Here is a 72,089-nt window from a genome sequence, read left to right on the forward strand (position 1 = left end):
CGGACGCGTCTGAGCAAAGCAAATTAAGCTAATCGTACGCACACACGTCTGACCAACACTAGCTGTAGGCTGTAGCACAGTACTCCGACCGCTATCAGTTTCGGAATAATCTACTGATGATTGGATCGAACCGATTGATCCCGTTACGCATGCCATCAATTATCCGAAATCTATAATGAAAAAAGTTAAAAAAAGAAGACGAAATGCGGTGCCTAAACAACTCAAATAAGCTCGGAGACGACGAAACGGGACGCCCAGACCATGAACTGATGTCCCAAAGATGGATAAGATATGTACATGTACTACTCCTAGTACTAATCCTACAGTCTCCACTGGATCTTGACCAGTTAGTGATAAGCATCACTAAAAAAATACAGTAGTGATAAGCACAGTCCCATTCCACGTCATCACCGTCACACGCTTCCTCCATCAAAGGAGGAAATCCCTCTATAAATACGGGTCCCCGAGTCCCCTCCCAGAACAAGCTCCATTCGCCCAACCAACGGAAAGGTCTTCGCATTCACACACAAAACTAAACCAAAGCCAAGCAATCTCCTCTTCCTCATCCTTCAATTCTCCTTGCCAAGCATCCGCGGTCTCATCTGCTTCTTCCTCTTCGTCGGCGCGATCCCTTCGGTTTCGTCCTACTCCGAGCGCGTAGCAGATCCATCGATGGCGCTGACGCTGAGGTCCTCGACGTCTTTTCTCTCGCCGCTCGAACCCTCCTCCAAGCTCCACAAGGCCGAGGACGCGCCGCCCAGCTGCGTCGCGGTCCCCGCCGCGCCGTCCAGGCTGCGGGTCCTCAGGGCGGCTGCGCAGGCCCCTCTGTCGCCCATGGAGGCTCCGGCGCCCGAGCTGCTGCACGGCCAGGCCCAACAGGCCCACTCCGGTGGCCAGAAGCGCGGCGGGGTTCCCGTGTACGTGATGCTGCCGCTGGACACGGTGGGGCCCGGCGGGCAGCTGCTGCGGGCGCGCGCCCTGGCGGCGAGTCTGATGGCGCTGCGGAGCGCCGGGGTGGAGGGGGTCATGGTGGACGTCTGGTGGGGCGTCGTGGAGAGGGAGGGCCCCGGCCGGTACGACTGGGAGGGGTACGCCGAGCTCGTGCGCATGGTGGAGCGCGCCGGCCTCCGCCTCCAGATGGTCATGTCCTTCCACCAGTGCGGCGGCAACGTCGGAGACTCCTGCAAGTAAGCAACCCCTCACCTATGAACCCGAATCTGTTTACCAGCATATTCTAGGAATCAGCAAAAAAAATCGGGGTTAAATTGCCTTAATTCGATTTGATTTTCCTTGGAAAATTTGGGGGAAATTTATGGGGATTGATTACGGCCTTACGGGACTTGGGGAACTTTTTCTGGGTTGTTCCTTGCACGTTTGGCAAGTAGTTCCAGGTGATTAAGCAACACCTTTAAACCCAATTGGCAAGGGAAGTATCACAAGATACCCCCCAATCATAACCAAATATAGTTCACCATTTCAATTGGGTTAGTAACTGATTAGGTGATTAGTTACATGTAGCTTAAGCAATCACATAAAGATCAAATCAACCCAGGTTGTAACAGTCCAATTTGTATGTCAAATTAGGTACATAAAATTAATTTGGGGACAAATGACTGACTGAAATTGTTCTTTGAATTGTGTTTGCAGTATCCCGTTGCCTTCATGGGTACTGGAGGAGGTGAGCGCCAACCCGGACATCGTGTACACGGACAGGTCCGGGCGGCGGAACCCGGAGTACATCTCCCTCGGCTGCGACACGCTGCCGGTGCTCAAGGGCCGGACCCCGGTCCAGGTCTACTCCGACTTCATGCGCAGCTTCCGCGACAGGTTCAGCGGCTACCTCGGCACCGTCATCGCCGAGATCCAGGTCGGCCTGGGTCCTTGCGGGGAGCTCAGGTATCCTTCCTACCCGGAGGCCAATGGCACCTGGAGTTTCCCGGGCATCGGCGAGTTCCAGTGCTACGACAAGTACATGCGGGCGTCGCTGCAAGCGGCGGCGGCTGCTGCGGGGCACGAGAACTGGGGGACGAACGGGCCGCACGACGCCGGCGAGTACAAGCAGTTCCCTGAGGAGACGGGCTTCTTCCGTTGGGACGGCACGTGGAGCACCGAGTACGGCAGCTTCTTCCTCGAGTGGTACTCCGGGATGCTCCTGGAGCACGGCGACCGCGTCCTGGCCGCGGCCGAGGCCGTCTTCGGCGGCACGGGCGCCATGCTCTCCGCCAAGGTCGCCGGCATCCACTGGCACTACCGAACCCGCTCCCACGCCGCCGAGCTCACGGCGGGGTACTACAACACCCGGAACCACGACGGGTACGCGCCGATCGCCGGGATGCTTGCCAAGCGCGGCGTCGTGCTCAACTTCACGTGCATGGAGATGAAGGACGAGCAGCAGCCGGGGCACGCCGGGTGCTCGCCGGAGCAACTGGTGCGGCAGGTCAGGGCGGCCGCGCGGGCGGCCAACGTGGAGCTCGCCGGCGAGAACGCGCTGGAGCGGTACGACGAGTCCGCGTTCGCGCAGGTCGCCGCCACGGCCGCGGCCGGCGACGCCGGCGCCGGGCTGAGCGCGTTCACGTACCTGCGCATGAACAGGAACCTGTTCGACGGTGACAACTGGCGCCGGTTCGTGGCGTTCGTGAAGACCATGGCGGACGGCGGCGGCGCGAGGACGGGGCTGCCGAGTTGCGACACGGGGCACTCGGACCTGTACGTCGGGTTCCTCGAGGCCGCCAACGAGAGGAGAGCGCCGGAGGCAGAGGCCGCCGCCGCCGCATTGTAGGGAATAGATGCCATGTGTATAAGTACTGTGTGTGTGGTACGGCGATTTGGGAAGGGAACTGTATAAATGATGATCAGGGGAGAGCAGGTTACAGAATTTTATAGCTGTAATCGAGCTTTGGCGCCTCTGTTTTCTTCACTTGAATTTATCTATTTGAGAATTGAGACATCTTTGTCGGATGGAAATTTCGTAACAACTAGCCCATTTCTTGCTCCCCTAACAATAATTTCCGAAGGGAAACGGCTCGGGCTCGGAACATATTCTCTCTCTTAGCTCATTTTAAAATGTTGTACTTTCTTCGACATATATTACTTGTCGAAATATTACATGTATCTAAACGCGTTTTAAACATAGATACATGCATATTTTGGCAAATTTGAGACAAGTAATATGGATCGGAGGAAGTAAAAATATTTGAAATACGGGCACTCATCTTGATTACAAATAAATGCTTATAAATTTTGTGAAAAAAATATCACTTTTGTGCAAAACAAAAATTCTGCACCTCCGGGTAGATCAATCAATTATCACCCCTTTTTTTGTGTAGTACACATATTTATCATATGTTTGCACTAAGTGTTGAAAGTTGACATATAATCTCAAGATATATCCATGATTTTTCCAAAAAGGCATTTACATTTTTGAAGAAAATTATGTGCAAACTCCATTGTAAAAAGTTCAAAAATTTCTCAAAACAATTACATATGTCAGAGAAGTGATGTTCTATATATGTGTGTAAAATTTCATGTCCAAACTCGACTGCATTTGATAGTAGCGGAAAAACAAATTCAAAGTGAATAGTGGTGCTTCATTTGGCACTATTCATTTGTATATTTTTCTTTTTAATTCCTTCCAATTGCATTTGATTTTCAACTTGAAATTTCTCGCCTTTGTAGAGCATCACATCTCCAACATATGGTATTTTTGTCGAATGTTTTTGAAACTTTTAGACATGATTTTCATGAAGTTAGCACAGTTTGCACCGAATGAAGGTTTTCATCGGATATGCCCGCAATGATAAAAATCCACTTTACACATAATTTTTCACCCTAAACTATAGGGCAAACCCGTTGCAAATAGTTTTCATCGACATCCACATAATAGAGAAATCAACTGCATAAGATTTGAGCAGAAAAATGCTAAAAACTCAAGCCAGAGCACATTGAAAATCGTGTGCTAACACTTCTGAAATCGGTGAAAACTGAAAAAGGGTCACGACATAAAAATCTTATTGGTGAAAAAATTGTTCGAGAACCACAAGAAACTTGTGTTTAAGCATTGAATAGGTATACATAAGAAAATACTCCGTAAAAAAAATGCCCTATCACATTGAAAATATACGTGTGCGTGAAGAGTCATATTATTATGAGTCAGACTCAATAGAATTGGATCACTTCTGAAATCGGTAAAAACTGAAAAAGGGTCACAACATAAAAAGTTTATTGGCGAAAAAATGTCTGAGAACGACAAAAACTTAAGATTATTTTGTGACTGTAGGAAAAAATGGCCGACGAAAAAGTTTTGAGCGACTTGGCTAGTTGGACCGCAGATATACAATTCTAGGTTTGGCGGGGGGAATGTCAAGTTTCGTCGCCCACGAAATTGCGAACAACACCCCGCATGTCCACGTCGGCAGCCAAAATGGCTAATTTACGTGCGAATTTGACCATCTGGACTAAAAAAAACGTCTCTACCAAGTTGATGGATCTGATTTGCGAGTTAATGGATGAAAATGAACATCTTTGCCAAGTTAATGTATCCGTCATGCAATTTCCTCTCGAACAGGTAATAAACTAAGAGAATATTCCAGTAAAAAAATGCCCTACTTAACATTCAAAATGTGTGCGAAGGCTCATACTATGAGAGACTCAATAGGGAGAATCTTGTGCAAGTAAACGAGGTTATCTTTTTAAATCTGAGGAACGTAGCATGTCATGCCCACATGTGCAGGCGTACGATGGCAGTACCGTGATCTAGTTGTGCAGGAGTAGTAATCACAAGTGGCAAGGATGAGCGCCGGCCATGCTCTCTATCGGCAACCTAGCTGCTGCTGCTGCGGCGTGGGCGACGGACGAGTCGGCGGCGACGCGGCCGCGTGTGGTCACCGAGACAAACGCGTGGTCGCACGCCGTGGCGTGGCGACCTTATCCGCGGCGTCGCCCCGCCTCTCCTCTCCCTCCTCCACCACCCCATGCATGTTCCCGGAGGCAAAAGCGCCCGCTCCTCGACTACGCCAGCGACCTTTTGGCGCTTTTTCTCCCTGCACTCGTGGCTCTCATTTCACAAGCTGACTGGACAAAGGCTGCGTTCGTTCAACTGGGAAAAATAGAGGGGCCAAGCAGCTCGGTTAATTTCATACGGTCCCTGGCCCGGCTGCTTGCTGGCCATTCATGCCACGTATGATCTCAACAAAAGCATAGCTGCTCCTCTCTGCAAAACCAACATGGGTTTACACATCGTTTTCTCGAGCAAAAGTGTCTTGCACTTTAGAGGAGGCAAATATCTTCCTACCGCGAGCCTGATATTTCGTGTAATAAACGGGCGCGTCAACGTCCTAGTCTTGGCTCTCTCGTTGCTCTCGGACTCACCGGGCCCGTCTCGCGGGCCACCGGCCGATCGGCCATGCTCTTCCCTTTCCCACGGCGGCTGGCAGGCTGTATTGCGTGCCGGGGCTGCAATACTTTCCCGTATCACGTACAGGGAAGCTGCATCTGTCGGAGTATGTAAAATATCTTCGCTCTCTGTTAAAAGCATCTTGGCCGACCCCTCTGTTTTGGGCACTCATCGTCAATGATGAAACAATATTCTCAGTTAGTCGATGGAGACTGCGAATCGAATCGTGAATCCAAGACTCACCTGATCGTAAGGCGAGATGGTGAGACTTGTAGGTGTACCCATGCACACAATTCCATCAAGTAGAAGTTCTCGTGATGACACAAATAAGCTAGCGGTATTTTTTTTCGAACTCCGGGTGACCTTCGTTTTCCATTTCATACAAACGGGAACAACGGTCCTATGCTTGCTCCCAATGTAGGAACTGTAGTTTCTGAACTCAATTTTTTCTTAATGGAGATATATTATGGAAGGGGTTATGATTCTACATGAGACTCTCAACTTCTCCACACAAAAAAAGAAATCTGACTTATTATTTAAGGTGGATTTTGAAAAAGCATACGATAAAATTAATTGGCCCTTTGTGTATCAAATGTTGAAACTCAAAGGATAGTTGGTGTGACTGGATAATGGGTATTATGAGAGAGGAGAAGGTGAGCATTAGAGTGAATGACTCTTTTGGTCCTTATTTTCCTACTTTCACTGGCCTTGTCCCCCTTGCTTTTTGATCTTGCTGGTGATGCCTTAGCCATTATGCTGGAAAATGCTAAGAAGGCAAAGGTGTGGTTCCTGAGTTAATTGAGGGGGTATATATTACAGTATGCTGGTAATACTGCTTTTATGCTTCCTGGTGATGTGGATAGTGCCAAGAATTTGAAATTTGTTCTGTTGTAATAAAATAAAACCCTTATATGGACCGGGCCAAAAATCCTACGTGGCGACGAGTAAGTCAACATTTTCCAAGCATGAGTCAAAACACCCACGTGGCACGGTCAATCCTACGTTGCAAAGGAAGACAACTCAACAAGTCAAATCTCTCATGTCATGGTCAAATGGTCAAATGAGCTAGAGTGGGGGGCAAGAAAAGTGTGAGGAGGGGGCCCTTAGTCCATGGTGGACCATGGACCAAGTCCCACTTTTCTCACATGGTGCACACAAAAGATATGGAACAAAGAGCTACTTTTACCACTTTGCCTCCACTTTTCTCTCTCCCTCAAGGGTAGCCATGGTATTTTGTCATGAACCCCTAGGCTTTAAATACCCCCCATGAGGGCATGTATCATTCACACTCACTTGAATAAACTCAAGGGGAGAGGGCTAGAGTGCTTCCTCTAAGGTTCGCTTTCGCGCGCTGCTCTCAACTGAAAGTCGATCGGCCTCGAGGAAGCCTTCTAGGGGACTCTAGTTTCGAGGCTCCGAGCTAACCTTGGTTGGCACGGGCTCGAAGTAGAAAGGGTTGGGTTAGAGTTCTGAGGGTATTCTAACCTTGATACTTTGAAAGACGCGTTCGGTCCAAGTACGAGGCGGCCCCGACGAACCTCTCGCCAAAAAGGTGTGTTGGGAAGATCCGCTCGGCCCAAGCCCTTGGCTAACAACCCCCTCGAAGCCTTTCCTAACATAGGATTAAGTCGCACCCGCAGGATTGACCGAACCTATTCAAAAAATATCGACGTGTCAACTTGTCCAAGTGTACGGCGACCTTCGCTATAAGACCGGCGTACACGCTCTACTTTTATACCCGCACTTGTGCCATCGAGCATTGACACCCCTTACTCTAATTGTTGTTGAGAACAACAACAGTGGCGCCGACCGTGGGGAACCCTCGCCGCAATTGAAGATTTAATGGCCCGACGAAGCCTACTTCATCGGGTCCCCAACTTGCCGCGAAGTCTACACGGTTGCAAACGAAGAAAGCAAGTGCCTTAGGAGCTCCCAAGGAAGAAGGAACCCTCACCAATCCGGACGTCGCTGCAAGCATGGTCGCCCCGACAGAAGTCACGGTCTCTCCTCCGCTACCGGCCGTCCCGGAAGGAACCGAGGTGCTCGAAACCGTCATAGGCGGTCCCTCGACACTCACCAACGTAGTGGCAAGGATCGGCGAGCTGCCTACGGTTGCCGCCCCCGCAAGGGATACGGAACTCGGCATGCCTCGCTCGATAGGCTTCGCGCCACCTTCCGGTGGTAACCCTGCCCTCGGAACTTATAAGAGGAAACAATGTGGCGTCGGGAGGATCCGCGCCAGAAAACTAAGGAGTCCCGGCCTACGACCCCTCCAACCCGGGATTACCTCCACTGGCGCTCGCCGCCATCGCCCAAGGAGCTCCTTGGTATCATCCTTATTGGGGGCTTCCACCGCAAGGCGCTCTCCAAGTCGCACACACTCAACATCAACCTCGCTTTGCGAGTGCCCCGCAAGAGCCCCTTGCTCCCCCCGTCGGGGTCGAACAAGGCGGCCACCAGGTACCACCTCAATCTGCGCCTCGCGGGGAATGAGACCCCAGCGTGCATGGAAACGAGCAAGTGGCGGAATCCGGAGCCCGTGCCGGCGGCGAAAAGAATTCCCGTCGACGCTCCGACCCTCCAAGAAAACGCCGAGATCATTCTCCAAGCGACCCCTCTAGCGACGAAAGCGACGAGGGAGGACCTCGCCACCGAAGGAACCAAAAGAATCGGCCGACCTGCAACCCGCTCACGCGGGAGATCCAAGACGCGCCTTTTCCGCCAAGGCTCAAGCCACCCACAATACGGCCGTATGACGGGGAGTCGAATCCTCTTCAATTTTTGGATGTCTACTCCACCGCCATACGGGCCGCCGGAGGAGGTCCCGTCGAGATGTGCAACCTCTTTCTGCTCGCGCTCACTGGAATGGCGCAAACTTGGTTTTGTAACCTGCGGAAGAACTCCGTGCACTCGTGGGAACGTCTCCAAGAGGTCTTCATCGCCAACTTTCAAGGAAACTTCAAAGAACCCATACAGGCTCACGAGCTATATGCCGTGAAACAAAAGCCGGGGGAATCCCTCCGAAGCTTCTTCCATCGGTTCGAGAAGGTACGAAGCCAAATCGCCAACCCGCCGTCGACCACCGTGATCGACGCATGCATGCAAGGCCTTCTCCAAGGAGAAGTAAATCGGGCCCTAAGTCGCAATCCTCCAAGGACAACCGAGGAGCTTTATCGGATCTTGCAGGAATACGCCCGAGGCGAAGACGGGGACATTGCTAAGAAGGACGCGCCACGCGCCGCTCCCGAAGAAACTCTCTCGTCCGACAAACCCCCTGCGCCTGCTTCATCTACCAAGAAGAAGAGGAGGTGGGGGAAAAAGGGTGCCGACGACCAAGCCCGGAAAATCTTCGCCGTCGAAGGACAAACATCATCCCAAAAGACCTGGCAACCCAAGAAGCCACCTCGTCCGACCGAGGGAGGAACTGGGAGACGCCTCATCCACAACTCGGCAAGCCATAGCACCGAGGAGTGCAACACTCTCATCATGGCTTGCGAAGAATTCCAGGCACGAATGCAGGCCAGGTGCAAGTATGAAAAAACTGTCGAGGCTCCGCGCCCCGCCAACGTCCTCGTGGCTGACCTAGCACCTAAGGAAGACATCCTCCCGTTTCAAGAACCCGCGCATCACGTCGGAGTGATACTCGGGGGCTCCGCCACAGGCCGGGGATCAAAGCGACAGCGCAAGGAGTATGCTCGCGAAGTCAATGTCGTGGGAACCTTCACCCCGACACCACCACCGAAATGGGCAAGCGTGCCAATCATCTTCACCGAGGAAGACGCCAAGGGGATACGCTTCCCACACGACGACGCCCTCTTCGTGACGGCGATCGTCGCCAATTGTGAGCTCAAAAAGATTCTGGTGGATGGCGGAAGCTCCGCCGACATCCTATATCTGAGCACTTTGAAGAAGCTGATGCAACCACAAGGGGGATACAAGGACGGCTCGTTGCAGCCATCCCTTTATCCTCTCACCGGCTTCGTACCGGGGAAGTCCATTCAGCCGCTCGGACAAATTGAGCTCCTCACGACCTTCGGGGACGTCACAAATCATTGAACCGAGCTCGTGCGCTTCGACGTAGTGGACATGGAGGCCTCCTTTAACGCTATCCTCAGGAGGACTACGCTAAACCGTCTCTGCGCCGCCGTCCACCACAACTTCTTGTGTATGAAGATCCCAGGCCCAAAAGGCGTGATAGCGGTTCACGGCGAGAAATCTTCCGACAGGAAGACCCTCTACCGCCATGAGACCAAGTGCGCCGAAAAGGGAGAATCATCCAAGAGTATCAACATGCTTTCGAATGCAGGAGCATCCGGAACTGATCACCCGGAGCGCTACATCCCTAAGCCCCTCCCCGAAGGAGAACTCAAGGAAGTACGCGCCTCCCAAGAAGACGCCACGCGCACGGTGAAGATCGGGGCCGACCTCCCGAGTAAACTTGAGGAAAAAATCGTCGACCTACTTCGCAAGAATTCCGATCTCTTTGCTTGGTCGCCTTCCGACATGGGAGGAGTCCCGCGCGACGTCATGGAGCATCGCCTCGCCGTAAGGCCCGACAAAGCTCCCATAAAGCAAAAACTTCGGAAACTCTCCACCGAGCGATGCGAGGTCATCAAGCGAGAAATCGCCAAAGTTTCCGACGCCGGGCTAATCCAAGAAGTTTGGCACACCGAATGGTTAACCAATTCTGTCTTGGTGAAGAATGCCAACGGCAAGTGGCGAATGTGTGTCGACTTTACCGACCTAAACAAGGTGTGCCCCAAGGACGACTACCCGCTCCCTCGGATCGACCAACTGGTCGACTCCACGACGGGATGCGAGAGGTTGAGTTTCTTGGATGCCTATTCAGGATATCACCAAGTCCACATGGCCAAGGAAGACGAGGAGAAAACCAGCTTCATCACTCCCATCGGCACCTTCTGCTATCGCAGGAAGCCTTTTGGTTTGAGGAACGCCGGCGCAACTTTCCAACGCCTCGTCAGCCTCATCCTCAAGGAACAATTGGGGAGGAACGCCGAAGTATACGTTGATGACGCCGTCATCAAAAGTCAAATTGCAGGAACTGATCCCAAGGACCTTCGTGAAACCTTCGACAATCTCCGCAAGTACGGCGTGAAGCTCAATCCGGAAAAGTGCAAATTTCGAGTTCGAGGAGGGAAACTCTTAGGCTTCCTTGTCTCCTAACGGGGGATCGAGGCCAACCCGGAAAAAATTCAGGCCATCCTGGAGATGGAACCTCCTCGCTCCGTCAAAGATGTGCAACGCCTAGCGGGAAGAATGGCGGCCCTAGGACGATTCGTCGCCCGATCAGCCGAAAAGGGTCTCCCTTTCTTCAAAGCCCTAAGGAGCCTCAACAACTTTGAGTGGACCGACGAAGCCCAAAGGGCCTTCGAAGAGCTCAAGACCTATTTGTCGACCCCTCCACTTCTCACGAGCCCAAAACAGGGGGAGCCTTTGCTCCTATACCTCGCCGCGACCCCGGTCGCCGTAAGCGCAGCACTCGTCAAGGAAGAAGATGGGTCACAACGCCCGGTGTACTACGTGAGCGAAGCTTTGGGAGGAGCAAACGGTCGGTACACCCAGATCGAGAAGATCGCATACACCCTCCTCATGGCCTCTCGAAAGCTCCGTCATTATTTCATGGGCCACACCATCATGGTGTCAACTACATTCCCACTAAAGGAAGTCTTCGGCAACAAGGAGGCCACCGGAGGAATCGCCAAATGGGCAACAGAATTGGCGCCTTTATCATGTGAACTCACGGTGAGAACGGCCATAAAATCCCAAGTCCTGGCTGACTTCGTGGCCGAGTGGCATGCTCCACCAGCCTCGCCCGAAGAAATCACATCTAAGACCGAGCCCCCGGAACCACATTGGATAGTGAGGTTCGACGGCTCTAAACGCCTCGACGGTGCAGGGGCTGGAGTTATACTCATCAGCCCCGAAGGAAAGATCTTGGAGTACGCCGCCCATCTTGACTTCAATGCCACCAACAATATGGCAGAATACGAGGCGCTACTTCTCGGACTTCGACTGGCCAAGGCCATGGGAGTCCGACGCCTTCTCATCCAGGGAGACTCCCAACTGGTGATAAACCAAATGGACAAGTCATATCAATGTCTTGATGAAAGAATGAAGAAATACATCAAACAAGTTCGCAAGATGGAACGGTATTTCCTGGGCATGGAGGCGCGACGCATTCCACGAGGAAAAAATCACCTGACTGACAGGTTAGCCCGAACGGCCGGTTCCAAAGAACCGCTGCCACCCGGTGCACTCTTCGAAGTAATTCGCGCCCCATCCATAAAGGAAGAAGCCGACGCCCTTGACGAAGTTTCAAAGACCAGCATGGTCATCGACGCTCCACCCTCTTGGATGACACCGATTATCCGCGCCTTGAAAGGCGAGGTGGACGAAGAAACGGAAGGCTTAAGCGCCAAAACTCTGCTCGCAAAAGCCAAGATGTACGTCCGCCTCGACGGCATCCTATACAAGAAAGGAGCGGCCACGTTGCTTAAGTGCATAACTCCTGACCGAGGAGCCGAGCTCCTCCTGGAAATCCATTCAGGAATATGCGGCCACCATCTTGCGCCAAGGGCCACCACGGCAAAAGCCTTACGTCAGGGATTCTATTGGCCCACCATGGTGCAAGACGCAATCACCATATTGCGGAAATGCGAAGCTTGCCAGAAAATGGCTAAGTCAATCCATGCGCCGTGACTTGCCTGAAAAATATCCCAATAACATGGCCATTTGCACGCTGAGGAATGGACCTCCTCGGGCCTTTCCCCGCATGCAACGAGGGCTGCAAGTACCTCGTGGTGACGATTGATTACTTCTCCAAATGGATAGAAGCAGTGCCGCTTGGCAAGATCACGTCACAGGCCGTTCAAATTTTTTTCTAGGAAAACATCATACGCCGATATGGTGTCGCGCGAGAGCTAACCGTGGACAACGGCAAACGGTTTGACTGTGCCGAATTCATCAAATTCTGCGAATGCCTTGACATCAAGCTGCACTTCGCATCCGTAGCTTACCCCAAGAGCAACGACGCTTGCGAAAGGGCAAATGGACTAATCCTCCAAGGACTCCGCCGAAGGGTAGAGCACACGGTTAGCAAAGCAAGGGGAGCATGGGGAGATGAACTTGCTAGCGTGGTTTGGGGCATACGCACCTCCGTAAGCCGTTCCACGGGCCGAACACCATTCTCTTTGGTGTATGGAGCCGAAGCAATTCTTCCCGCCGAGGTCGAGTTCCGCTCACCTCGGGTCAAAAGGCTCCAAGAAGCCACCCCAATTGCCTCTATCGAAAATGAAGAGCATCACAAGACGGCCGTCGATCTTGTAGAAGAAGCTCGTGTCAAAGCCCTCATGTGGCACGCCGTCTAAGAGCAAAGCGCCGCACGCTTCTACAACACAAGGGTGCGGGAACGAGCCTTCTCTCAAAGAGATCTCGTACTGAAAAAGAATGTTGACCCAAAGCTCCAGCGCAAACTCGACCCTAAATGGGAAGGACCATACCGCATCGCCGCAGTATTGGGAAATGGTGCGTACCACCTCGAGAATATGAAATTGCAAAATCTTGTCCATTCCTGGAATGGCGACAAGCTCCGGCGTTTCTATGCCTAAGGCGGACCTTCAAGGGCAATCCTTACCGCCCCCGAAAGGAGATCATCAGCGCCCAACCGGCCTCTTCCATACGAAACTTCGAGGGATCATAAGCGCCAACGAGGCCACGTCAACATAAGACTTGTAAGACAAGGAAGCAAGGATAAATAAAGCAAGTCCATGAGGAAAAATTAAGAGTGACACGAGGCACTCACACGACTCATCGTCGTAAAAGAGCCGATGCCCCTGTGCCGCTCACCGAGGAACGCGGAAAGGCCTCCGTTGGCCCGAGCATCCTCTAAAAATGTCCACGGACATAGGTCTGTACTAGCGACTTGTTCCTTGGTGGATCCTAGCATGCCTCGAGGCCATCCATCAAGTAGAACCAAGTCCCTCGAGGACCGGAAGCTCCTTAAAACGCATTTAAGGGGAACCATAAATAAGCGAGTTATGCATGAGCTTACTTACCTCAGAGAACCATGCTACCGGTATGCGAGACGTCGCGCGCGGGCCTGCATGATAGTAACCGGGTTAAGGCTCCATAATAATCGCGGGAAAGCATAGTTTCCTGAAATCCGGAGAGGGAAAATTCCGCATGAAATTTCCCGAACGGCAGGTCGAAATGTCCGGATCACTACCAACATATCGATAGCGACCCTCACAAGGGTACTAGGACCCATGGCTCGTAACCATGGCCTAAGGCACCGAAGCCAAGTCGTATCCCAACAGCGACAGCAATTGATGACACAAAAGTATAATCATAGAGAACGATCGCGAGCTGTATAAACTGAGGAAATATAGTACTTCACAAGAAGGAAATGTAGTACTCCGAGAAACACATGTTGAGCCAAGTTAACATTTCCGATAATGTCGACTACATGGTGAAACATGAGAAATACATGCTAAGCTAAGTTAACATTTCCGATAATGTTGACTACATAGTGAAGCATGAAACACAACAAAAAAGCTGCCTTACAACCTCTACGACTAAAAGTCTAAACATGCTAGCCATGGGGCTAAGTCAAGTGAAGATATGCAACATCGCATAAGTAAGCAGCTGAGGTACATCACCACCTCCGAGGGCGACGAGGTTCACACCTCACCATCACCCTCCTGAAGAGCGGGCTCAAGGCAACGCACGAAGCGTCGAGCCCGAGCACGAAGAGGAGCACCCTGGTCCGCCAGAAACTTCTTCACCCCCTCAGACATCTCACCCTCAAGCCCGCTCATCCCGGCACCGCCGTCCAGGACTGCCGCAACCGCCGACGAAACAAGTTGAGCACCCGTACTCAGGAGGCACTTCTTCACGGTAGGCTCGATGAGCTCCACCTGGGAAGTAAGCACCCTGCTCGCCTCATCAACCGTGCGACAAAGAGGAAGGTCCGACTGGGAAACGCTCCTCAAGCAAATCATCGTCTCCCGAATCTCGGTGGCCTGAGCAAGCAAAAGTGAAACCACCTCAGGACGACGATCCGAAGGAGGGCGAGCACGAGAAGCGAGCATTGGGCCGTCACTCGCTGCAGCCAACTCCACCTGGAGGGAAGCAGCCTCCACTCGAGCGTGCTCCCTATCAAGGTTGGCCCCCACCAAGTCCTCCTCGACTCGACGAGTCTTTGCAAGATCGTCCGCCTGGCGCTCCTCAGCAAGCCAAGGCCTGGTCTCCATGGCCGCGAGCTCCGTCGAAATGCGAGAAAGCTTGGCCTCCACGGCCTCGCGCCGCACCATCTCTGAAGCCAACTCGCTCAAGGCAAGGGTAGACTTGGACATCTCCACGTCGAAAGCGGCAGAAAGCGCCCCCACCTGAGTCTTGAGGGCAGGAAGGGCGCCCACGGCCTCGACCAAACCCCTCACCTCCAAAGAAAACGGAGTTAGCCCAAAAGCAAAACCGGAGGATCGAGGGAGACATGTCACGGACGCTCACCAGCTCCAGTGTCACGGGAGGGTCTCTGACCCCATCCTCGGTCGTCGGAAGCTCTCCGCCCCTCGCTTGAGTCGGGGGCTCGCCCTCAGGAACCTCGGGAGCCGCGACCCTCCCACATGAAAGCAAACCAAGGAAACCATGTCAGAATCTTCAAAGAAGATCGACACCGCCAAAGAGAAAGGCACTCATCCGAGGTAGGAGTATTTCTCTCAGGACGCTCTCGACCGATGGAGAACACCGGGACGCCCGCACCGCTGGCTCCGGTCGACAACTCCACCACCGAGTCGCTCCGCAGCCGAAGCCCTGTCTCGCGGGTGAAAGCCTTAACCTCGTGGCTCGAAGGAGGAAGCACGTGCTCAAGTCCGATCTTCCCCTTCATGTGCAGGTCCAAGGTCACCCTCAAAGGGGACCTCGACTCACCCACGACGGGATCCGCCGAATCCGCCGGGGTGTAGTCGTAAGAAGGAGAAGGAGAAGGAGTCGAGGGAGCTTTCCTCTTGCATCCACTCGACGGACGAGGTATCTTCGGGACTGGCACACCAGGCACCGCCAGGCCCAGCACCGCCGTCCCCGTCTTCACCTTCCCGCAGGTGTCCCGCAACTTGGACCCTACCGCCAGCATCGACGGTATCGCCAAGCGGGAGTAGCGATCGCCCACTCAAAGGAGGCGCCCGAACTTCGGATCCTGTCGCATCGGCACCATCTTCCCGAAGCACTTCGCGATGATGTTATGACATCCCCCGCCGCTGATCTTGGTCTCGTAGCCACGGTGCTCCGGCCCACCGTACAGACCTATCAGCTGCGCGGCCCACAGCGCCGCCCTCTCCTAGGAAAATGTCACTGAAAAAAGACAAGCCAAAGTCGTTAAGTACCACCGCAAGGGAAAAACAACCAAGGCCTGAAAGGAAAAAGGAAGCGGCACTCACGTGTGGTGACGGCATGCGGAGGACCGAAAGCCTGAGGAATCCCAAGCTCGGACCTTGGACGGCTCCTCATCATGAAGCGCCCCGCCATTACCATCTCCTCCATGAGGTCACGGAAGCTCCTCTCGCCGGACACCTCCTTAATCTTGGTCACCTTCTAAAGGTCGGTCGAACGAAGCTCACCTGGGTAAGGCACCTCCTTGAGGCCCCCAGCCCCCGAGTGTCGAGGAAGATCAGCTGAGTGTCGAAGACGCGTCTTCGAAGCCCGAAGGAAAAACCACTGGGACTCCCACTTGTCAAACAACTTCACCGTGCTCCTCCCCGGCATGAGCAGGAAGTCGTCTCCAAAGCCGGAACAAAGCCTTAGGTTCACCGAACCGAAGGCGCTCAGGGTAAAGCCGTGAGGAGTGAGCAACTCCCTCACCTCCACGGTCAAGTAGAACAGCAGCAGCTTCATCGAAGGCTCCTTGTGAAACGCCGTCTCGCACAGCCAGCGAAACACATTCAACTTCACAATCGCCGAAGGGTGCAGCTGGGCCAACTCGATGCCGTACGTCTCCAAGAACTCCATCAGTAAGGGGTGGACGGGCACACACAAGCCGGCATGGAACCAGGCCGAAAACACCACGATGCACCCTGAACGCCGCTTGTGGTCGAGCTTGAACTCCTCCCTGTCGGGCAAAATACAGTCCCCCTTGGGGAAGTATCCCGCCTCCTCCAGCTAGACAAGGTCCTCGGGGCTCCTCGAAGATGGGAGAAGGTAGTCGTGAGCCCAACCACCCTCCAACGGAGCCATCGGGACCACCAGAGGATCCCCACGCGGGGGAAAGGCGACTTTCTTCTTCCTCGACGGTCGGTTCGCCGCACGCTCCGCCGCGGAGCCCTTGGACGGCCCCCTCTCGGTCGCAGGCTCGGCGTCGGGACCCGCCATCTCACCTACGCAAACAAGGAATCAACAACGGTGAGTAGGAAGTACGAGGAAATCACAAAGAGACTAGCTAGCAAAAAAAAAAGGAAGAGAGGCCAAGCCTCCCAAGCCGAAGGCCTCGGCCTGCCCGCACGCAAGGAAAAAAAGGAAAGGGGAGCCCGAGCTCCACGGGCCTCCAGCCCACCGGTTCCTCGGCCCGCCACGCGCAAAGAGAAAAAAAGGACAAAACTATCGCCACGCCCTCCAAGTGTTCGGCGTAATGCCACACGCCGCTCGCGCACCCGCGCGTCACGCTGGGCACGTCCATGTCCTGCCGTGCGAGACTCGCCTGCCCGCGCCCGCGCCACTCCCCGTGCGCCCGCGCCGAGTGCACGCCCTGGCGAACGTGACGCTCGTGGCCGCACGCCCGCTCCGTGCCGGCCAACTCCAAGCTTGCCCCCGTGCTCGCCGTCGGCGCCGCGTGCGCCCCCCGGCGAAAGCGACGCCCGCGCCCGCGCACCCGTTCCGTGCCGGCCAACTCCAAGCTCGCCCCCGTGCACATCGCCCGCGTCCTAACCATGCCCGCCGAGCCAGGCGCCCCGAAGCTCCTCGCTCGAAGGCAGCCGCGGCTCGCAACAAAGGAGCACCCTGGTCCGCCAGAAACTTCTTCGCCCCGTGAGACACCTCACCCTCAAGCCCGCTCATCCCGGCACCGCCGTCCAGGACTGCCGCAACCGCCGACGAAACAAGTCGAGCACCCGTACTTAGGAGTCACTTCTTCACGGTAGGCTCGATGAGCTCCACCTAGGAAGTAAGCACCCTGCTCGCCTCATCCACCGTGCAACACGGAGGAAGATCCGGCTGGGGAACACTCCTCAAGCAAGTCATCGTCTCCCGAATCTCGGTGGCCTGGACAAGCAAAAGCGAAACCACCTCGGGACGACAATCCGGAGGAGGACGAGCACGAGGAGCAAGCATCGGGCCGTCACCCGCTGCCGCCAACTCCACCTTGAGGGAAGCAGCCTCCGCACGGGCATGCTCCCTATCAAGGTTGGCCACCACCAAGTCCTCCTCAACTCGACGGCTCCTCAGCAAGTCGAGCCCTGGTCTCCACGGCCGCAAGCTCAGCCGAAATGCAGGAAAGCTCAGCCTCCACGGCCTCGCGCCGCACCCTCTCCGAAGCCAACTCACTCAAAGCAAGGGTAGACTTGGACATCTCCACGTCCAAAGCAGCAGAAAGCGTCCCCACCTGAGTCTTGAGGGCGGGAAGGGAACCCACGGCCTCGACCAAACCCCTCACCTGCAAAGAAGAGGGAGTTAGCACAAAGCTAACCCAAAGGACAAAGGGAGATACGTTGCGGATGCTCAGCAGCTCCAATGTCACGAAAGGGTCTCTCGCTCCATCCTCGGCCGTCGGAAGTGCTCCATCCCTCGCTTGAGTCGGGGGCTCGCCCTCAAGAACCCCGGGCTCCGCGGCCCTCGCACCTAAAAACAAGCCAAGGAGATCATGTCCAAAAGAATGACGTCACCAAAAGAGAAGGGCACTCAACCGAGGTTAGGAGCATCCTCCTCAGGGCGCTCGCGACCAATGAAGAACACCTGGATGCCCGCACCGCTGGCTCCGATCGACAACTCCACCACTGAGTCGCTCCAAAGCCGAAGCCCCGTCTCGCGACTGAAAGCCTCAACCTCATGACTCGAAGGAGGAAGAACTTGCTCAAGTCCAATCTTCCCCTTCATGTACAGATCCAAGGTCACCCTCAGGGGGGACCTCGACTCGCCCACGACAGGATCCGCCAAATCCGCCGACGCGTAGAAGGTATCTTGGGGTCCGGCGCGACAGGCACCGCCAAGCCCAGCACCGCCGTTCCCGCCTTCGCCTTCCCACAGGAGTCCCGCAGCTAGGACCCCACCGCCAACATCGACGGTGTGGCCAAGCGGGAGTAGCAATCGCCCACTCAGAGAAGGCGACCAAGCTTCGGGTCCTGTCGCACCGGCACCATCTTCCCGAAGCACCTCGCGATGATGTTGTGGCATCCCCCCTCGCTGATCTTGGTCTCGTAGTCGCGGTGCTCCAGTCCGCCGTACGGACCTATCAGCTGCGCGGCCCACAACGCTGCCCTCTCCTCGGAAAACTTTGCTGAAAAAGACAAGCCAAAATTGTTAAATACCTTCACAAGGGAAAACAATCAAAGCACGAAGGGGAGAGGGGTACCACTCACGTGCGGTGACGAGCTGTGGAGGACGGAAGGATCGAGGTGTCCCAACCTCAGACCTCGGACGGCACCTCATCAAGAAGCGTCCTGCCATCACCATCTCCTCCATGAGGTCACGAAAGCTCCTCTTAGTGGATACCTCCTTGATCTTGGCCACCTTCCAGAGGTCGGCCGACTAAGGATAGCCGGGGTGAGACACCTCCCTAAGACCTCCGCCCCCAGAGCGCCGGGGGAGATCACCCGTGTGCCGAAGACGGGTCTTCGAAGCCCGAAGAAGAAACCACTGGGACTCCCACTTGACGAACAACTTCTCCGCACTCTTCCCCGGCATGAGCAGGAAGTCGTCCCCAAAGCCGGAACGAAGCCTCAGGTTCACCGAACCAAAGGCGCTCAGAGCGAAGCCGTCCGGAGTGAGCAGCTCCCTCACCTCCATGGTAAAGTAGAAGAGCAGAAGCTTCATCGAAGGCTCCTCGTGAGCGCCGTCTCACACAGCCACCTGAAAACGTTCAACCTCACGATCATCGATGGGTGAAGCTGGGCCAACTCGATGTCGTACGTCTCCAGGAACTCCAGCAAGAAGGGGTGAACATGCACACACAGGCCAGCATGGAACCAAGCCGAGAATGCCATGATGCATCCCGAACGCCGCCACTGGTTGAGCCTCACCTCCTCGCCATCGGGCAGGATACCATCCCCCTTGGGGAAGTATCCCGCCTCCTCCAGCTAGGCAAGATCCTCGGGGCTCATCGATAAAGTGAGAAGGTGGTCGTGTGCCCAACCTCCGCCGTCCACCGGCGCTATCGTTTTCCATTTCATACAAACGGGAACAACGGTCCTATGCTTGCTCCCAATGTAGGAACTGTAGTTTCTGAACTCAATTTTTTTTTAAATGGAGATATATTATGGAAGGGGTTATGATTCTACATGAGACTCTCAACTTCATCCACACAAAAAAAGAAATCTGCCATATTATTTAAGGTGGATTTTGAAAAAGCATACGATAAAATTAATTGGCCCTTTGTGTATCAAATGTTGAATCTCAAAGGATATCCTGACAGGTGGTGTGACTGGATAATGGGTATTATGAGAGGGGAGAAGGTGAGCATTAGAGTGAATGACTCTTTTGGTCCTTATTTCCCTACTTTCACAGGACTCAGCTAGGGGGACCCCTTGTCTCCCTTGCTTTTCGATCTTGCTGCTGATGCGTTAGCCATTATGCTGGAAAATGCTAAGAAGGCCGGGCTGATCAAAGGTGTGGTTCCTGAGTTAATTGAGGGGGGTATAAATATATTACAGTATGCTGGTGATACTGCTTTTATGCTTCCTGGTGATGTGGATAGTGCCAAGAATTTGAAATTTGTTCTGTTGTAGTAAAATAAAACCCTTATATGGTCCGGGACGTAAATCCTACGTGGCGACGACTAAGTAAACATTTCCCAAGCATGAGTCAAGACACCCACGTGGCACGGTCAATCCTACGTTGCAAAGGAAGACAAGTCAACAAGTCAAGCCTCTCATGCCATGGTCAAAGGGTCAAATGAGCTAGAGTAGGGGGCAAGAAAGGTGTGAGGAGGGGGCCCTTAGTCCATGGTGGACCATGGACCAAGTCCCACTTTTCTCACATGGTGCACACAAAAGATATGGAACAAGGAGCTACTTTTACCACTTTGCCCCCACTTTTCTCTCTCCCTCAAGGGTAGCCATGGTATTTTGTCATGGACCCCTAGGATTTAAATACCCCGCATGAGGGCATGTATCATTCACTCTCACTTGAATAAACTCAAGGGGAGAGGGCTAGAGTGCTCCCTCTAAGGTTCGCTCTCGCGCGCCACTCTCGACTGAAAGTCGATCGGCCTCGAGTAAGCCTTCTAGGGGACTCTAGTTTCGAGGCTCCGAGCTAACCTTGGTTGGCACGGGCTCGAAGGAGAAGGGGTTGGGTTAGAGTTCCGAGGGTATCCTAACCTCGATATTTGGAAAGACGCGTTCGGTCCAAGTACGAGGCGGCCCCGACGAACCTCTCGCCAAAAGGTGTCTTGGGAAGATCCGCTCGGCCCAAGCCCTTGGCTAACAACACCCTCGAAGCCTTTCCTAACATAGAATTAAGTTGCACCCGCAGGGTCGACTGAACATATTCAAAAAATATCGACGCGTCAACTTGTCCAAGTGTACGGCAACCTTCGCTATAAGGCCGGCGTACAATGTTCTTTGTGCTTTTGAGCAAATGTCAGGATTAAAAATCAATTTTCATAAAAGCGACCTATATTGTTTTGGGGATGCTGCCTCTAAATCAAACATTTACAGTAATATCTTCACTTGCAAACTTCAGGAACTTCCACTCACTTATCTTGGTATTCCTGTGGATGATGTTCGAATTAGAAACAAACATTGGAAGAGGACTGAGAACAAGGTTGAAAATTGATTAAGTTGTTCGCAGGGAAGGATCCTATCAGTTGGTGGGAGAAATATTCTGATTAACTCCTGTTTAAGTAGTATTCCTCTATATATGATGTCCTTTTACGAGCTCCCTGTAGGAGTTCGTAAGAGAATCGATTTCTTTCGTGCTAGGATGCTTTGGCAGGAGGAAGAAGTGATAAGAAAAATATCATTTAGTGGCTTGGAAGAAGGTGGCAAACTTAAAGAACACGGTGGATTGGGGATTTTAGACTTGGAAATCATGAACCCTGTTGGGGAAATGGATTTGGAAGCTTTTCAATACTACTGGCTTGTGTGCTTTTGACTTACCTAGTTTACCTGTTTCGGAACTATGGGAGATTTGGTTGCTTCGTTCAAGAAGCTGATGATAGTTGGTGTTGCAGGCCTTTTCTGGGTTATAAATGACATCTGCTTTTGCAAAGTGCAGTTAGCCTCTCCTTTTGGGGTGGTGAAACGCTTATGCTATTGGTTAAATTTGTGGTCTCTGTTGCGGGTAAAAGAGGCAAACCGAAGTGTGCCAGGAATCCTCTGCAGAGACATTCTACTGATTTCCTTGAACTTAATGGCCAGAGAAGTGTTCTACCTTTTTTTTTTTTTTGAGAATCGGAGACATTCTACTGATTTTCTTGAACTTAATGGTGTCTGGTTCTCTGCTGGAAGGGGTGGAAGTAGCTGGATTTGCTTCGTACTGTAGCCGTCAAGCTGCTGTCGATATCCAGTCCCGGTCCGGGTGGTGCATCGGTGGCGGCCGCACTGGGCCGCCGCCCCCCAACTGAAAGGCCTCCTATAGGTATGTGTACGTATTAGTATATGCATACATACAGTTTACTAATAGAGTTGGCCCAAGACAGTATTCCGATGAAGTTCCTATCCACTTCGATCACCCAGCCTGCGATTAATTTCCAGGCCTGCCTGATGGCCTGATTGTTGTTTTCTCTTACGCATATTGCATCGCCGACTGCATCTTCAGCGTCGCCTTTTCCAGATTGTTGTTTTCTCTTACGCATATTGCATCGTCGACTGCATCTTCAGCGTCGCCTTTTCCAGATCGCCGGATCGTCCTCATCAACCACGGCAGCCGGCAGGCAGGCTATCGCGAGCACGCACGTCGACTCTTTACGGCTGTGCATAGTCAATAAGTCAAGTGTATATTAGTAAAGTGAATACATATCAGGTGAACTGCCAATCCAATCTGCTAATTTATGCTCATTTTTAACCTTTATGCTAATTTCTAATTTTTAATTTATCTAGTTTGGTTCAATTTCAGCACCATTTAACGTCGTCATCTCCAACCTTTATGATATTTCTTAAAGTTATATGTATAAACTATATACTAAGGGCCCAAGTATCTCCAGCCCCCGCGAAATCTCAGGACCGGGCCTGTCGATATCTGTCAAGTTCTGGCTCGTTCTAGCCTGGAATGCTTTTCTCCCTTGCTTTGCCAGTCTGAGCTGTTTAGCTAGTTGCTGCTGTGTAATTAGCCGCTCCCTGTGTTCTTCTCGTTTTTCTGCAACAGACTGGGATCTTGTAGCAAAACTGCGGTTTCTAATAATAGAAGTCGGAGAGGGGGGCCTCTCTTTTTTTCAAAAAAACAAAAAAAACATATGCTTACAGATGGTATAACAGATTGGGCTAGCTGTAGGAGAAACATAATTTGAAGAGTGTTGGTTAAGGCTAAGAGAAGCAGCAGTATGGTACACTCTTCACATGTTCAACTAGCTGATATCCCATGCCAACACTGTTCTCTCACCCCGCAAAATTTCTTGCTACAAAATGCCGGGTAACTGTAAAAACATGTTACAAAATGTACATTCACAGCCACTTTCATCCTAGTTTTCACAAAAGTTCAAGCTCACATTTCCAACACGAACTATCTTGCACGAGAATGCTGTATCTCTCTTCTTGCCTAGCAAAGTTTTCTTTCACGGATGTGTTTCCCTATGTTATATACATGGCTCTTCTGTCTTTGGTGCATGGCATGTCATCTTCTGTCCTCATAGAGTCTCCGATGCGGATGCACGCTGGAGCTGAGACTCTGATATCTTCTTAGGTTTCTGCTCAGACTGCTCTTTTTGCAGACGAAGTGCCATGAATTGCATCGAACTACTCTGGACTTGGTAAATGTAGCATCCCCATGGGTAAGCATCTGAGGAGGACCATACCATCTGTTCCTCAAACACTGCATCCTCTGCAAATCTCTCATTCACGCAGAACGCGCAATCAAGAGGGGGCTCCTCGAAAGCAGGCACAGCCACGCATCCCAGAGCTACGTACCCTTCAGGGGGCCTTGGTTGCCATATTGATACAGGGCTCCTGTAATCCTCAGCACAGTTTCTCCAAACCTAGATGATAACAATGAAAAGCAGAATCAGTTGCATAACCACAACATTAAATATTTCAGTAAAATCTCAACACTGACTAGGCAGAGGGGTCTAGGACATCTAGTTCATATCCTGTTAAGTGTCGACCTTAGAAAATGTAACAAGCAGAAAAGGTTTCACTAAACACTGACCAGGTCATAACCGAGAGGAAGCACAAAATTCCCTTTGACATTTTTGTAGATAGCAGCGAAATGTGGTGGATGGATTCCGTGATGAGCAACATCTCCAATCGACACATACCTAAAAATAAGCAGTTCTATACTTTGAGCATCAATGCAGAGAAAGGTACATTAGAGACATACAAGTCTAATTTCATACCCGCTAGGGCATAGGGGTCTCCAGATGCTAAACATCCTTCTATCGTCAGCAACCTGGAATCATGAATTCAGGATTTGAATATTAGCATTATCTGGGAAATTTGTCTTTCGATCTCTGACAGATTCAGCTAGCTTACCTGCTTCCCAAGTAGCTTACATCGGCTCCGGATTTCTTGTTCACTACTCCACATTTTCTGGAAATTAACTGTATGGTTTATAAGTCGATGCTCAGCATTACCGGACACTCCCCTTGAGCTTAGCAAAGGCCTAGCAGGACTGTGAGATTCCCTTCTATCATCATCCGATGCAAAATATACAGGACGCTGGCCAGAAGGAACCTTCAAGGGCACAACTTTAATGCCTGTCTGGTGAGATCTCCACATTTGGCGAATCGAAGAACATAACAGAATAGCCTGAGGCTCGCGTTCTTCATCAACACTGCATTTTATAAGCCTTACAAAGTTCTCTGACCTCCTAAAATTCTTCAGATGTATGATTACATGTGAAGGCCTCTGATACCCAGCCTTTGCTAGCTCCAAAGCAAGTACTTCTTCCCAGGGGACATCCCAAAGTATTTTGGAAGGTTTCCTGTCCATTTTATCTAGATCCAAGCACTAAATAAAAGAGCAACTTTAGAACAAAATTTAAGTAATGTACAAAGAGAATCATATAGAAAGAAGCCTTACCTGAAGCAGTATCACCCGCTTGTTAGTTACTAAAGCAATCCTCTGGTTTGGTACAATAAAATGATCTTCATAGTAATCAGACCATGCATACTTAGAAGGTTCTCGAAATAAATCTGTGCATGCAAAATATCTGCTGGCTTCTGCCAGGTAAAGGGCCATCTGGAGAAGGAAGTGATATTAGATTATCTCTAATTAAAGTAGGACCCACAGAGCCATGTTTGCTGCTTGGCTTAGTTAGAGATACTTAATCTGTGTGCCAAATCAAACAATGAGGACATTCTAACTCAGGAAACCATATCTACATTGAAGTCATATATTTCATTATACTGTGATATTGAATTGATATCTTACTGGTTTCCAGCTATCATATTACCATCAAACACAACTTTGACCATCAACCTGTAAATATTATGAAAATACCTCTAAGGTTAATCTAAGTATTTTTTTTCGAGAAAATGGTCAATATAAGTATTCATAAGGATCTTTATAGTCAAAGTTGAAGTAGTTTGATCACTTGCATTCCACGACATCATCACTTTACGGGAGGAACTCGTATGTTCCAGCAAAATTGTCAGTAATCAAGATGATGATGTATGAACTACCTATAAAGGTCCATTGACTATTTCACAAGATTTACATTATTCAAGCTTCTATTAAAATAACACTGAAGCGGAAAGAACAAAAAAAATATGACAAAGCAATGCACCTGGCCAGCAGCTTCTACTTTGTCATACTCTCTTATCACACCATCTCGGTGAATAGCACGAGGATTTCTAATCCTCTGAGGAACAAATTTGTTATTCAGAATATTCACGCATTTTATAAAGCTGGCACTAATACCATCAACTGTCAAGGAGAAAAAATCCAGGGCACCGCTTATAGGTTGAACAATACACCCCACAAAAGCACGGCCAAGACCATGTGCAATGCCGATAACACCATACTGTCTGGCACCCTCAACTGGCTTTCTTAAAACACCAGAAACCCCAAAAGCCAAACCCTGAGCAAATGCTTCAGTCCCTTGAGCTAGTCCGTCACCAACGCCAGTGATTCTTCTTGACCAACCCTGAATGATACTCGATTTGAAATGCTGGGTGGGGTTAATAAACAAGGATATAATAAAATTCAAAATTTACCTGCTTTGATCGCAGTTGAAGAAACTGCCCATCAGTAGAGAGCTCCGCAAATCCTTTACTGAGTGATGACAAAGTTGATTTCGTCACTCCAAGAAAATCTACAGAGAATATTAGATGCAGAGGATTGTGGATCAGGTCTCTTTTGATCCGGTTTACAATAGCAGGGACAATAGCGCTCTTCCGCATAAACCGGCTTTTGTGCATGACCTTCCGCAGATGCACCTAAAGGAGATGAGAGACAGGAAATACATCTCACAGTTAAGAAATAAACTGTGTGCATCAGTTTCAAATAGGAACATAATAGATTAGAACGTGAATAAAACTTCTGTGGAAGGATGCATGCAGTTCCCATAAAAAAAAAGGATGCATGCAGTCCTTTAGGTGTCCTGTGGTAGACTAGGTAAATTCCTTATTAGTTCAGTTCTTGTCCGTGTCTCAAGAAATCTATTAGTTAGGGAAGACTTTGAATAAAATTAAAAATAGCAGTATATTTAAGAAAATGAGATGCAACGTGCTGTTTAGACAAACAAGAAATGATCAAGTTTATCTATCCTTCAAATTTCTCATTCTACCCTATATCAATCCTTCTCATGCACAAAAATCCTAATTCTCTTCAAGCTGCATCTGCCTTCCTGTGCAGTAGTTACCTCGATGTGGACGAAGGTCCACATCAAAATCTAACTGGATTAGGCAGGCATTGGAGAAGAAACATGTAAATTTGATCTGGTCATAAATGATTTACCAGTAAATAATGTTACAATACCTGTATCTTAAATGCATTACCCACAGCAGATAGGACAGGGCTCCATATTCCAAGGACACCACGTGGCCTTTGAGTAGGTGCAGTTTCTAGAGATATTTTCAGCCTTATCTCTGATATATCAACAAGCCTGTAAATTATAAATGATTTGTCAAATCCATACCAGCTAAGTGAACTACAGACAAAAAAAGCTTATGTTTCCTACTCTTGAGAACCCCTCACATTGAGAGATAATATGTGAACTATCTCTAGAATGAATGTTGTCACTGCAAAAGTCTGCGTGAAATCAGTAAGCCAATAATACTTGTTAAACTTAAATTGCAGAAGAAATCAACGTGGTTACATGGAAACTCCTGCAACACTTTGCAGGGTGCACAAAATACATCATATACAGGTATTATTAATTTGTTGTCTAGCAAGTTACAGTCATAAATTTATTAGAAAATCGTAATGTATGCACATCTTATGACATAAACAGACATATGATGTTTACCCATTAATTTGATAGAAGTCATAGTACTTACATGTATAACTAAAAAATATGAATAGTTTTAAAATTCTAATGCATTAGTGTCTGCTGTATTGCTATTACTACAGGCTTCATGGAAACCACTTCAATATTTATGAACTTCAGCAGGATAAGAAACGTAGTGCCAGCCCACAAACTCCATATTTCAGTACTGATTACTAGTAAGCTCAGCGCATCAGATTGGTAACACATTAGTAACAAAAGCAATTAAAATGCAAATATGCCCATCTTGGAAATAAGTGAAGTAGTCTAACAGCTCCTCCAGAAATTATATGGCAAGGTAACTTTAACATAGGTGCTTACTCTATTCGTATCTCAGGATCCACTTCAGTGACAGTTGAGCTGCTGGTGGTACTGACAAAACGAAGATTATTGTAGAAATCAACCAGCGCCCAAATTATAGGTTCATGAATATTCAATCTCCATGTTTGGTCAGTTACCTAGAAGGAAGAAAATCATCTATTGTTAGTGTTGCTGACACAGCAGTATAGATGTGTCAAAAAACCACATGATAACAAATATTACCCGGATATAGACATGTGGATAGACTTGAATGCCATTTGATGTTACATTGCTTACAGCAATATTTGCTTTGAAAACAGGATGGTTTGAGTCAGGCATGCTCTCAGTTGCCAAAGCAACAGGCATTATGGACAGTGGCAATTGATTATCTAGTTGCATCTGGCCAATAATCAACTTAAACCTGAAAAGATTATGTCATTAGAAAAATTAAGTAGCGCAAACAATACGAGGATAAGATAAACCATATATAGAACTAGCTATTCTTCTGAAACAAATGCTATGAATTAGCTTCATAGCTATCTCATCTCTCACCACTCAACATTGCAGATATCGAAAGGGGCTGTGATTTTCTTAAATCAAGTGGCCGGTCAAGTGCAACATAAGAAAGTGATGACAAACCAAACGAATATGCTAGATGCCAAACATTTCTGTAACCAGCATATGCAACTACTCATCTGGACTGCAAAACTGTTATTCACGTTCAAGATGGTGAAACTGTTTTTTTTGCCTCAAAAGAGCAGTTTCACAAAACTAACATAAACTTAATATTGTTCGAGAAAGAAATAAACTTAATATGATGGACAAGACAAGGTGAATAAACAAATGTATCTAAGAATTCCCACAACACGGAAACACCACCATTGCATCCGGAGCAAGGTGAATAAACAAATGTATCTAAGAATTCCCACAACACGGAAACAGTATTCTTGCTCCGGATGCAATGGTGGTTCTCAGCAAACATGTGTATGTACGAACATAATTTTGATCAGACAATTATGTGAAATTCTTAATGGGCAGCTATACCTGCTAGTGGTCCCAGAGTCATAACCAGTCATATATGAGATGAAAACCTTCTGCAGATTTAAGTACAAAAGCTCTCTCGGCTTATGATCAATCAATGAGACTCCAACAACTCCAAGTTCAACAATAAGCTCTAACGGTCCAGCTCCTGTCTCTGTGTCATTTTGCTGCAATGCTGATGATCGGTGATCAATCAGTTCAGGTTCAGGCGACCCATCCTGTCTTCTTGGGTAATCAGCAAACTTCAATATTGTAACATCAGCAGTCACAACTACATTGAACTTGACACCATGCTCCCCAAAACTGGTGGAACTCGCAACAGGGTTTTCCAGGTCAACCACTTGGAAGCTAGTAACATCTCCTTTCTGTATGCTAACATCCAGAACTTTCTGTCCATAAGGATCATCCCAAGAATATTTTCTGGTCGAAAGTGGTTTCACCTGTATCCAAGTAACTTCACCTAAACCAGACTGTCGAGTACCAATAGTTGTATTACTTGTCCGGTTCTCGATCCTGAAAGCAGTAATGTGACGGTCACAGTAAGATAGATGGAGGTAAATGTTGGCAAGCTGATATAGAATCACTTAATACCTGACTGGACCATCTGTGGGCCCCAAACGGAACACAACCAAGAATCTTGAACCTTCCTCATAACCACGTATCTCAGCCTTTACAAACTTTTGAGCACCGTCCTGCTTTCTCATTGCTATTACAATGCTATCTTCTTTTACTATATCCAGAGGCTGACACCAGTCAGTATCCACCAACCGGACCTTCAGATAGGATAATTAGTAATTGTAAAATATGCCTTAAAATTAAATCAATTTGACCAAGAAATCGTAGAAGGAATCTTGTAGAAAGAAGAGCCAACAAGAACATCCAGACATGATGACAATTAATCTATTTTCTGAGGTACCGCAGGCATAAATCATGCTATTTATTCATACAGCTAATTTTCGCATAAGTAAACTAAGGAAAATCCCAAAAATGGAGATCTATGACTAATGAGAGTAGGAGGCACAAGGCCAGCAGGTTCCCTTAAACCTTGATTAAGTTATGCATGTTCTCTACTAGTTATTCTTACTCCATCCGTTCCCAATTAATTGGTGCCGGCAGTTTTGCAAAGAAAACCCTGTTAATTTCCGAAATAAACTCAGGTTGATTTCGGAAATTAACAGGGTGTTATTTGCGAAATTGCCGGCGTCAATCAATTGGAAACTGAGGGAGTATTCTTTTATGAGGTACTCTTTACACTACACATTTTCATATAAGCATGTTTTGTGTAACTATGCTGCACTGAGATGCAAATGAAAATGGACAAAGTGGAAGGTGCAACATGGATGCCTTAAACAGCATCTGTTAATTCAAATGGTATGTGAAGTGTGAACAACCAAACAACATATAAAGAACAAGCATCAAAGAGTTACTGTACTTAATTCTGAATGACGACTTCATGAACAATTCATGCATACAACTAATATATCAGGAACTATCATTAGTACCTGTAGTTTGTCAGGTCCGACGTCAGAGTACATAAAGGAAACCCTCCTGTCATGTGCATGCAAAACCTTCGGCTCATCTCCAGCACTAAGTTTTATGAACAAATCTTGTCCAACCCTGTTTGTAAATGCTGTGTATGGGCGTACATAGATAACCTGTTGTGCTATGACATGAGGTTAACCGATCTAACAATTCTCATATTAAGTTACAGGTTAACATTCAGCTACCTTTGTTGGAACAGCCTGATATGAGCATGGCTTTGAGCAAAGAAGTATATGTGTGCACTTCCCATCATTATCATAGGCAGAAATATCAACTGCCCCATCCTGAAGTGATAAAAACATGTTAATAATCGAAGTGGTTCACAAAAGAATAAAAAAAAAACCAGAGGATCCAAGCTAACCATGTCACCAAGAGGTGATAAGAATTTGACAGCTCCAAACTGTCCTTCGCCATGTCTGCAGACACGTGCTGAGAGACCTAAACCCTTAAAGTTTAACCCAGATGCTATGGTGTACCCCTCGACCAATTCTTCATGATTTATATTATAGAGGAGCTTATCATTCCTTTCAGCACGTGGACGTGCAATATAACGTTTCTTATCTTTTTTTCCAGTGGTATCAATAAACTGCAAGGTCACTGGGGGTAATCTTGCAAATGATATCCAATAGGGAACATATATTCTGATAACCTTTGCCATCAGATAGTCCTTATCACTGCTTTGTTCAAGAATAATCTGTACGATTCTACAAAAGGATGAAATAGAACATAGAATAAGATAAGTGCAAGCTGTGAAGTGTTCTATAATATTATCTAAAAAAGCACTTCCATGTTTGCATTCTCACCTCTCCGATAGAGAACTTCTTAGATTAATGAATTTTGAAGGAACTTCAGTGGGATGTGATATCGGAACAGGCTCCTTGGAATAGGGGAAAAAAAGCATGTCAATGCTCAACAAATTTAGACAGTAGATATGAAAGAAAACAAATGTATACGTACATGTACTGATTCCCATCCCCCATGCGGAAGAAGAGACAAGTACAAAGGATTTCTTGGATCAACATTTTGAACTTTCACAACCTCACCAGGGTTTAAGGTGCCCTGGGAACAACTTGTATCTTCCTCATCTAGGCGGCTGGCGCTAACAGTGTAATGTGCAGAAATGGGAAGATAATATGTTAAAGATAACGGGGATTTGATAACAATACTCCAATCATATATTGGGTCAGTTTGGACATCTTTGCCTATTTCCTTGGCTTCTATACTCAAGCAAAACCATAATCCTTGACAAGTACTGGAAGTGCCATCTATCTGTGAGCAGAACAGTAAGTTTTCAGATTCATACAGATCTGATACACATATATCTAGGATCTCCTCATTCCGGAACTCAGTTTGACTGCGCCTCTCCTGGACATCACTCCAGGAGTGCTGCACGGGTTCATTATGAATGGTTGGTCTTAGTTGCAATGTATAAGTCACAAGAGGATGTGAGAGGCCTGACAATGGGACTGGAACGGTGGAGCCAGGCTCCAACAACCCGACTGATATTTGATCATCTTCACCAGAATTCTCTCCCTGGCCATGTGATCCCACACCTTGAGAATATCTTCCTTTTAGACGCAAATCAACAGCGAAATCGGTTGTATTAATGACTGACACAAGGGAACGTATGCTAACATATCTATTGCCCTCCTTGACTGTTGCTTCACTAGCAATCACACAATCACCGAACTTCCAACATGCTGCTGGTACAGCATAGTTTAATTTCATGTTTGTCCAAGGACCTTCTTTTGAAGGACTAATTTGAATATATCCGGCCTTGCTTCGGCTGCGACTAGCTCTGCTTCCATGTTGTACATTAGCTCTACCAGAAACAAGCACCGCAAATCTTATTTTTCCACTAGGTTTAGCAGTTTCATGTTCCTGCACAAGTATAATTGATGTCAAGCACTGTTTATTCAAATATATCTCTCCCACAAGCACATTACTTGTGCATTGTGTTCTAGGAAACTAAGTGACTTCTCTAAGTTTTGAACATCAATTCTCACCACTGTCTTGGCTGACATAAGATCTCCTGAAGTCAATTCAAAATTTGCAGTGTCAGAACTTGAGGTCGAAGGGATCCTTTGTACTACTTGCTTCAATGGAGCAGAGTAAATGCCAACCGGTTGACCTGTGGGTAAGATATAAGTTATAACATAAACAAATGTACGGAACAAGAAAAAAATATAGTAGTTAATAAAACTCCGAACCACTGCCTGCATCAAGGACAACAAGTTCCAGAACATGATTCTCCTGAAATGTTAGTTAGCAGAAGATAGGTTGTTAGAGCAATAACCAAAGTAATAGAACAAATGACATGGATATTCATGATAAGAGCACTCAGTTTACATACCTCAGATTTGACTTTGAAGAAAAACATTTCATTCCAGTTCACCTTTCTGATGGTTTGCAAAGAGTTCTCTCCAGCAGCAGCACAAGTACGTGCGCTCTGTTGCTGAACACTAGATATGGAACGGTCTTCTGAATAGAGCCGCACTGCTGTCATATACTCGCCAGTTGCTAATCCTTCACCAGAATTGATCTGTGCAGGATAACCAAGTTAAGGATCAGCAGAAATTTGTCTGTTTTTTATTAAACAAGTTAGCAGATAGGTTAATTCAAATTTCATGGTTTGACATAAAACATACTCCCTCCGATCCTAAATTATTGTCAAAATATTACATGTATCTAGACACTTCTGAAGAATAGATACATTCATATTTGGGAAAATTTTAGTCAAGAATTTAGGATCAGAGGGAGTAATTGTTTATGATAAGAAAGTTATTTAAACTTTAAACCATAAAATAAGTATGCACAAAAGAAAAGACAGGCATGAGGTATTAAACTATCTGATGTGATGCTCCATAAATATTCTCGAATTGTGAAATATTACAGCAGAGCTCTCCATACTGTTCTCGAATTGTGAAGTATCATCATAATATATTTAGGTGCTAATGGCCAGATGTAATGGGAAGAAAATAAGTAGATGGCGATTTTTACATCTACCATTTCACAAACAGAAAAGCATCATGCAAACATGAAAATATAACAGAAATGCTTGAATGTTCATCTGCAACATCAAGTAGTACAGAACAGAATGTAAAAGAAAAATACTTGCCTCAGCATCTGCAATAATAGCAGTTATCATCAGACGATATAACCTAACAGATTTCCCCCTTAAATGAGAATCCAGTAGATCCCTTGATGCTGGAACTTTTATAGATCTATCATCCCCAAATGGCAAGAGAGTAATATCTGAACTCCTATACTCCGTCGTTCTTACATATATGTCTTGACCAAGTTTATTTTGTGGGATAACATAATAACTTCTTCTTTGATGCACATCAAGAATTGACCTCTCAGTAGGGGACGAAGTTTCCTAGTCATGGCATAAAAGAAAATTCACTCAGTAGACAGATGGCAACAGAAATGATTGAAGTAACTTAACAGATGGGAATAAAACAACATAGTTAAAACAAATTAGCCTACAATAGCAAAAAACAATAGCAAAAACAAAAGTGGCTGCATAGACATAAGTAAATATCAACATTTACCTTCCTGTATAATTCATCACCAAGGGTAATATTGCTCCAGCTAAGATAAGCTTGTGATAACATGTTTGTATTTGAAGCTGACACATTCAAATTCAAATCACGTGTTGAGGTAATACGGAGTTGGCCAGGAGAACCTGGTGTATTCACATCATACTGGTACCTAAAATCCGTCACAAGAATGAAGTACCAAATTTTAAAAAAAAGAATAATTCAGTGAAAGCAATCAGTTCTTGTTATAAGCTAGGGTTTCAATAGTATGGACTGGGGAAGGAGAAGCCCACCCACACCATGTGGCGAGGCAACTAGAAGGGAGACTATTTTTTCTTGCTTAATTCATTTCAATGCTTGAAAGGAAACTAATCCCCTTTTTTGCTAAAGTATAATGCAATTTAATCTAATCTTAACTAACAGGACTCATGTAACTAAAGGACACTAATCCCATTTTCCCTGCTGTGCGCCTTATCTATTTGGTTTGGGCCAGTTCACGGCATAACAGTTCTGCATTTAGTCTGTGATTTTGTATCTACTTTAATATATCAGAAGGTAAATCAGACCAAACTGGTTCTTACCCAAGCTAAAGCCAATTGAATAACGAAACTTAATATAAAAATATATATGGTCTATCTTGAGCTTAAAGCAGTGAGACAATACTGTAGGAAACAAGGACACAGATTGTTTTTATCTTGCAAGATTAAATTCTTAGAGGAGTTACCTAAGAAATCCATCTGTTGGTTCAATGAAGGGCTCCCACGAATTACACTTATCATTATAAGATCTGGCCACAAATGACAAACTCACGGTCGCATTTAGATGGTGTGGACCCCCATGATAACTAAATCCAACACCATCAAAAGACATTCCAAATAATGGCACCATCTGCAAACAAAAGTTAAAAATGAATACGAGAACATAAACCAAAAAAGTTGGTAGGAAATCAACATCACGCAAAAAACTATATAAAGCATTAGACAAGGCATGTGCGACTGATCATTGTATGCGGTTCAGATGTAAAAATTTGAAGTGCACTTACACAAGACTCACCATTCCTCCATAATCATCAAAGGAAACAGCAGAAAATGTTTTAATTTCAGCATCAATAATGATGTTATCTGAACTGCTCGATGTAGGTGGACCAGCAAGCTTCAGCGCAAGTCTTCTTGGAGGTTTACGGAATTCACTTCTAACAAGAAACGTACCAGCATCATCATCAACAGTCCATAAACTAAAACTTTCAGATGTTCTAGCACCAGATGAATCCCATATGCTTTCCTCAGAAAATTGACCTCCTGTCACCATGTCACTTCTAATACATCTTAACATACTGAAGTCCTCTTTCGTTGGTGAACTTTTAGATGCGACACATCCTAAAGCGACAAAACCTGGTGGAGCTTGAGGATAATAAAATGATATACCATCTCTACCCCGGTGCTTCTTAATTTGACCAACAAGCTTATAATGTTCTGGGGCTCTTAGAAAGGTATCTTCACCAGTATCACGGAGGACAACAGCTGAATTCGGTGGTTCATACCTAAATTAAAAGTTACATTTAAGTTGTATACCACAAACAAAGTTTCATTAGAAGATTACAAAAGTAGAACATATAAATTATACCCGTTAAGAGCAATGTCCCCAAAGTAAAACATTCCTTCAGACATCATTGGACGCCATATTGAGAGCTTCTTTGGTGCAGACATCCCGTTGTTCGACCACACTAATTTGAAACTTGCTACTGCTTCAAACAGCCGACCTGAAGTCAATGCTGATCTCTCTACCTGGGGGGTCTCATTCCGACTACCTTTCCCTCTAGAGCTATTCTTGGAAGATGGGTCTGCACTATCAAACAGCATATGACGAAGATCGCAAACATTTCCTAGCACACCAACACTCACAAGATCTCCCGGTAAAAAGGTACCAAAAGCATTATCAACACGCCAAAATGTTGTATTAGCATTACCCCTACAAAATATATGTGTGATGAGCAACTTCTATACCCACACAACAAATATAAATACAAAGGTAATGTTCATCTGACCTAAGTGCAATGCAATCCCTTAGACCGCATGAAGAAATCAAGGAAGCAGTTAAACAAAAAACTGAAGATAATGGTGGTTCAGCAATTCCAGCTGAAACTACACAACCCATTGCAACATAGCCTGCAGGCGCTACAGGTAACCAAACAGAGCAGAGATGGTCCATGTTAGAGAGATTATTCTTTAAATCTTTTTTGCTGTGATGAAGTTCGTTTGATGTGGGACCAGATTGCCAGATTAGCTTGTATGACAAAGGCCTTTTCACTCTTGCAACGTTTGTGTTCAACGCAAGAACTCCTTTAGTTGGGGGGTCATTCCTAAGATGAAATAAATGATCAATATCACAAATTTGTCCCATCAAAAGACAAGATATAAGAATAGGAAGCAAAAGTACTGAAAAACAATCACAGACATTGGGGTGAGAAAATCGCCAAAAATGGCATATCCAGATGGAGCACGTGGTCGCCAGAAAGAGTACACTTCATCATTTGCATTGCCTAAAAACAAAGTCAAACTCCATAAGATTTGATGCACGTGGACTAAAAATAAGAGCATCCAATGACAAAATTATTAACTACTGGCATACCCTGCATAGTTGCGATCTTATCAAACTGCGAGCAGATCAGTGACATTTTCTTTGATGACATCCTGAGAAATGCTGAAATTTCTTCCTCAACAGCTAAAAAAAGTCTCAGAATACTAAAGGAAAAATTCATATATATTTCAGAAACCATCAGATGCAGATTTGTCTTTCCAGATGCATTTGAATATTTCATGGACATGTCAAAGGGTTCTATGACTCTGATGCCATTACTCTCCATCTTTAAACCAAGTATGTTTCCACTCATATCCATACTGTCGCCCTTCATTACAAGCCTGCCACATAACAGAAAGTTAAAACAAATATTTGTTGCATTCAAATTGCACCATTATAAGGTAACAAATCTTGGTGATGCCCCTGGTATATGTTGAAATGGAAACAAAACAATCCACTAAAAAGATAAAGATGTGCAATAGTAAAATTTCTGGAAATTGATGATCAAAAGATTTTCTGGTAGGATACAATTATGATGTTGATACGAAGTGCACTATCTGGCTATGAGCAATAGCATAATCCATTCCATTCAATTTGCAGTTGTATATTCAAAAACCTCATTTATAAAGTGTACAGCTGTCGAGAGCAGACATTCATTGCTACTTTGTAATGATTGCATTAATAAGATTTCAATACCAAATTAACCCATAATGTACAGTACCCAAAAAAGGGTGGTGATGTGTCTTAAGCCCTACTAATATTTAGTACATGTACTAATTTCATTGGTTCTCGTTATCATGGAAATTTTGATATTGAAGTTTTGCAGCTGTACTCGAAAACTTAACCTGCAAAATGCATCTGTACGGGCATGAATAACCTTTGTTGACAGCGCCACATTTTCACCAGCATTCCTTGATGTGCTGTAGAATGTAAGCTCTGGTCCAATGGCCTGAGAAAAGAAAGTTCAGGCAAGCATACAATCAACAAACTGGAATCAGACACCAGTTACTGGCAGTCTGGCACAGCCACACAGGTTTAAAAAATTGCAGATTTAGCAAACACAGCTATCCCAGATACATAAACATGTTATGAACTGCGAATTAATAGCTTAGAAAAATCTCCATGCAAACAATGTGAGATTGCTTCTATCAGCTATAAAATATCAGGAGTTGTTAAACACCTGACAATGCATACCAAAACAAGAGGAAAATATGAGCCTGATGGGATATAAAAGTAACTCCAAATAACATAACTGGCATGTTACTGAAATCAAAACTAATTCATAACTCCAAATCTAGTTTGAGCAGCATTTTTCTGATTATCACCATAACCATCCGGACTTCTGGAGCAAGTAGTGAACTACCAGAAAAAAACATTGTTGTAATAAAACCCAGGGTCTAGAAGAAGATGGATAAAATGGCAAAGAATGCTACTCCCTCCGGCCGGAATTACTTGTCGAAATATTACATGTATCTAGACGCTTTTTGCACATAGATACATCCATATTTGGGCAAATTTGAGATAAGTAATACCGGTCGGAGGGAGTACAACATTTTTGCCAACTTTTACAAACAATTCAATAATAAGGCATCTGATTTGAGCCTACAACATAGCATCCATGGTTATCTCAACCAAGGTAACATATGAAAAGCAATACCTGTAGTTCAATTATGAATTCTGTTGATGCATCAGAATTTTTATTTTCAACAATATCTTCTGAAATTTCCTCATTAAGAGTCGAAGGGAGATCATCATCTTCTCTAACTAGGTAGACATGGTGGTCTTCTGATGCTGAATACCAGCAATCACTGCCAAGAGAGATACAGGAGTCCAGATACTCACCGTTCTGCAGTAGCATATTGCATTACAAAATGAAAGAATATATATCGTAGGGTCAAAAATAGAAACAACAAAGACTGGAAGCATAGAACATTACCACTATCTTGACATTTCGAAATTGTAATCTCTTACCACCGAGCACATGGATGAAACTTTCAGCACTAGCGCTTGAAAGAATTTTCCCCTCTCTATCCCGCAAATATAATTTGCCACCATTGCCATCATATATAAAGTGGTCAAACTTTTCATTATCAACAATCAGTGGCTTCTGAGGCGAAAGACTAAAAGTTGAATACTCCTGGTAATAAACTTTGTCAGTGAACACTACTGGAGAAATCATGTGTAGAAGGTCCTTGTCTTCGTCATTGGATAACAGACTGCGAGCAGATGGCACAAAGAACTCGACTATTGCCAGTAAGAAGTCAAGTGCAACAAGAAACTTGGGCCGCTGAATGCATAAGGACACAGAAGACGAGGATTTTCTCAAGATAGCATCGAAAATGAGCATTGAGGGGACTGGCTCAAAGCCTAGATCCTTTTGTAGTCTTCGTTCACCTGAATCAAGTTCATTAGGATTATCATAGCCATCAACAGATGATGTGTCTCTGACAGTTACTGATTTCCCGATGGCAAGTCTTAACTCGTCTCTTGTTCCTTCACGGTCATCGAAAACAGAAAAGCCTTTGAGTGTAGCGAAAAGGAAAGTCTCCTCCAGTGAGTTTGATTTATAGAGAAGCCAAGCACCACTAGCCTGAGAAGAGAAGATTATATTGTTGTCTATACTAGTTAAATGGAGTAAGAAATGCAGGAATTTCAATGGACCATTAGCATAACTCAGGTAGCTTGTTGGAAAATGCAAGGAACATGAAGTAGGTCAGGTCAACATTTAATCCTTTTTCAATTATACATATGGAGTAGTAGAGATTGCTTTAGTAATAAATGCATTCAAGAAGGGTATGGCTAAATGAGGTTCTCAGTATGTCCAAGATTATTTGATTATTTCAGCCAGAACAAAAAATTAATGCAAACACAGGACAGTTATCACCTCCTTCGAATGAAATAAATACAAGACAGTTCCAAACACATGAGCCTAGAAGCAGCAGACACAAAGTAAACAATTGCCCCCAAAAGTCACGCTAGGAGTTGTTGACAGAACCAGTTTTATCCAATACAACAAGCAATAGACCCATGTAAAGGAAATCCTGGAAATACAAAAAATATACTCTAGTTCTAAGCTAACTAACAGAAGATCTCAGCAAAGGAAGAAATCATGAACAGAATGTTACCGCACCCGCAGCCGCACACGCACGTAAAAGGAAAACATTACAAATGATCAAAAGGATTCCCATATCAATATAGCTAGCAATCCCCGGCAATATTTGAGTTCACACCATGCTAAGATACAACCCAAATAAAACCTCACGTCAAAGAGTGCATGCTTCTAGAAATTGGAGCAAGATGTCACTGCATCCCTCTCAAGGATGCCACTTTCGGAATTCTGTCATTTAGGAAGTTGTGATACATCAGAGCTAAATAAAGTTTAAAAGAATGCACGATACTTTCTTCAAGTCCAAAAATCCAATTAAATAAGGAAACTCGTACAGCTGTACCAGTGAAGTTTGATGTTCAGGAGGGGACTGTGCAAAGTTCTCAGCGAAGACAAGATTTCTCCTGAAAACTGGATTAGAACCTGTTTGTACATGTCTCTGCTGAGTGCTCACTACTAGGGAGGAACTGTTCCAAATTGTGAGAATTGCCATGAACGTCCAGCGTATTTCCTCTTGGCCTTGGGGAAATGGATATCAGCTATTGATCCTTTCCCCATAAAATTAAGTTAATCAGATTTTTGTTTTTGTTAGAACTTAGATAACACTTATTCAACTATAAGTATGTAACCTTGTCCCTTGAATAAACATTACTGCATCAAGCAACCAAATCGATTACCCCTGTTGATGCCTAGTGAGGTAATACATTACTCCTACCAATTAACATATGGTCCAAGTTCCATATGTAACTTTGTCCCTTGAATAAACATTACTGCATCAAGCAACCAACATAGATTACTCATGTTGGTGCTAGGTGAGGTAACACATTACTCCTAGAGATGAACATACTGGTCAAGGTTCCACTAGACAACCAGATAAGAGGGGGTAGTTTATTATAAAAAATTCTTCAGGCCAAGACTCAATATGGTTATAAGACAACTCAATGCATGGAAATGCAAATGGGGAAATGAAGTGCTAAACATGTGTAGCAATCAATGCAGTTCCAAAGCATATTCCTCTAGAAAGAGTACCTGCACGCTAGCCAGAGGAGAATCCCGTGTTGATCCTGAATGCAGAGAGAGCTCAACCAGATTTATTGAAACAGAAAATTTATTAGCTATCCATGTTTCTGTATCCTGGGACGGGTCCTGAATACTTTCAGAAGAAATAGAAGACGCAGAAACATGAGATTCAGATGTTGAAGTTCCATTTCGAGGACCATCCAGAGCAGGCACAATATGTGGTGCCTCAGCAAAATTTGATGACGCACATTCAGATATAACTTCGTATTCTCGATTGGATAATGCTGCTTTCAGAACATCAACCTGGCACCGCAGATGAAAAATGAGTATTGCAACGATGCACCAAAATTCAAAACGGCGAATAGTAATTTTTTCTTAGGATCGAGGTATCCAACCAGGAAAGCTCCAGTAGAGATTCATGTTGAGAAAATGTGCTACCTTAATTGCTGCCTCCACAACTGGCAACTGGTGCATCAGATCACGCAATGATCTATGAATCTCAACAGAGAGACCTTCCACATCTTGTATTATAGTTTCGCCCCGGACCATATCCATACCAATAGTTAAATTTATGTCTTTTACCTACAAAGGAAGTGTACAACCACAGTATAAGACCAACATAAACAAGCAAAGTAATCAGATTGCAATAGACAGTGTTCAGCGGTGGACTTGCTGAACAAGTGAACAAAAGAGGTTCGGTTCATCTACAGTTCCACATTGGAACCGAAATTATGAAAGAAGTGCAACATGACAAATACTAGCAGGTGTGCCCGCGTGTTGCTACGGGTCAACAAAATCACAAACTATTTATTTTTATTTTCTGTTTAGGCAACTCATGGCGCCATTGAGGTTGGCATGCGGGTGTGGTGGCGTCGGTTGTAAAACGGAGTAGGAGAAATCGTGAAAAAAAACTAGAGGAAAAGAAAATAACGGGCAGTGGCATATTGGTTGTAATTTTAACGAAGTTAACCTACGGCGGCGACCGTACCATCACCACCAACTCCAATTTAATATATTGGTATAGATTCCACATAAATTTACTGATCAAAACAGATTTTTTTTGGTAAAGGTATAATCAGTGAAGGTTATCATAGGTATAGGCATAGGGTACCACTGTACCAGGATGCCTCCAAGAAAAACCATAATAGGAAAGGTCGGTAGAGTTTATTGCTGGCAATCATCAAAATGGTGTCGAATATTTGGTAGCAACGAAGACAGCTTCAGTGAGATTTACAGGATTGCCCCTCAACTTATACAAACCACATTTTTAGAAGATAATCACCAAAGCATTAATATAATACCGCCAACATTGTTCCTCCAATATAATCTAAGACCTTAAATAAAAAACGAGTAGTCTAATCAGGAAATTGGACATTCTCCCCTAGAGTGCTCGTTTCATTTCAAAAATTACTTTATTACCACCGCCTTCCATATTGTGTGGAAAGACACCCAAAACTGGTTTAGTTTGGAAACAAATTGTTCTCACCAGATCTAAAGAAAAGACAGCGTGACATTTAACATGCAATCTCGCTTTCACCAACTCTTCCATTCTTTTCTTCGCCCTTTATTTTAAACGTGAAAGAACAACAGGTAATAAACATAGTTGACATGGTTCATGTATTTGATTGAGTAACCCCAATAAGCATGCATGCAAACATTTCTGCTAGGGGGATTCTCAATGGCTAGGAATCTATGTTCGCTTCCCTTGTTCCTCTTGTTCTTCTTTGCATGTATACCTTCTTTGCCTTTTTCAGAATAAAACTAAACGTTTCAGTAGGCCTGTTTCCCTAGTTGAGTGTTGACATCCAAACAAAAATATGCAGACACAGTAAACTTACTGTAACTGTCAAAATTTCCAAGTGAACAGCACTCATCTCATTTTTGTCACCACCTATCCATTGGAATTCATTTTGGATTGTTATGTATAGGACATCAAGCTCCAAGAAGCTGCAACCATAAATAACCATCTTTAAAATGCAATAACAATAGGTGAATATAAAACATCATATAAACAAAGACATCCTTACTCGTGACTATTAGTATCATGAGGCATAACAATTATAGGTCTACTGAAAGAAACATCCAACTTGAGGGCAGGCGACCCTTCCATATCAGTTTTGCTGACCCACTTCTCTGAGTTAGTTACGTTGTCTTTTAGCTTTACGATGCCATCAGAACTTTTTGGGACAAGACCCATGAAATAACCGGTAATCTACACACATAAAGAGAAAAGACAGAGCCCTTAAGCCATTGACAAAAAGGAGAAATTGCTAAGCTCTAAGCGACATACCTCTTGAACAAAACGGTTGAGGTAAACAATTCTAACTTCAGAAAGCTTCCCTACAAGACTGTAGTCATACCCACAGTAGTCTTCATCACCAACACTGTACGAAGTAAAGTCAATCTGCACAAAGTTTAATGAATTTCTGTACTTCCTCAAGTCAGAAATAAAATGCTTATTCCAAAGTAGTAAAACATAAAAAATAAAAAGTGACCTACTGTCAACAAAAAGAAGTTATGACCTACTACTAGTCAACCAGAGGGAGCCAATTAATATAACAGGCAAAACATGTTAATACCTCCACAAAAGATCCTCCCGGATTCCGCATGTCACAGACCCAAAAATAAGGATGGTTGCTACGTAGACTATCATCACTTATCTTGAGGTTTCCAAGTGCAGCCTTTATACTGAATGACGATGTGAACACCTTAAATAATGCCAAGGATAATCAGATATGCAAGGTTAACTAAACCAAAATCAATCATATAGATTAGACATGGTCATACCTTGATATCAGTTGAGAGGTTATTTTGTGACAGTGTAGCAAGTAGATCACCATTTTCTTTCATCAGCAATACTTGTGCCTCTGCCATGCTCGATGTAAGATGAAACACTACTCTGTTTTTACCTTTAGACAGTAACCTTTTTATGACTGGTTCTGATTCCACATCTGACTTAGGATCTTCAACCATATTATCAGACTTAGTATCATCAGTGTTTCTATTTTCATCGGGGACATTTGCAAGGTTGATAGCATTCATAAATTCCATAATAGCAAGCACAGTTGGCCGATGACAAAAGAAGGTTAGAGTAGCAACACTTACAACCACCTGGTAAAAATGGGGGAAAGTCAAATATCACGATCGCAGTTCTAGGGGAGAATAGCTCGGTCTGTATAAATACTTGAAGTCCATTAAGTAATGAAGAATATTTCGATATTTACCCTGGTATCCAAGTTTTCGTATTGGAGAGACTGCTGATCAAAAATAACAATCTGAGCTTTCACAAAACTATCGAAAGTACTACTTCCTTCCGAAGTGAATCCAACCATTTTAATTTCACTGTCTGGTAGCAAACCAGGAATTCGACTAAATGCAGGGGGTTGCAAGGCAGGGAGGCCAGTAGGTAAAATATTTTGGGTGCTAAAATAATCTGATATACTCCTCTCTCGTAGCTTAGGTGTTTCAAATTCATCAAAATCATCAGATGCTTCGAAAAAACTTTCCTCGCTGTCATTTTTCTTTAGTGGGGAGCCTTTAGTTCCTGAACTACTCTTTCGAGCAGGAGAAGGGACTTCTTTGGTTTGCATACTGTTGATGAAGGACCTCGCCAAGTACCTTGGTACAGGGCTCCCTGGGTAAAAATACTGATCTTCAATTTCCAATGATCGCAAAATAGTTCCAATTAGTAAGTTGCCACCCTTCATTGAGAGTTCAACCTGTTTGTTTCCACACAAAAAATCGGGTAAATAAAAATAAAATGAATCACATAGCAAGGACTGAATGTAGATTGAAGCCAGACATACCTGACCACCAACTGCCCGAAATTCAAACAAACTGCTCTCCTTAGCTAGCAGAACTTTTTTGAGTCTGTGGTTAGTCTACAAAACAGTACAGGTTACATTATTAACATAGAATTCAAGATTGCAAAGAAAAATTGGTAAGGAAGACATACCTCATGGCCACATGAAAAACAAATCTTTAGCTCGTCAAGAATACCAGCAAGAAACATTTTTTCTATGTTGACAACATCTGAAACGCCTTTGAAGGAGTGAGCTTCTGATGGGAAAACAGCTTCAGGAAAGTTCGAAACTGCGGCAGAACCCTGCAAGTATGCTAGCTATTATCCGTATAGCAATAGAAGAAAAAAAAAGTTGAAACATATGCAAGAAAGGAAAATGGAGTACCGATGCACGATATATAGCACCCTGCAAGCGGTTCTGCCATATTTTTCTTGTTTCTTCACTATCAAACAACAGTATTAAAGCACCAGTATCTTCCAGAATCTGTGCATAAAATCAATTGAAATCATCAATAGTGTGGAGATTGAAAGGAAAAGCTACCTACTCTACATTGCTAGAGTGGTTCATTGTGTTAATTCTGGCGTGCCATTGCTAAGTGTGGCAAATCGTTACATAAGATGCTTGATTGTAATATTAAGGAATTAACTGAATATAATAAGCTCTACTTGACCTTGGGATTGACATGACCAGAGTCGTGCAGTGCCAGGATATTCTGCACACCATTTGTATGCTCAGTAGGAACCTGATGAATTTGTTTCCCACTTAAACTGCAACACAACAAAATAAATGAAAAATTAAAATCAGTATTCATGCACATAACACAAGTAAAAAACATTAGAATCCATTTACATAATTACATCACAAGCAGTATCATAAGCATAGACAGAAATGGATTCAGCTATTTCATCCTTTACGAACATTGAAGACACCAAGGCATGTGACATAGGAAGGTTAAATCACCCTGAGGCCTTGAAGCAACAAAATTGAAATAACAATATCTAAGAGTGAAAAGCTACCAAATTTTGATATAAGTATTAAGAATCTCAACTAAACAACATGCACTTAGGCGCTAGAAAATTGATATGGTTAGCTCTAAATCCAGAACTCCACATAAAAAAGATAAAAAGAGGAAAGTGCACAACCTGGACCATTGCTTATATGTTGTAGACTCTGGATTTTCAAATACATACAAAAATGGACCGACTAGGCGCAAGTATCTTCGTTGCCAAGCAGCTTCTCGGTTTCCAACACCCTAATAACAGATCACAGAAAACTATTAGAAATAGTAATACCAGATTTATTAAGAGCAGGACAACAGCCAATTTAGCTCCTTGCCTCCTTCTGCTATCTATTTTAAAGTTGCCCTCATTGAACCATAAACTAAAACACAGGATTGAAATTCTAAGCAAAAGTAACATGGTTGAGAAGTGTTTGCGGCTCCAATTGTTATGTTAGGAAAAATCTTATAGCCATAAATCACAGGGCTACTACTGGCAGGTGCGCTGAAGGGGTAGTGGCCATTATCAGTTAGACAAAGCTATCAGTTAGTTACAAATAGATTATATATTTAATTTCTTGAGATAGAGGGAGTATACAACTCAGAATAGAAGGCAAACCTTCCATGTAAGAAGAGAAGACCATCCCTCAAAGTCAGCCTGATCCCACAAATGTGCAAGATTTGAACTGTTATTCTCACTATCACTGTCTTGGAAAATCTTTAAAACCTCCATCAATCGATGATAGCGTGCTGGAGAGAAATGAAATCCCAGGGAAGGCACCCGTACTGCCATTCTTGTTGAAGGATAGAGTGAACTTTCGATCTGGATCTGCATAAAAGAAGGATGAGTTATACCCACTGTTATTTACTCTTTCTTGGGGAAAGAGAGAAAAATCATATGCACCTGCTGAAGCTTTAAAGCAATTCCACACTTGTCAATTACTGGCAACAAATTTACTTCTTTAGACGTCTCGTTCCAATGGTAATCACCATCCACCAGAAAAGCAGATACATCACTGAGCACCAAATTGAAATTCAGATACATATCCTGCTCTTCTGAAGTATACGAATCCCATATCTCCTGAAGTGACAAGAAACATCAGTGACAGATAAACTCAACCACTTGTAGATATAAAAGTCTTACTTCCAGAGAGTAGACATGACCTCTGTCCGAAGAATTAAATTTCCAAGGTCAAGCAAAAGCTTAGTCTCGTGTACATCGTCTGGGCGGAACTTGGTTGGAACCGTAATTTTAGGAGCAGCGATATCCAGATTCAGTGAAAACCTAACAGAGATTAAATGTGTATCAGAAACCATTGAGAAAAATCTTGACAAAGAAAATATAGCAAAACTTTTGGAATAATATTTAGGCCGAAGCAAAAAGAGAAGAAAATCGTTGAAATGATTTCAGAAGTAACTGATGTAAATCAATGCCTTGATAAACGAAACCAGCTTATAGTTGATGGTATGGAAAAATGTCTTGGGTATTCTTCTCTTCAGGCTGAAGCATGGTTGTAAGATACTATCCCCTTATTGCAATTTAATATGCTTCATATGCCATAACTCAAGTACCACGTTATGGTTACTAATAATTGTGTCACGTGACTCACATCAATGCTTACTGGTAGAACCAATAACATGCATGCATCTCTATGGAAAATATGATTCTGAGAGACCTATGGGGAAGACCACTGAGATCTTGTTTGCCGACGATCCATTAAAAATTGGTTTTCTATATTATCAATCTAGTGTCCACTACAGAATAATTCTTTCAGCAGTAAAATAATTCACACTGACCTGGACTGATCTTTTAGAACTCGTGTCATTTGCTGTTGCGCGGTGCGTTTCACTTCATCTAATGTCATCTTCACAAATCAAAAGATACTGTTACTCAGAGAAAAAAGATGAGGAAAAATCAATCACACTATCGTAAAAAGTAATCTTGCTTCAAGTGAATTTTGACTATACACCTGTACAGCAGCAGCAGTCTCTAGTGCAAGGGTCTGGCTAATGGTAGGGCTACTCTTGAAGAAGGCAACGATTTGGTCAATGGAATCTTTCAAATACTGCCAGAACAGCAACAGTAATCATGAAAGGGCAGGATAAATATGTGCACAGTTAAGGTTTAAAAAGAATAACTTACAGTTATATAACAAGGAGAAGCCCTAGCTGTAAAACTCCAGTCCAATTGCTCATCAAATGGTTTGTAGGCAAAGACGCCAACAAGAGAATCAACAACACTTGCACTCTGGTGTCATATTGATATGGATAATGGTGTTCAGTCAAAACTGAATTTGCAGGTAGAGAAGGAAAAATTAGAGGAACAAGATGGTAAAACCTCAGCAAGCAGGCCGTGTGGAGATAAAAGTTTGTAGGAACCAAGCTTCAGATCAAAAACTTTCGCCTCTGGGTACATTTTCAAGTTACAGCTGAAATCTTCACATGAAAGATCAGCAAGGCACTCTGAACCATCAATGATAAGCCTTGATGCATTATGCTTCATGCGTATTTCAAAATAAAACTGCATCAATTTCATATCTTGCTGATCAGGTATATACTCGGTATTTTCTTTGTACCCAATAATTCTATTTAGCCTTTCCCAATCCTCATCACTAAAGCTCTTTGAGTCTCCATCATCCTTTGAAGAGCCAGTCCTGTATGCAGGAGACAAATTAATTGATATGCGTTGCGCATTACATAGAACATGAGTTTGTATAGATCAGACAGACCATCCAAATGACCACCAGGACTGCTTGTTTTGTTGAGCATGCTGATATGTTTCTGCTGATTGTTCTACAAACTTGTGGGCCAGCATCCTGCACAAAGAAAGAAAGAAAAATAATGAGCAATGGGCAACACGTAGGAGATCACGCAGATGATATACTGGGAGTGAATATAGTTTGAATTTGATGAAAACAATATTCTAATTCCTGCATTGTTCATTAGACGAACCATATGGTCTGTTCTCAGGGACTTAAACAATCAGGACAAAGCTGCACAGCATGCTCACCCTATTCATTGTACATGACAAGAGTGAAGAATCACACATGCACTGTTCAAGAGGTTCAAAAGGCTATGATATGAGATGTCTTTCAAAAATAATAAAAACCTCAGAAGGAATGAACAACCCACTCAGACATCAGACATTTTTTGCAACAGTTGTATGCAAGAATAGTAATAGCACGTGACATAATTTTCCAGTAAATGTCATCGGGTCTGAGTGAGTGGGTGGTATATAGTATTCAGATACCTCGCTGTGTTTTTTAGAGTGTTTTGGGGTGGGGTTGAAAAGAAATGGTTATTACTGGACCAATTGAGTGTACATTCTCAGGTCTTTCCTGGAAAAGAGATAGTTTGAGGAACTAAGAGAACATCAGGAAACAAAACAAGTCAAAGGAATATGATCAACATCCTGCAGTGTCTAAACATGCTAAACTAAACATATCGTGACAGATACCAACTTCTTCCTCTCACGTTGCCATGAAGTTCTGGAACAAATCATCAACTGACACTGCTACCAGATCTTCACTTATGTACTATTTCAGACTAGTATCCAAAAGATAATATTCATAGAGGATGTCTCAAAAAACAAATAACAAGCCAACACGTTACCTCCATTGTAGAATAACTTCCATATCTAGTTCACGATCCAGGCTATTAATCTCTTTATTATCGTCAACAACCAGACGGCTCATGTCAGATTTCAGAAGGGACGCATATAACGATACATATGTCTTCCGAAGTCTTGCATTTCGCAATAGCTGCTCCCAAGATAGACTTCCACTGCATCCACGAGGCGTTTTCAACACAAATTCAATGGGAAAATCAGGTGCACAAAAAGGTACACTAGAATGTCAGAGCATGTATGATTTCATAATGACCATGCCTCAAGACGATAGAACACCATCTTTAGTTATGTAGGAGAATTAATTAGAAACTGATAAACAAAATACCTATTCATAATAAATAACACATATAATCCATAGTTCCATACACAAAGTGGAAGCCACAGAAGGGTTTGCAGAATCTATATACCTTGCCTTCTTCATTTCATGAGTCACTACCTTGTATGCATACTTCCACCAAGACTTTGGATCAGACTTTACTGGTAAAGATGGCCGGTAATGAGCATATCTGAGCCGTTGATTAAAAGAAGAAAAATTATCAGCCATCTTCAAGATGTCCCTGTAGCCATCCTGATTTAAAGGAAAAAGTCTACCATTAACATTACTGTCTTGTCATTTAAATGAAGACACTGGGGTCAAGAGTACAAACCCTTGACAAAGACAAAGTGACATCATCCAAATCAACAGCAGCATTTTGCAACGCTTGCCCGCTTCTCTTTGCTTCATCAACTTGTACCTTTGTATATTTTGCTTTGCCAGATATAGGTCTTAATATGTAAGTGTGAGTTTTTGAAGCAGTACTAGAACTATCCTGCTTTCTGAACTCAAAAACCTGAAACACATTTTGTGAACCAGTAAATATTCATCAAGTGAAACAAAAAAATATTAGACGAAACCAATGAAATTGCACAAGACTTAATCTTCGAAGCCTCAGTATATTCCATTGTCTTGCCATCAAGGTTCACCATGTGGTTGTTCAGTTTGATAATGTAAAATAGACAACTGTCTATAATTCAATATGCAGATTTATATTCTCAAGCCCCAGGTATTTTATTAGCAAATACAATTTAAGACCTGGCTCCATTCTGAAGGCAGTAAGTCTTCCCAGGGTTTATCCACGCTCCAAGGACTGCTGTCCGAATCAAAATACAGCGCCAGGCTCTCGAGTTCAACAGACTGCAAAACCATCACAAATAAGCCATCAAATGTAAGAATCATATGGCAAGGTAAGTTATACTACTATCAGAAGCAAAAGTGAAGGCTTGGAAATTAAATCTGCGGAAGAATATGCCATCTTCTCTAAATTGAAACGATGTATTCGCAGTTGACATCAAAATGTTTGAATGTTTCCCTACTAGACGTGCAGAATGATTGTACAGGAATCAACGACAAAAATGAGAAAAAGAGAAACGAAGTCGAATTGTTGTCTTCTAACACCTAGTATTGTTCACATTAGCATTCTACTCCGTAATCCAACAGCCACAGAAAATGGTATTATTTTTCCAGTCCTCACTTCACTTTAGGAAAAGAATAAATTCATTGGTCCCAAAAGAGATGTCTGGATTCCCAGAAGTAACCAGAAGCCAAGTATTATATCAAATTAATGACGAAAAGTTGGGACAACATACCTTCTTTACTCGGTCCAGATCTCCACCAGTGGCGAAAGTCTCCTTCCCATGGTCATCCACAGTAACTGCTGACAGCTTTGAAAGTACCAAACCTGCTGCGAAAGGGTGGCCCGGATTGCTACAGAAACAATTCATGGTATTATTATAAGCACTCTGAAAGACAAGTCAACTACACAGATATTTAAGTTACCTCTCGATGTCTTCATATCGGATATGAATATTGCCAATGGACAACTTGATGTTTCCAATTACAGTGCTAATGAAAGACCCAAGCCATGACGAATTCTTCAGGGATGAAAAGTTCCAGTCAGAAATACATGAAGCATAAGCATGCTAAGATTGTCAGTTCTAAACCACACAACAGCAGGCAAAACATGGGTATATCGACTATCCAAACCATAGAGTGGTTCATCATACAATTCACAAATACACACACAATTGTAGAAACGGTTAATTACCAATACGTACCAGTTCAGTGTTCAGTTGTTGCTGCTTCTCCAATAATTTCATTTCCATTTCCTGTGCCAACAAACAGCATATCATTAATACATGGTTCAGCCAATAATTGCCAAAATAAGTACTCCCTCCGACCCCTATTACTTATCCCAGATTTAGTACATCAGTGACAAGTAATTCCGGCCGGAGGGAGTAAATAACTTAACTAGAGTCACAAATTCCTCACCTTAACTCTACTTCGTTTGACCTCTTGTACAGCATCCTCACTGCAACCTTCAACATTTGTTGCAGGTTCAGCTAAAATAAAAATCCGATCAAGATAAACCAAAACCGGCTCTTGGCCAAGCCTGCTCCATGGGACCTAATAGTCATTGACGCAATCATAATTTAGCATATTCCATCAAATTACAAAACCAAACAAATCATTGATTAAGACAAAAAATCTGCTAAACCTAAGTAACAGACCTTGAGCTTCACTGAACCAAGGAAACCAGCTTTGACTTTCACAGGTAACTTCAATGAATTGAGTGCCTCTGGCTTCAACTGCATGTTTGTGAGTTCCACATCACCTGAAATAATATTGCACAAACATAATAACATTAAGTAGCAGATGGTCAATTTCATTAATAAAACAAGAGCTATAGCTAGCAGAAGGAAAACAAGCGCGCATACAATGTGTATTCCTAAATTATGAATCATCTCAACATAGCAACCACTGACGCAAATGTTTGACCCTGCACACACGTATACTGCAGATGACATCACCCATTGCCCTATTTTTTGGATAAGACCCATTGCCCTATTTCACCACAACATTAGTCCACTCCATTGCCCAATGTGTATTCTATATTATTATTTTTGTTGCCAATTAGCCTTTATCTGACTTGATTGTGTACATTTCATCTCACAACTTTTTCACATTTAGAGAAATTGCTAAGAGGGATCAACCTCGTGGACTTTATGCACTCAACCTACAGCAGTTAAGTGAACAGCACCTAACACATGTTTCCTTGACTCTTTATCTGGTTGCTTGAGAGGGCAAGGCTGATAAAACAAGTATCCCGCATGGGCTTCTGAAGGGGAACATAAGGTGTAACCACGAAGGACGGAACCCAGGGCCTCCAGTGGACAGAATGACATGGTCCATGGTTAGCAGCCGGCTGTTGGACACCTGTGGTACCGCTTGTCACCGCCGTTGATACGATGAGGCACTATAGCAGCATATTTCTACCTTTCTTTAGCCAGAAAGTCCAGATGAGTGTATCCCATCACTGTGTTCCAGACCAGACGATCAGATTTTCAGGATCAGCAGAACAGGACAGGCATGGTCCAAATATAGCACCTGTCTTCAAATAATCCTGACTTCCACATGGAATCCATCTTACTTAAGAAAATTCATGTTGTAGAGAAATGGTTGATATTAGGATTACAACTCTAAGCACTCTTTGTATTTGTTGCATTTGTTGCACATCAGTATATCAGGGACATATTCTATCCCGGGTTTCAAGTGGTATCTGACTTCAGACATATGCAGTATTCTTAGCAAAATGCAGAATCCAGTCCCCTCCTTGACTGACTAATGGAGATACTTGACCAAGTGTCACGAGTATATCGGTTCAGGAACATCAGCTGCATATTCATGGAGATACTTAGCAACCACTACTGCACAAGCCCTCCAGCTGATGCAACCGACCTTTAGATAGTACTCGAACCTTCACAATACCGAGTTGCCGACACACATCTACAACTGCCGATAAAGACACTTAGAATACGAAGTTCTGTTGGTTCTCAGCATCTAATTGCAGACAACAATTCGCAGCATAATGAGCTAGTCGGAGCAACACCGATGCGTTTCGAGTGGAAGGAAGCGAGTGGCCAGACGGGGGAAGGGGGGGGACTCCTCGACTCACCTCTCCAGACGCTGATCTTGAGGGCCTCCTTGCTGAGCCCCCGGACGTAGTTGCCGAGGTACTTCTGCAGCAGGAAGGCGACCTGGTCCTCCAACATCTCCGCCGCGGCCGCCGACCGTCGGCGCCTCGCGCCGCCGTCGCCACCGCTATGTAAGCGTGCTCCGTCTCGAGTTCTCTTCTCTCAGCACGTCCGAGTGATTCCGCTTTCGCTTGGAGGAGAAGAAACCGCCGGGCTGGTACTAGAAGCCCACAGGTGTGGAGTCTTTTTTTCTTCCTAGAGGCTCTTTTTGTCTTGGAAGGGAAGAGGAAGAAAGGGAGAGATCGCTAGAACAAGCTGGTGGTGCCGGAAATGACGGATATACCCTAGATTTCTGGTTTATTTACCGTTAGTGCCTCGCTGAGAAAATAAAATATCCTGAGTGGGCTCCCTTTCTCATTGCTTTTTTGAAGAAGCAGTTTTAGAAAAAGAAAAATGAGCTATCGTATTTGTAGAGCTAGTTATTTAAGTTTTTTTTAGGACGCCACTTTATTGATGAATAAGGTTTAGAGGAATACAAAAGTCGTCCGGTAACTCAAGGAACTAGACATGACGTCCTAGATCACGTTAAGCGGAGAATCGAGCCACGCCATGGCTTCAAAATTTGATGTCCGTCGAATGAGACAACACCAAAACTCTAGGTCATCGCCTTTATCTCCTGGAGGATCGAGCTGAAGCAACCAAGACACTCACTCTCCATGGCTTTAATAAATCTCCCGGCAATCGGACGCGATACGAGTATGAGTGAGATGGAGGTCTGAGGCAAGGGAACGCCAGTGCTTCCATGAATGAAGGGTCAACAATACCACATTTGATCTGTATCATGCGTTTTTAATCTAACAGTCCACAAAGAAAGTTTGCAAATTTGTACTGAATGAGAGTTTTCACTTGATACGTCGCCTTGTAGCTATGTGCTTATTTTTATTTTTTTACCGAAGTGCTTATTTTTAATTGGTTTGTTTAGTGTATATTTTATCTTGAAATGTACCCCCACAAGTTTAAATAACCATATTCGTCAACAACATATCATTTAAAACTTCCGTGCTTATTACAACTTAATAGGGATTAGGGAGTACTTATTGCTCCGATGACCGACAAATAGAACTCCCCTTCTTTAGTTGATTCTGATAAACCGCTCAATAAAAACTTTCTCACCATTTTTAAACTCTCGCAAATCTCAATGTTTGATCAGAGAGTTGTCAACATTAATGAAAATGAGTATCTATCAGTTGCTTCACAAGTAGCAAAACTAAACTTGCTATACCCAAAGCAGAGGGTAAATTAAAAGAACCACATGAACCATTGTAATCTTTTACATGAAATCAGTTTGTGCCACACTAGCTTTTTGGTCCTCCTCTTCCTTCTTCTTCTGAGTAAAATTAACAAACCACACTTTTCCACCCGCCCCGTTAAGGATTATTTTCCCCTGATTCACCCTTGCCGAGTCAGGTCAAGAGCTATGTGACGACAAAAATGGTTCGGCCCGGCCAGGTGTCATATGGCATGTGGGCCTGGCCTGTCAAAAATAGTGTCAATCACCCTAATCTATCCGGTTTGGGGTTTGTGGGAACGTTTGTTTAAAGAGTTGGAGTTTTGTGAGGCAATTAGCAATAACTAGGGTTTTGTGAAACCATTTCCACGAAAAGTAAAGTTTTGTGAAATTTGCTCTCTTCTTCTTGTCCTCCTTCTTTCCTGCAACCGTTTTACTGATGGTTGCCCTAGTGTTGCTCCTCTCGCGTGGTGGCTCTTTCTTGTGACCATAACCACCATGATGAGATCTCCTTTCTCAACCTTGTTACCATTGATGCTTTTGCATTTCGGTTTCACTGGGCGCCAAGTGTGTACAAAAAATAGCTGACAAACTAAGTCATGTAAACGTAGGACTTGGAGCACGATCGAAGTTATACGAATATCATTTTATCCTTCTTGGGGTGAACTAGATTTTGCACTAATGACCATAAATAGAAAATCTTGACCATTTACCGGACAGAAGTTTTGAGCAAATTTTGAATTTATTTATTTTAAAATAATTATTTAATTTCGGTGCAGTTGACAACTTTATGTTTCATACTCCCTCCGTTTCACATTAAATGTCACAACTTTGTTTAGATACACATTAAAACGCATGTAGATACATGCGTATATAGACAAAGTTATAGACAAAGCTGTGAGGCTTAATATGAGGAGGAGTGATTATTATCATAAGTTTTTTTTTGACAGCATAATATTATCTTAAGTTTGATGTGATTGGGAAACATGATTTTTTAACTCGGTAAACCTGTTTACGTGGAGCCGTTATCCTTTTTTTTATACTCGGTAAACCTGTTTACGTGGAGCAGTGATCCAACGAGAAATTCAGTTACCGGTTCATCGGAAAATTTTTTAAAAAATATCAGTTACCGGGCTAACCGAAGATACGTGTAACAAAAACCCTGAGCACGATGCGGTGGCACGTCTTGCTTGCTTTGCCGGTTACTCTGTTGGTGGAGAGCAGTAGGCTCGAGAATAACCACGGCAAAGCAAAACGAACCACAATCAGGCCCCTGATCGCACAGCTGGATGTCGAGCGCATTGACGAGAAACTTGTTTAATGTATTCCATTGAGATTTCTAGATCTCACGCAGCTGTTCAATCAGAAAAGCACTAGTGTCGAATGAAGAATTGTTCGCGAAAGGGTACAGATAATTAATCACGATTAGACAGACCATGTCTGCTCAATTTGCAGACAAATAAATCTTTTTTTGCGGGGGCAGACAAATAAATCGCCGTCGTGCACGCAAAGAAATAAGTATAGAAATGTTTCTAGATCCTGGCTCAAGCCTCAAGGCGAGAACGACCATCCTAGGAATGCGATCACGCGCCGGGATGGCTGCCGGCGCATCGGCGGCATGCAGGTCCGGCGAGCTAGCCGAGCCTTAGGTTAACGTGGCGTGCGCTTTATCTGAATCTTCGGGCACGCAAAGGCTGCTGGCGCTGCAAGGCCACGAGCCCGTCCCACGCCGCTCGCCTGGGAGGTTGGACCGATGGCACGTCGTCACGTGCTGGTCTTGTTTGACTTCTCCATGGCGTACTACAATAAGGTAGCGACGGCTCGCGCGCCTTGCCAGTGCCACGCCGGCACCTCGAGGACTCCAGTCCGTGCCATGCGCGCGACACCTGTTGCTTGGCGTTTTCGTCGAGCATGGGGACACGGAGGCATGCGTACGTGCTAGACACCGCCACGTGGTGATGCGTTCAGTCGGCGAGGTTTGGTGAGCCGCTCGTCGGAAACACACGGCGCTTCTCTGGATCTTTTGCGTGCAAATATTTTTTGTTGCTGATTCAATACGTGCCGACGGCCGTCAGTTGATGGTACGGAGTACTAATAATAATTAACAGACAGGAAAATGATGACTGGTATGCTACTAATCGATGGATGGAATCATGGGGGCTACTGCGCTTTCAGTTTCAGGCCCAGATCAGATTATGGTGGCTCTACCGCGGATGGCTCGTGGATGTCGACGACATTGACACGCCAGCCGCCATCGGCCACAGGCTTGATCGACCCACCGGGGGCAGCAAATCAGCCATGCACGTTCTTTTCAGCAAACTTCCGCCACACTCCCGTGAGTTTTTACGCGGGCTGAACTGATCCAACGGCAGAGCCTAGTTTTGTAACGGGCAGAGTGACGGCGACTCGAGGGGCCGAGGAGCGAATCTCCTCTTTCGGTTTGAGTTTTTTTTTCTTTTGAAGGCCTTTCGGTTTGAGTTTTGAACGCAGGCGAGAGCCCATTTTCTGGACGGGCAATTCTGCCATTTGGCCGTCCCCCGAAAAGAATTCTGGCCCTTTGGCCATTGCGTTTCTCGTTGGCATTTTGACGTCTGCCGACACAAGACCACATTTCCTTTCAGCAGACTTGTGTAGTTCTCGAAGCACGGTGATAGTTTCTTTCAGTAAGCATAGATTTCTTCTTCGAATGTACCCTAGAGGAGCAACTTTCTTCCGGGGTTTCAGATCGACTTGACGCCTATATACAAGAATAGCTAAATCTGTTAAAATGTTTCTAGTCGTTCTGTCCCTGCTATTAGCTAGCCCAATAGAAGAGCGTGTAAGAATAAAAAAAAGTTAATATGCAACGGAATCAACAGGTTTGGGTCGTCGACTGATATCTATTTCGCGGTAGAGACTGTTCAATAATTAGGTTTATCTTTTTTCAGACTTTCATTGTGTAGAGACTGTTCCATATTTTGCGGTAGACACTGTTCCGTAGAAGAAAAAAAAGATGGTAACGACCAGCTAGCATGCTGGCATGCAGTATAATCCTTTAGTGCCAAGCAATTAATCCCTAAAGAATATAGAAATACTCACAAGTGCAACTGCTGAAAAAACATAAAGAAACTTAGAGGGGGGAGACAAAGTTGTCACTAAACAGTAAACACACCATCGTGTGCAGGTTGCAGCTTGTGTGTTTATTTATAGCTTCGATCGTTCATGTTGAGACATAAAGCATGTCCACTACACGAGGCCAATACACAAGGAAACAGCTAGCCTAACTTATGACAATTCAGAGCTCATCGGGTGAATTGGCCGTACAAATTGTGTGGCTAGGTGTTATTGAACAAAACCATACGATTTCTCAGTGACCGAGAACGAACAGAAGAAAGGAAGAGATGGCGTGTGTTGACTCCAAGCATGGGCAATTATGTCAGCCCCGGCCTCTAGGCTCTATTCATGTCCCTGTGGTGAACATTGCAAGAATAGGGAACTAAACTGGTGGACTCAACAAATCTTCATGTTTCAGCGATGGTTCGTCGGAACGGTATCGGAAGTTTTGTTTTCTCTCTCCAGAACTTGGACGCTTGACACGAATTTCCTATGCATCCCAAACCTAGAGTAACTTTATCGATCTTTGTCCATATTGTCGTGCCCCATGTCGCATTCTGTTCTCCTCGATCATGCTTAAACTAGGACCATGTAAATAATCCACGGTGTGGCAAATGGTGACCGAGGAAATCAAAGTTACTACAAACATGGCCCCTCTATTGTTGTAGTGGAAATCGAGAATGGAGGTGACCTCGTTGCGCTCACTATACGAGGCGATTCGAAATTTCAGATATTCTTATCCCAGAGTAATTTTGTTACATAACCAACGGTTAGCGTATCTTCGAAATGTATGTATGATCTTATATTCTCTTTTTTAAGCTATGTATGGTCTTATACTCTCTTTCATTTCAAGACACATGCAATTCTGAAATGATAGAGATCGTTCCGGTGCATATAAGTGCCGGATGGGAGGAAAGCTAACGACATGTCATGCCATTACTCAGCCTGCTCAATGGACATTAAGATCAGCAGAGGGGCACATGCTAGCTAAAGGGATACACAGAGATAAAGCGGGAAATTAATGCACGCGCGAATATGGCACAACTGCCGTGCCCGGCTGCTGATCGAAGAGCTAGCTAGCTGAAAGTGAGAAACATAGAAAGACCAAGACAGAAACTAGCTAGCTTCTTGAAAACAACACCTGTAAGTTGCTTGGGAAAGAAAGTCAAGAAATCGATGTGTGTCATTCGTCTGAGCTTATATGACTGATAAATCAAATTATCTATGTATCCTTTGTGGTGCCGCCAACAAGTGATTATGTGTTGGATAGACCATCATGCGGATCAGGACTGACATGTGGACCTGTGGATGCATTGATCAGATTTGATATGTGAGGTGGCGACTTCGTTCAAGTGTGTTCAACCATTGTCCAGAGTTTGAAGGAGTAGCAACTAGGAGGCTCCTTCACACTCGTCTCCATGCATGCCTCTACCCATAAGAAAGTCTAGAAGAATGAAGCGAAGGGATGCTTTGGCTGAATCGTGGAAGGTGTCAACTCCTGCAATTCCCGACGCATCCCAAGCCTAGGTATTTTATTGCCCATGCAATGGTGGATGCATTTCACGGAGCAGCGGAGATAGAGCCAGAGTGGCAGCGATGCAGCTAGCCGAGGCCGTGGTTATGGAGATAACTGGAAATGCAACATGGCAGAAGCTTCACAGAGTAGTATTTATTTCGGATTCACTAGTTCTCAATCGCGCGGATGAGAAAAGGCAATTCTCAGTCCACGATATAAGCTGTTGTATCACATGCCAAGATTCGTGATGCAGTGAGTCCCGGGACGTAAATCTATTAAAAACATATATAACGCACCCGCCACTGATAAGTGTCATTAGTGACGGGTGCGAAAGGCTCATCACTGATGACGCGTCACATATGTTGTGTTTTATAGTAGTGAGCATAGTCCATATGAGCACTATTTCATGTTGATACGGTGGAGCGCTATCTTCATGTTGATACGCCGGTCATGTGCACCTTTGCCCATTTAGTAGGTCGTAGATTCAATTCTCCATCGACTCATTTTTTTTGTCTTCACTTTGTTTTACTCTTTTAAGACTAAGATAATAATATTTCATATATAAACTACGCGTGCAATTTTAATGTTAGAAAAGTGCAATAAGGACTAGTTGCACAAATTTTAGATTAAATTTCACATAAATTTCTGTTAAAATAGAAACCCTTGCATGTGCAATTTTCCTTTTTTTTTAAATAGATGAAGCCCCTAAATTTTCCTACTTTTTAAATTAAATTGCATATTTACTGTATTAATGCATTAAGGACATGCAAGTTGCACATTTTTAGATTAAATTTCACATAAATTTCTGTTAAAATAGAAATCCTTGCATGTGCAATTTTCTGTGTGTTGTTGAGTAGGTTGATTTTTTTTCTTCCTACGGTACTATTTTTTGTACTCCTTTGTAATTCAGCCTACACATGAATTTAGTATTTTTTGAGGTCTATCTAGGGCCTAAGTTGGAGGCTCAAAATAGAAAAAGGAAATCATGCAGCACACAACGTACTGACTCGATTAGCTAATTGCATGCGTGGATTAAATTAGGAGCTTCCTGTTGGCCGACTGAGACCCAGCCAGACCCTATTTATTTTGCACATCCATCAAACGACCAGATGATTGCATGGGCAAAGCACTTTGTTTTGTTTAGCAATCAACATATTTCTGATATTCACACAGTTTGCTTTTACCCTTTTCCAATTTTGCTTTCAAACTAGTTTATTCCTCTCGAGGATGTTCTTTGTAGGCTCAAATAAGCTAGTTTTGCAACACACTGTTGGATGCGTGTTTATCCATTTTCAATTTTGCGTAACTGTTGGATGCGCGTGACCACCTATTTTGCATGCACCAACTGGTGAGTGTGAGCAACCGTCAAGAACCACGGACTACAGTCAGATCAAACATAACTCTGAGTGGAGGTTCTGTGTCCACAAAGAATATTGATACTTTCGGTCAAAAAGAATCTCCACTCCTTGAAGTACGGGTGTGCTCAGCATGAATTCCCGACACATCCGAAGCCTACTGGGCTAGCTCGTCCGGTTTGCCGATTGATTTGTTGAATAGCAAATGGCGTTATTGGCCACCACCCATGTCGCTCACAGCTCTCTGCTTTTCTCTGCTTGTTTTGTAGTTTGCCTAAAGGGGGTCGATCCTCTATGTTGAGCGACATAGAGGAATTAGTATGGGTACCGTGCAGAGTACTCCTTCAACGAGGTTATAAAGTTCCACAGATCAAAGCATGTGCTCCATCAACCATCTGCCTATAGCAGTGTTGTGATTAAACCATGCGCTTTATGAACTGATACGTGTGTGCTTGCACATGAGATGGGCCTCTGTTTTCAAAAAACAGTTTCTTAAACGGTGATAGAATGTGCACATTAAGAAATTTTTGACAAAAATGTGCACATTAAGGTCAACGAGCACAAGATTATTAATGACCAGCAATAACATAAGATGAATTTGTAGCTTAGTGTGATAATTGCAGACATGTCGCACGCACCAATTTGGGTACATTTGGTTGCTGCCGGTACTCGTCATACCCAAAAATTACGAAACAATGATACTTTAGGTCTCGCTTCACTTGTTGCCGTCGAGTTAACGAAGGAAAACAAGTTTGCTGTCCATGAACTGCTATCCCTTTCTCCTTAACCTCTTTTACGGTACCCCGGAATTATTATGAGCCGTCCAATCATTTGGATCTAACGGTCAATATGATTTGGTACTCCACCGCTAGATCTATGGAGTACTTGCTCCAAAACACACGGAGTACCTCTATCTAGAGGGCAATAATGTAATCACTAATCAACACAACCTATTATTCGTTTTCCCTTTGTTTTTCTCACTCGTAGCCTCGCGTACACAAAAGTACATAGCAGTTCCCATTCATGGCCGCCCGATTCCCCACCGCGCAGCCGCCGGAGTGACTCTCTGGCTTCGTCCATGGCAGAAGACGACGACATCAGTAATGGACTAGTGGTAACGGCCGGGCACTACCTAGGATTGTGGAGGAGATGTGATGAGCGGTCAGAATCCCCACCATGCGCCGCCGGCATGACTCAGTGCTTCGTCCATGGCAAATAACAATGACAACGGCAACTGTGACATCGGAGATGGACTGGTTGGCCGAAATTCCCACCGCGCGGCGACGAGCCCACTGTGATTTGTGCGTCCATCTGCGGCGGCGGTGGGTGGAGAGGCCGCGGGGGGTGCATGGTGGCGACTCGGCGAGGGAGCTGCAGCCTGCAGGTGAGACCGGAGGAGGAAGACGAACGAGCAGATCGACGGGGAATAGACAGGGGCGGCATGAACACGAAGCAGTTTTGTTTTTTCACCGTGAGAGAAATTAATTACCAGTGCGTTTAGTAGGAGAAAAAGTCTAAAATACCCTGACGGCCAGATCTAATTGGCACTCCGACTCTTTATATGGAGTACCGGGGTACAGTAAAAAATCTATTCTACTTTCTATTCCTTTACAATTGCTGTCAAAATTTCGGTCAATGTGCAGTCAAAATATTTCTGATCGCGAGACGGCATGCTTGTGTGACTGTCCAGTCGTCTGATCATGCTGGAGCTACTCCAGCCCTCTTCATGCCAGCAGATCATACGCCCACCAGCAAGTGGCGCGGGGAGATATTGTCCCATCGTTCGCGCCTTAGATTTTAGCATTTCTGAAAGTACGCTTGGCTGGTGTACCAAAATGTTCTTCTTTGGTTGATTGCCAATTCCTGTGGCCGTTCTTAACAGAAAAGTGGCCAACCCGAGGCCAAAAAATGTTTAGACGCCGATACTTCGGCTTGACAATGTTTGATTACGTGAGAGGCTGCGACTGTATCAAGCGTGTCTAGCTAGAGTAGCAGCTTAAGCAAAAGCAAAGAACCACTGCATAATAGTCTACATAGGTGTATTTGGTTGATGGCTACACTTGACATGCCAAACAATTGGTGGCCTATAATTTTGTAGCTCTTGTTTGGTTTTGTTGCTAGTAAAATTTTGGTTACCTATGGGGTTACGTCTGGGCGAAGAAATCCTTGCCAAGATAATTAGCAGCCTAATTTTTACCCACGCTTAGTATATCTGCATAGGTACCAACAGCAACCCGACGCCTCAGTCACACACCAGGCAAAAGAAGGAGAGCTGGAAGAACGAATTGACTGCTTGATTTGGCTCTGACTTTGCATCCCTCAACTCGCTGAATTCCCGATGCATCCCAAGCTTAGATGGCTCTTGAACAGCAGATTTTTGCCCGTTGAACAGCAGATGCATTTCTCATTGCTGTCCTTGGAGCTAAAGGAGGAGTGACAGTACAGGAGAAAACAGCTAGCTAGGAATATTTATTTATGGATGGCGCTGAAATTTCAAGTGTGTGTACGACAGCCATGTGATGAAAACTATGTTTGTTTTCAATTTTTGGAATGTGAATGCGAGAAGCTTGCATGATCAACAATTGAACGTCCTGATAATTTAAAGCACGAAGATGTTTTAGTCCAGATCAAGTGATATTCTAGAAACAATCAAAGAGTAAGATCTTGTTAGACTTTTTGTTCATATTAGGATGGTATATATCTTTTTTTTCTGCGGGCAGGGGATGGAATATATCAATTAACTGTACGTGACCTTATTTTGTTTAGTCATCTTCAACTTCGGTCTTCATTTTTCATTGAAGTACTTTGGAAACGTGCTGATGCACAAGTTGGAGATGGATAGGCTGACGATTGGCAAGGATAGCCCTAACTAACTGCTTCTATTACATGCATCTGTATCTGCACTTAAATTGCCTTGTGCATCTTAATTTATTTTTAACAACTCCTATGTCTGTTGATGTTATATTCGTAGTATATTTTCGATTTTTTTTCATCAATTTACTGTTATAAAAAGTGGGCCACTAGTTAACTAAACCGTAAAGTGAAAAATACATTGTCGCGTGGTTTGTGTCCTTTATGGACAGCATATATGGCTTGTGGCGAGATACATACAGTTTACGGGGCAATTGTGTGTACAAATTATGGGCCCTGGCATCACTGAAAGCCGTACAACTTCTCGATGCCCGAGAGGACCGCCAAAGACGTGTAGGCTGAGACTATGTACTTTCTCCGCCAGTGGTTCATCAGAATCAGATGGAGGATTCTCTCGTGTTTCTCGAGGACGCGGACGCTTCGCATGACATGGATTCCCGACACATCCCAAGCTCAAGCCAGATCAAGAACTTTCTCGACGTGTATGTTGCTAGATGCAGTGCCCCATGTTGCCTCTCTCTCCCTCGCTTTCTGTTCTTCTCGGTATGTAGTGCTTAAACCAGGAGCATGTAATTATGGACAGCGCGGGAGACGACGAGGAAGTCAAAATTACGCGCTAGCTTCCCCGTCGCAATGGAAATCGAGAAGGGAGGTGACATCTCACACGAGAAGGGAGCACATGCTCTTTATGTGATACGGAGTACACTGTGGGCTTTGCACCAGATTCCTAGGTTCTCTAGTTCCGGAACTAACGGTTGGTCGAGATCTTCAAAAGTATATATGCTACTCATACTCTCATGCCATTTTAAGACATCTAAACTTCCAAAACGACTCCGGATATGCATGTCGGAATGGATCTAGAATGCCGTGTGCCATTGCGTACCCTGCATGCTCAACGAACATCTACTCCATAACCTTCGTATTTGTTGTATTGGGCGAGCAGTTTCATATATAAGAGGTAATAACAACCGTGGTACAACAACTTGTATTACGCGAGCAGTTTCATATATACAACAAGTTGAAAAATAGGGTCAGGTGGTACATTATCTTGTTAATTGGGTGATTAGGGGTCGATTTAGTCTGAATTGCGACACGTGGCTGCCACGCCGAACGCTGAGACGGTATGCGTTTTTTCGTTTTAGTCCTCGGATCTAAAGAAGTCTTCAATTTTCGTCCCCAACCTTTCTTTGCGATGGAAAATATGCACACACAAAAACATGTTTCCATAAATTCTTATTTCATTACATAACCCTTCGTATTTCTCCTCTACTCTGTCCTACTGACCCGATCGTCTCTTCCTCTCCTAAAATGAATCCGGATATAAAAGTTCAATCCATTGTTAATTTGGCCTTGTAAGCAGAACAAGTCTCTTAAAAGGAGCTAGTCCGGATATAAAATGTTCAGTTTAGTTTTCAAAAGTTGAGAGAATGATAAGGCTCAGTTTGGCATTTGTGAACTGTGCTGCGCTGAACTTGTGTGCTAATCTGCCGTGGAAAAATGAACAGAGAAAAATCGGTTATTGAAATAGAAAAATAGTCAAAAACAGGTTGGAAAAGCTGGACATCAATTTCAAACTCACCCTAAGGCTACCATGTCTTGTTTGTTTGGGATTCTGCTTCAACTTTTGGTGTTTCTAGCAATCTCAAAAACACTTCTCCCGTTTACACATGAAGCTGAGACGTACCTCCGGACGTGCTTCTCAGCTAGAAGCACCAAAAGCACGTCCGGAGGTGCTTCTCAGTTTCATGTGTAAACATGAGAAGTGCTTTTAAAATTGCTAAAAACACCAAAAATAGAAGCAAAAGCCCAAACAAACATGACCTAAGCCTTGTAACACCACAATAGAAAACAGAAATGATAAATAGATTCAAATTCTTTCCAATGCACACACATCTAAAAGCTTCATATATTCCGTTTTCTCAAACCCATTGATCCTAGCACTCCGGCGGCCTTTAGTTCCTGACCATAGGCATGCTATCATCGTTTAGCTTATCAGATCAAGATAACAAAAAAATGAAGCCGAAATTGTTTGTACATCCGACTTCCGGCACTTTATCCGACCTACAGAGGGCATTGTATCCTCCATTATCGTAGCTACAGGTGTGCAAGGGTATTACATGGACCATCCTTGGATTTTGGTACACCACAATATACTCCTACAATGTCAGCCCAAAAAAACACGGAAAAGTCAGACCAGAAAATCTGGTATACTGAACCGACTCGATCTGATTACCCGTTTGCCTTCCGCAGTCCTGTTCGTCCCGACTCGGCGAATTCCCATCTCCCGTTGGACCGCCCCGTCGAACTTCTAGCGACCTAGCGTGCTGCACGTGCACTGCAGGCTGCAGCGAACAGGGAGCAGCCGTGCAGCGTGACCGGGGAACGCCGAGGCTGTGCCACCCCAACTATATAGCCCCATGGTGATAGCCGTTCGATCTGAGGTTGGTATGTGTGAAAAGCACTGTTTGGAAATAAGGCAAACTCTAATAAGGGATTAATGTGTCACATCCTAGGTATGTCAGGGCACAGAGGGAGCACTGCTGTGATCGGACGGCATGCACAGTGCTTTCCCCTTTTGAAGTACCGAAGGGGTAAGAGAAAAAGAAGAAACGCAGGCAGGAAAAAGTATCTTGGACTGTGTAGGGTTCTTCCTCCTCGCGTTCCTTCTTCCTTCCTCCCGCATCTGACATCTTGCATGAGGAGTGTATAGATCGATGGAAGCTCCAGATGGTTCTTCTTTCGAATTGAGTGAAGCATTCGGTGCCGACAACTTCGGAGGAGGATTTAATGGTGGAAACCATGGATCACAGTTCGCGGAAGAAGCATCGATCGAGGAGTGGAGTGAAGTTGGCCCATCCGCTTCCGTGGACGAGCCCAGCGAGGATCCCGGGTTATGTACCTCCTCTCGAAGGTTAGCTCATCGAAGTCACTCTCGTACTGCCAAAGTTTCATCTGAACCATGAACGAGCATAGGTGAATGATTTTATTTCTTCCGAGTTCTTATACTTCACCCGAGATGTACGTTTTGAAAGGATTATTTTTTCAGTTAATGTATGGATGTACTCTGTGTCGATGTAGTACACAAGACAAATTAATACATTTGTGGATTCATTAAATTTATGGTACTTAATGTACTTCGAAAGAATTTGGTTCATCTGTTTTAGGTGTACTTCCAGCTGGCCGTTTTATTTCGATGTACTTCTTCTATTGGAGAACTATTTGGTACACCTTTGGGATGCATATTCAGTGCACAGTTCATTTGACCTGTAATGTACATGTTCGTACTTGGGATGTATTTTAGATCTCTTGTGTACTCATGAAGAATAGTTTGTTTCTCTTCTCTTGGTACAAAATGTTAGTAAATTGTCCTGTTAGTAAATTGAATACTCTTGTATGTGCTAAGTGGATTAATGATTTTATTCCTTTATATTGTATAGTACATTTCAAAAAATTAATGGTACTTCATTTACTTCAAGTGTTTTAGGTCTATTTTTAACAGGCAGTTTAATTTGACATAATTAAATGTACTTCAGATTTTGATCTGTAATGTACATGTGCATGTACTTACTTGACATATGTATGTATGCATTCTTAGCTATCTTCATGTTAGTATATTGAGTACTGTAAAGAACAAATCTAAAGATTGTTAGTATAAACGTAACAGTCAGGCATTATGTGACATATGTTACTTATATCTGGCAGGAAAAAGTTTGAGGGTGGTCCAGCTGCACGTCTGCCTGTACCTGGTCGAGCTGGTCCTCGTGAGAGTGCACTCAGAGGTTTTGCACAGAGGACAAGTGATAACATATTAAGTGTGGAAAATGGGCTTTGTTTCGACTATTTACCGGAGGCTTATGAGTACTTTAATCTGTACTCTTGGGAATTTGGCTTTGGTATTCGTTATGGAAGAAGCAAATGTTACAAATGCAAATCTGGCCCTAGAAAGGATGTTGTGTATCAAACAATGCAGCAGATAGTATGTGGTTGTCAGGTAACTTCATTCTTGCATACATAGTGAACTCAATATTTTGTTTACATGTTAAGTAACTAATGTACTTCTTATTATAGGGTTTCCCAAATAAGAAGAATACATCCTCTATCAGATGTGGATGTAAAACCATGATTAGGTTGCTGAGGAGTGATGATCATGGATGGTACATTAAGGATTGCATCCTAGAGCATAATCATCCACTGTCGCGCAATAACGGAGAGAAGCTGTGTTGGTCTTCGCACAAACATATTGATCGGTACACAAGGGACCTTGTCCGTAATCTTTGTGAGAACAATGTACCTCTAACTAAAGTTTACATCATACTTGGTAACTATTTTGGGTCCGTTGAGGACATTCCATTCAACAAGCGTTCGCTTGAGAATCTGTGCAAACAAATATCTAAAGAAGAAGCAAATGATGATGTACGGAAAACCATGGATTTATTCACGAAGACGAGAGACAACGATCCCTCGTTTGTTTACACTGCTGATTTGATTCAGATGGAAGGATCAGAACACTCATTTGGGTCAATGGCAAAAGCAAGTTGGATTATCAGTACTTTGGGGATGCAATCACATTTGACACGACTTATAAAACCAATCTGTATGGTATGCCCTTTGGACTGTTCGTTGGAGTTAACAATCATTTCCAAAGCATCATCTTTAGTGGAGTACTGATGAGGCAAGAAACAATAGAAAGTTTTGAATGGATTTTCCGTGAATTTACTTCATTGGTGGGTGGCAAACCTCCTGTTACTATATTGACAGGTATACGTTGTACATCGCTTTGTTTCTGTCATCCATTGAAATCCATATGATACATAATTGAAGATATGATTTTCACAGATGAATGTAGAGCCATGGAGGTTGCCATCGAACGAGTCTTTAAAAATACAACTCACAGGTGGTGCAAGTGGCATGTGCTCAAGATGGTAAAAGAGGGACTTGGTTCAGTGTACAGCAAGAACAGCAATTTTAAAGCTGAGTTTCACAAACTAATCAACTACAGCATAACAGTTCCAGAATTTGAGGCTGCATGGTAAGAGCTCATGGAGAAGTACGATCTTAAGGAGCATCATTTTCTCACTCCTATATATGAGTCACGGCACCGTTGGGCAAAACCGTTTTTTAGCGGCATTTTTTGTGCAAAGATGACAAGCATGCAACGAAGTGAAAGTGCAAATCACATGTTGAAAGGTTACGTACCTCTTGGTGCTGCCATGCATATATTCGTCAAACAGTACAACAAACTTATTGCCGATCGCATATCCAAGGAAGATTCTGAGAACCAACGTACCAGAATGGTACGTACAAGCTTAATAAGTATATTCTTTATAATCTTGTCATGCAGCTGACCTTACAATAAGTTTATAGGGTGGTGTCGTGTTGAAAACCGGGTGGCCAATCGAGAAACACGCCGCAAGTATATACACGAGCAAAATGCGTGAGATGTTCAGCGAGCATATTTTTGATAGTGCAGCTTACAATTTGATTGAGATCGTGCCGAACTTGAAGTATCAGACTGTTCATTCCGATGCTAGTAGGAGGGAGAAGTGGTCCAAAGTACAGTACGAGGTAACTATTAGCGATGACGGAGGCCTGTACACTTGTGAGTGTGGTCTTGCTGAACACATGGGCATGCTATGTTGTCATTCTATTCGGGTATGAGTACTCTCTATTCTCAACAATAAATTTAACGTGTGCTCATATCATGTATCACATATGTTCTATAATGTACATATGTATGATTCTATTCAGGTAATGCTCAGACTTGGAGTAGACAAAGTACCAGATGCACATATTTTGAAGAGATGGACTAAGAATGCAAGTGATGTACTTCCACAGCATTTAGCACATCTACAGAAAGACAGAGGTTCATTAAGGTCAGAGTCTTATCGCCATGCGTCACTCCATGTGGCAGCTCTTGAACTTGTTAATATTGGTGACAAGAACATTGATTGTTACCATGAGGTGCTGAAATATTTGAAAGATGGGAAGGAAAAATTTGGCCAGCTGTACCAACACACAGATGGCCGTAGTCTGCAGGAGATTCTTGCTATCACGGTGGTACGTGCAGACGAAGAAGCAGCTGGTAATATTATTGTTTCTGGGCAGCTTCATAGTGCTGTGACAGCACTAGTGCGCAACCATCCAGAAGGAAGACCAACTAATACAAGGGACAAACCATCGTACGAGTTAAAGAGAAAGAGGACAAAGTTCTGTACCGTATGTAAGTTGACGGGACATAACTGTTCTGCCTGCAAAGTTAACCCAGACAAGCCACCTGTCAAAAGAAGTGATCCTAAGTGTGGAAAATGTGGGGTACTTGGTCACCGTCGGAATGTGTGTGGTAGTACAGTTGATGTTCAACAGATGGAGTATGAATTAGGAGTTTAGTGCTTAAAGTTTAATTTTGAAACACTATGTAATGGCAGGATGGTGTTTGAAATGGCAGATTATGTCTTGCCTTGGACACCCTAGGAAAGTGTAACCAACCTCTATTTTGTCTTCAAGTTGAAATCTTAAATACTATGTAATGGCAGGATGGTGTTTCTAATGTATGTTTCACTATGTTGCATGTATAATTAAGAATATGGTGTGTGCATTTTCTTGGTAAAATGAAGTATGTACATATACTGGACTGTTTGGTCCTTATTAATAGACGAGTAGAAATGAAGTGTACTTTTGTTTTTTGTGTACTGCCATGTGACATGTACGTAAACAATGTACAGCTCGAAAATGAAGTAGTACATAATGTACGTGGGGTAAAAATCAAGTGTACATTTGTTTTTTGTCTACTGGGTACACAGTATAAGTGGAAGTACTTGTCATGTAAGCTATAAGATTTAAACTCGCAAGATGATGAGGTCCATGTTGCCAATTTGTATGTGGTCCATGAATTAATGGATGAGCACACAGGATCTCAATCTAGGAATCAGATATTGTAAGCATGTTCAGTACTAGTTGTACCTATTTGTACATTTCTGAAATTAATCTCTCAACGTCGAAGTAGTTGTAAGGTCACGTTTGTACTCATGGGTACCTAAAAGAAGTACTACCTCCGATACATATTAGTTGTCTGAATTATGCCCAAATATGGATGTACTTATGCTTAAAAAGCGTCTAGAGACACATGTAATATTTTGTCAATTAATATGCATCGGAGGAAGTAACATATTTTGGATGTGCAAAACTGATGGTCAGACTGCATGTTTTAGTTAGAGTAACGAACAGTTTTTGGACTATTTCTGAGTTTATGGACTAAAATGTCCATTTTTGCTTAGTTTCTGGACTTGTTGTGTATTTTACTCTTTTATTAACTGGCAGAATGTGATCATTTTGGACCTGACGTCGTTTTGTAGATTAATTCCATCCGTGCTATTGTATTCTTTTATGTTCTGTACTAACAAAATGTATTTTGTCCTTAATGATTGTTTTAAGATATCATTTATTCTCCAAAATCGGTACCTTCTGTTGCCCCGTGAATTTATTTTTCCAAAAAATTCGTGGGTCCCACATGTGGTAACTCCATAATATCTTTCCCCTCCTCTTCCATTCGTACCCGCAGTACATTAGGTTTCAGCAGAAGAAGAGGAACCGTCGCCTGGTGGACTGGTCGAAGACCGATTGGGAGGACCAAAAATCCGACCCTTCTTCTCCGGCGGATTTACATCTCTTGCTGCTTGAAGTCATCACCTGCGCCAATAATCAAGCCCTCCTAAGGTAATGTCTCGGATTTTGTCCGTACTTTGCTGGTTGTACTGTAGTTACCTCCGAGGTACCAGAGGTGTGCTTCCTCTTTGTAGCACTCAAGATCTGTTGCATCGGTGTTTAAATCCATTACTTTTATTTTGGTCTTCTTCTATATTTGAGCATCTCGAGACGTACTGCTATAGTTCGTATTTGGATGCAGATTTTGCGTTGCATGCGTGTGTGCTTGTGTGTTTCCATCTTGTACCATGATGTACATCTGTGTGTTCAAATGTACTGATGGTACTGTCTATCTATTTGGTAGTTCGTATCACTGGATGGTACATTAGTTATTTGACTGTCCAAATAATTTGTCAGAGAGTTTTCTGCAAAATTTATTTGGTACTGTATATGTATGTCTTGAACAGAAATAGTAATTTGTTATGAATGATCTGTACTTCATTTATATGGACATATCATGGATTTGAAATGTATTTAATGATTGGTCTTGATACGTTCTTAATTTTATTTTGAAATGTGTTGTATACAGATGGTTACTTCTCCGTCGAGAGGACGTACCAGAGGGTCTGCAAGTAGAACTCCACAAGCAGGTACAAAAGTGGGCAAGCAGTACCTTCTGTACTTAGATATTTTATTTAGTACAGAGGTTGAAATCCTTAATTGCTAGGATAGTATTAATTGTAGTCATCTGTCCTAAAGTACTTTAGGTAACAAAATATAACAATGTCGTGTTATATATGTACTGTTACCTAAATACTTGGTGGTCATCGTAAGTTTATGTTCAATGTTGTGTTAGATATGGAGTCATCTTCAACTATAAGAAGAGGCACAGGTGGTACTTCTGCCATCAGAAGTCGAGGTCGTGGAGGACGCAGCATTCCTTCACCTTCTTCTGTCATCTGGAGCCCAAAGCTGTTTGGTTCTCAGAAACCAAACATCTTGCATGAGGTCTTCTCAAAATTCACCCCATTCAAGTTACATTTGATGGAAGATATTACTTTCCATGGGATGGTTGACATTCCAAAGCAATCATTCAATCGGCAATTCTCGTTTTGGACGCTTAACCAAACAAAAGCAGATGGGGAGCCCATTGAATTTGAGTACTCTGATGGTACAAGAGCACCAATTTATCCATCACATGTACAACAAATATTAGGAATAGAAGATGACGGTAAACATATTTCTGTACTGGATGAAGATGTCCCAGAAGCGATAGAGGAAGAAGTAAGCAGGGCTTTACGTGTTAAGGAACTGAATCTCAGCAATGTCATCAATGTTGTAGAAAGTTTCATTGATGAACATAGTCCTAAGAAAGACCAAGACGCTTTCCAGATTGGAGTTGTGCTTTTTTCATTTGCATTCATGCTGGACTGTAGAGAACGAGATCCCAAGATGCCAACATATCTACTGCCACATCTGGTTAGTGTTGAGAAGCTGAAAGAAGTGAACTTTGCAAAGTGTGTGCTTGATTGTATTGGTATTGCTGCTAGAAAGGTTGCAGATGTGAA

At 44.2% G+C, this 72,089-nt stretch overlaps 2 protein-coding genes across 2 annotated transcripts; one reads left to right on the top strand and one right to left on the bottom strand.

The window, feature by feature from the left end:
* The first annotated feature begins 460 nt into the window (after nucleotides 1–460).
* On the top strand, nucleotides 461–2,972 carry LOC100827802 (beta-amylase 3, chloroplastic). Its single transcript, XM_003574305.4, has 2 exons — nucleotides 461–1,187; nucleotides 1,648–2,972. The coding sequence occupies exons 1-2, from the start codon at nucleotides 673–675 to the stop codon at nucleotides 2,777–2,779; spliced, it is 1,647 nt and encodes a 548-aa protein (XP_003574353.1). The 5' UTR covers nucleotides 461–672; the 3' UTR covers nucleotides 2,780–2,972.
* A 20,060-nt stretch (nucleotides 2,973–23,032) lies between these two features.
* On the bottom strand, nucleotides 23,033–53,021 carry LOC100839715. The gene is made up of 62 exons (XM_010236705.3): nucleotides 52,739–53,021; nucleotides 51,294–51,397; nucleotides 51,055–51,189; nucleotides 50,841–50,891; nucleotides 50,563–50,657; nucleotides 50,373–50,490; nucleotides 49,819–49,920; nucleotides 49,394–49,576; nucleotides 49,154–49,314; nucleotides 48,731–48,901; nucleotides 47,848–47,934; nucleotides 47,457–47,772; nucleotides 47,262–47,366; nucleotides 47,089–47,184; nucleotides 46,916–46,983; nucleotides 46,283–46,403; nucleotides 46,023–46,199; nucleotides 45,738–45,947; nucleotides 45,264–45,373; nucleotides 44,792–44,888; nucleotides 44,506–44,604; nucleotides 44,274–44,423; nucleotides 44,125–44,199; nucleotides 43,543–44,037; nucleotides 43,106–43,429; nucleotides 42,898–43,026; nucleotides 42,609–42,722; nucleotides 42,346–42,530; nucleotides 42,157–42,265; nucleotides 40,757–40,900; nucleotides 40,328–40,621; nucleotides 38,129–38,782; nucleotides 37,850–38,038; nucleotides 37,038–37,141; nucleotides 36,244–36,533; nucleotides 36,070–36,154; nucleotides 35,660–35,974; nucleotides 35,239–35,583; nucleotides 34,669–35,155; nucleotides 34,340–34,503; nucleotides 33,628–33,787; nucleotides 33,192–33,452; nucleotides 32,427–32,615; nucleotides 32,284–32,326; nucleotides 32,080–32,204; nucleotides 31,031–31,954; nucleotides 30,877–30,950; nucleotides 30,435–30,777; nucleotides 30,259–30,357; nucleotides 30,034–30,186; nucleotides 29,123–29,304; nucleotides 28,535–29,044; nucleotides 27,734–27,911; nucleotides 27,512–27,648; nucleotides 26,683–26,809; nucleotides 25,920–26,141; nucleotides 25,490–25,849; nucleotides 24,784–24,942; nucleotides 24,235–24,711; nucleotides 24,099–24,151; nucleotides 23,912–24,020; nucleotides 23,033–23,741 (listed from the first exon to the last, which is right to left on the bottom strand). The coding sequence occupies exons 1-62, from the start codon at nucleotides 52,833–52,835 to the stop codon at nucleotides 23,394–23,396; spliced, it is 12,588 nt and encodes a 4,195-aa protein (XP_010235007.1). The 5' UTR covers nucleotides 52,836–53,021; the 3' UTR covers nucleotides 23,033–23,393.
* Nucleotides 53,022–72,089: the final 19,068 nt, after the last annotated feature.

Source organism: Brachypodium distachyon, chromosome 3 (genome assembly GCF_000005505.3).
Source record: "Brachypodium distachyon strain Bd21 chromosome 3, Brachypodium_distachyon_v3.0, whole genome shotgun sequence".
Taxonomy (NCBI): domain Eukaryota; kingdom Viridiplantae; phylum Streptophyta; class Magnoliopsida; order Poales; family Poaceae; genus Brachypodium; species Brachypodium distachyon.

Excerpts from the sequence above, each read along its gene's own strand:
- LOC100827802 (XM_003574305.4), top strand. The coding sequence starts at position 673 with ATGGCGCTGACGCTGAGGTCCTCGACGTCTTTTCTCTCGCCGCTCGAA. Across the intron at positions 1,188-1,647 it reads AACGTCGGAGACTCCTGCAA|TATCCCGTTGCCTTCATGGG; the intron begins GTAAGCAACCCC and ends TTGTGTTTGCAG.
- LOC100839715 (XM_010236705.3), bottom strand. The coding sequence starts at position 52,835 with ATGTTGGAGGACCAGGTCGCCTTCCTGCTGCAGAAGTACCTCGGCAAC. Across the intron at positions 38,039-38,128 it reads TTCGAAATGTCAAGATAGTG|AACGGTGAGTATCTGGACTC; the intron begins GTAATGTTCTAT and ends ATGCTACTGCAG. Across the intron at positions 32,327-32,426 it reads TCTTCAAAGTCAAATCTGAG|GAGAATCATGTTCTGGAACT; the intron begins GTATGTAAACTG and ends CTAACATTTCAG.